Source organism: Papio anubis, chromosome 11 (assembly GCF_008728515.1).
Source record: "Papio anubis isolate 15944 chromosome 11, Panubis1.0, whole genome shotgun sequence".
Classification (NCBI taxonomy): Eukaryota; Metazoa; Chordata; class Mammalia; order Primates; family Cercopithecidae; genus Papio; species Papio anubis.
This window is the reverse complement of record NC_044986.1, coordinates 9,819,059-9,890,780: the sequence shown is the minus strand read 5'-3', so window position 1 is coordinate 9,890,780 and position 71,722 is coordinate 9,819,059. Positions and strand designations below refer to the sequence as shown.

General features: G+C 47.4%; 2 long non-coding RNA genes across 3 annotated transcripts; one reads left to right on the top strand and one right to left on the bottom strand.

Moving 5' to 3' along the window:
• Nucleotides 1-21,152: 21,152 nt before the first annotated feature.
• On the bottom strand, nucleotides 21,153-46,615 carry LOC103887794. 2 transcript variants are annotated; one of them, XR_002524493.2, is made up of 5 exons: nucleotides 46,488-46,615; nucleotides 35,281-35,419; nucleotides 32,521-32,907; nucleotides 29,341-30,877; nucleotides 21,153-21,208 (listed from the first exon to the last, which is right to left on the bottom strand). It is a non-coding gene; the product is annotated as an uncharacterized LOC103887794 (long non-coding RNA). The 2 variants fall into 2 exon arrangements; XR_002524494.2 differs by lacking the exon at nucleotides 21,153-21,208 and adding an exon at nucleotides 26,303-26,612.
• A 62-nt stretch (nucleotides 46,616-46,677) lies between these two features.
• LOC108580487 lies at nucleotides 46,678-53,799 on the top strand. The gene is made up of 3 exons (XR_002524495.2): nucleotides 46,678-47,710; nucleotides 51,978-52,159; nucleotides 53,017-53,799. It is a non-coding gene; the product is annotated as an uncharacterized LOC108580487 (long non-coding RNA).
• Nucleotides 53,800-71,722: the final 17,923 nt, after the last annotated feature.

Here is a 71,722-nt window from a genome sequence, read left to right as displayed (position 1 = left end):
CTTCCCTGAAGCAAATTGTTCGTGCAGTCCAAAGAGAGAGAAGGCCAGGTACTCGGTAGAAGTAAAAAGAGAAACTCATATTAATATTTAACCAAACATTTATCCTTCTATTTATTTATTTACTTGCTTACTCATTTATTAACTCATGTTCACCATTTAAAGATTACAAAATACTGATAAGTATTTAATGTGTTGTATTCCAGACTTTTCCTCAGTGCCTTGTATACAAGTCTGTTTTCCACGAAATGAGATTATGCTCTACATATCGATTTAAAGCTCACTTTTTGCAGTGAGTGAACAATTTGGAACTCGAGGAACATCTTGCCCATCTAGTAGACTTCTCCACTCTTCTTCCTGGCTGCTGAGTCTTCCATTTTTTTCTCTTTAGGAGTGCTGTCACTTATTCAGTCAATCCTTTATTGTTGGACCGATCACATATCTGAATGTTGTTGGGCTGCAGCACAGGTGTTCTGCGATTTGGAAAAACCCATTCTTTCTCCTCCCACCTGTATGGCGAATGGTTCTGCTATAACCAACCAGAATAATGGGGTAAACATCTGGATATTTGAAATAGTGTCTGATGTGAAGTGGACAGAAAGACCACCCGCAAAATACAGAAGTTTTCCTTTCACCCAGATGTGTTTTCCGGGTATTTGGAATCTCGTAGAAGGCATCCCAGACAGGCTACTCCCCTCTTTTTCTGGTTTCTTGGACTTCTCCATCAATTTCTTGGATTAGGAGTTTTTTCTGTTTCTACTCGTTCTTGCTTTGTGACATTCTAGAAATTCTGGGTGCATCTTTTTATCTCATCCCAGGGTGTGTTCTGTTGTTTATGATTCCTCCTTGTGGTAGCTGAGACTTCAAGAGTGTCTTTCTCAACTTTTTATCTTGAAAATCTTTAATTAGACAGGAAAGTTGAACAAATGGCACAATGAATATATATGTAATATAGAATATATTATATATATTACATAATATAATGTAATATATAATTGAAATAAATATATAATTGAAATATATTAAACAATATATAAAAATATATAATAAAATATATTATATATTTTTATTATGTTTATATATTATATTTATATATTTTAATAATTATATATTATATATTATATATATATTATATTATATATGTATACACACACGCCCATGATTTAGATCAAACTTTGTTTCCATGATCTGTTTCTGTATGACAAACCACCCCAAGTCCAATGGCATAAAAACCACAATTTCTCATTTCTCACGATTCTGTGGGTCGACTGGGTGATAATTCTGCTTTACGTGCTGTTGGCTGGGGCACTGGGATGGCTGGAATGTCCAAAATGTTCTTACAAGGCTAGGAGTTCAGAGCTCATGGCTCTCTCCATGTGGCTGTTTGGGCTTCTCTGTAGCATAGTGGCTGGGTTCCAAGAAGAAACAGACCAAGACACAAAGCAGAAACCACAAAGGCATTTTATAACCTCACCTTGGAAGGCACACAGCATCCCCTGACACTTTTGTTCACAAGGCCTGTCCAGATCCAACGGTGGGGAGCTCCATCTCTTGAGAGAGGTTGGGTGGAGGGAGTGGGGAAGGAGCAAGTGGCAAGGTCACGGAGCAAAACGTCATGTAGAAGCAGGGATGTTGTTACCTTGGAAATGTAATCTACTACAGCTTTTCCTCTGGCTACAAAAATGTACATTCCTCCCACCTGCAAAAAACTCATCCACTTCCTCCTCTAAAAGTCTCATCCTATTACAGTGTCACTCTGAGGCTGTCAGGTGTGGTTCCTCCACACAGGGTCCTGGGAACTAAAGGACATAGACCCAGCATGCCATGGGGAGACAGGGACAGAATAGCTGCAACAGATAGTCCTGCCCAAAAGGAGGGCATTTCACACTATGAGTGCTGCTGTCCCTGTTGATCCTGCATAAAAACAAGTAAACAACAAGGGTCGGCTGGGAATGGTGGCTCATGCCTGTAATCCCAGCACTTTGGGAGGCTGAGGCTGGCGGATCACAAGGTCAGGAGTTTGAGACCAGCCTGGCTAATATAGTGAAACCCGTCTCTACTAAAAATACAAAAAAGTTAGCCGGGCGTGGTAGTGGGTGCCTGTAATCCCAGCTACTCGGAGACTGAGGCAGAAGAATTGCTTGAACCCAGGAGGCGAAGCTTGCAGTGAGCCGAGATTGCACCACTGCATTCCAGCCTGGGTAACAGAGCGAGACTTCATCTCAGAAAAAACAAAAAGATAGGTCATTTTTGAGTCATGGGCACCGATGTGGTAGATTTGTGCCAACGTGAATTTAGGGTGCAAAAGTCATATCACATGTTGTATTATATATACTAAAATAGCTTTTATTTGTCAATGACTTCTGGATTTCTAAATCCAATGGACAATTCCCAATCTTCATTTTATTGGACTTCGCAATACACAAGGCTGATGTTCATATATATATATATATATATGAATGAGGTGAAAAAAACTCCAGCTGGGTATCTACACAGGAAAAATAGATGGTTAACAACAGTCCCCATGGTTTCCAGGCTCTGAGGACTGTCTAAGCATCTCCCAGAGTAAGAAGGTCGCTATGGTGAGTTTACCATTTAACACATCAGATTCCAGTGGTCTCTGTACATGACACTTATTTTCTTCATGAAGTGGACCTTGAGTGCCGGAAATGGCCCCAGATCATCCTGTACAACCTCCTCGTTCTGTAGACAAAGGGAACTGAAGGTCTGTCAATGACAGACTGTTGGTCAAGGTCCCACAGTGACTTAGTGGCAGAGCCAGGGGCATCCTCTAGCTTCTCATACAATAATCTACTGTCTTGGATAGTTGCTCGTTCTCCATTCTGTGCACACCTACAAGGTGTCTGCTGTGGGGCAGCTACTGTACCAGGCATGAGGACTACAGAGAGAAACATATGTACTCTATGCTCGGAAAATGCTTAGAGTTCCAGCCAGTGACCCACCCGAAGAGGAGCGGCTTTAGTTCAAACCATGTGGATGCTGGGTCTCTTGGAAGGTTTACCTCTTAGGAACTGGTGTTAATGGCATCACTTTCAAGACTTTGCAGGCTCCTGATTCTTGAAGAGGGGTCAAGATGTGGACAGTTGGCACGGTTCCACCGAGGTTAGCCATGAGCAGCAGGAACAGGGTAGGTGGGGGCACATTCTGCCACGTTGATCATGGCCTCTGTAAAGTGAGTTAGGGGCAATTGCCAAGTGGACCAACATCTGCTTCAGCATCTTGAGAAAGCTGAAAATAAAAATCGATGTGTATAAAATGAGGCTGTTGAGTGAACCTCAGACCACAGGTAATTGCAATCTGAGTTCAGGTTGCGGCAACTGTCCTGAAGAGCTCAGAAAGCAGGCACTTTCCACCACGTACAGTGTCTGTGTCCTCAGCTCCTGCTCCAGGGGTAGTTTCTGGCGTGTTCAATGACACTGCTAGGCATCCCCCAGAATTTAATTTTAATATCACCTCCTCCTCCTTCGCTTAACATACACCCATTTGTGTTCTGCTATTTCAGAGAAAGGAACATATAATAATTGTGTTTTAGAAATGGGAACAAGAAACTAGCAGATGCAAGTTTAGTGAATATTGAGTTTTAAACTTGTCTGGCTGTGATTTGTGGCCATGTCATGGCAAATATTTTTCAATGTCACTGCCTTAGCCAGTGCTGTCACTAAGGCAGTCAGCTGGGGAATAGAGGGCCGAACACTATGATCTCAATATTAATGGGAGCTGTTGAAAGTGGCAAAGGTGATAAAGTATTGTTTAGTTATTGGTGCCATACTTTGGCTGCGGGACATTATTATCAAACGCAGTCTGTTTTTGTCAGATTTCAATCATGGCTTCAATAACACGTTTAGAAACTTGGAGTATAGGAGACCACAAAACAATGATTTTTTTCCCCCCTTAAACTAAAGGACGTTAGATTGCAATCTGAAGAAATGAGGTTTGAAATTTGGATCTTACTTTATTAATTATTTTTTCTCCAAATTATTCAGTGATAGGACATCCTTGCCTGACTTCCAGATGTCAGATGGGTTCGATGTGGCTGAAATAAGTTGGGAAATTGATACAATCTCTTCCTTTGAACTCTCGATAGGGCAAGATTCCTGCTGGTTGTGCAAAGAGCAGACCGAGTTCAGTGGACAGAGTCGTGGATCACCCTTTCCCCCACCTCCCTGGACCAGTCCAGGAAGAGAGAGTTATGCAAAGTGTATAATACTTTAAAAACTAATATCCTGTTTTGCAAAATTGCATTTCATTCAGGAAATAACAGGATTTCCCATCTCGGCTGCAACCCTGCAGAGAAGGTGAATGAACGCTTTGGTGGAGGAGGCTGTCCCTGTCATTAACAGTGCCTGGGTTTAAACTTATAATTAAAATAACCTTTAAAATTCAATTTTTATAGATGGAAGAGATAACTTGATTTGAAACCCTTCAATGCACACATTTTATGTAGCACTCACCCAAATCCAATGGTACCATAGAAAAACAGGAACATAAAACTCGATGATGAGAGTTTATATAGCTTTTAAATATCAAGCTGTCAGGCTTTGTGCCGGTAGAAATATTGTAATTGGACAAGAGTAAAGAAAAAGAGTTTACATTAGCATTGAGGGTTTTTGAGTGAATTCAGACCAAGCAGAATATAATAGAAACCCCTTTAAAAGAAAGAGGAGAGAAAAACTCGAGGTCCAAGCATAGTCTGACCTTCCTTTCAGAGGAGATCTGCTGATAAAACAGACACAACCCCAATAAAATACTAACAATAGAAAAAAGTAAATAGAAATCATATTAAGCAGTGGCGATATTGCCTGAATTGAAACAAAAATTAGGTATAATAGCCTTGGCGGGTTTTAATATGGTCCCCAATCACATCACAATACGAAGCATATCATGGTGTTGCTAAATAATGTTTATCATCTTGAAATCTCCCTGCCTGGTAGACAACTTGCATTATTTGAGGTTTGTGGGCTTTTTTTTTTTTAAAGAACTCATAAATATTTAATGTCCAGGATCAAGAATGGGGCTGGGGGAGGGGACATGTCTCTCGAAACAGTAATGTTTCTCTGTGTGACAGGCCCTGGCATTGTCTGGAGCTAAGGCTTGGCCCTGGTGTGAAGCATTGGGATGAGGAGTGTGTCCCTCTGAAGACCTAGAGCCACCTGGTACCAGAGAGGATCCCAGATAGCAGGGCAGCCTGCCCCAGATGCACTCACACCTATCTGCTATACCTGGGCTGGGCTAGTCATGCGTGACTTTTTCCCTTGTGCATTGTGGAGCACAGGGCTACAGAGGAAAAAAAAGTGGGCCAGTGGATTCCTGTTGGTCATATCCTAATGCAATTATGAATTCCAGGAGCTGGTGGGAACATTGGCCTTCCAGCTGGCTGTCCATCTCCTCCACTGGTCAACCAGCCAGTGTCTCTTTATTGAGGGCCTTCAAGGGGCCAGGCATAGAATCCTCAATGTTGTTTTCTGTTGCTTGTAAGATTCTTAAGGGAATATTTTCAACCTTTTCTGAAGTTTCAGAAGCCTGTGTTTTCTTCAGGATCAATGCTGCATGCATTCAATAAGAGTTTGGAATCTGGTCTTTTTTAGACTTTTTGGCTCAGGGTGGGAAGAGAGGCGAGCTGGAGAAGGCAACTAGCACATGTGCTGTTTCCTCAAAATACCTGCGATTCATTTTTTAAAAATCTCAGTGACTCTCCAATTCAGTTCTGCACCATTCGTTCATTTGTTCACTCCACAAATATTTATTGAGAACCTACAGTATGCCAGGCACTATTCCAGGCTCTGAGGGTACGATATTGACCAACCCAGCACATTTGCTGTCATCCCAGAGCTAGTATATTGCCTGAATTGAAACAAAAATTAGGTGTAATAGCCTTGGCGGGTTTTAATATGGTCCCCAATCACATCACAATACGAAGCATATCATGGTGTTGCTAAATAATGTTTATCATCTTGAAGTCTCCCTGCCTGGTAGACAACTTGCAATTATCCATGTCAGCGGATATTGCACATCACCTGAAATTTGGGCCCCCTTAAGAGACAGAGAGGTGAGATGCAAAATACCTTTTTGGGAACAGTGTCTGGTTTGGGCTCAGAAGCACCTTGACTCACGCAGGATTTATACCAGTCGTTCATGCAAGAGCCAACAGCCACTGTGCTCATACAGGTCTTCCCTACCAGACCTCAGCATCCTCTCAGGGAAGGGCACCAGAACAGGGGAGCATCCTCATTGGTCCTGGGCCTTTTTCTCTGTGTCCATTTGCTAACTTCCCCTGCAGCCGTCTCAGGTGGACGTGACTGCCACATCCTTGAACATGGGCACATTTACTTACACAGGTGCACAGAGCCTGACATGCTCCCTTCTGAGTCCCAGCATGGTTTCTCCATCCTGTCAATTGCCCCAGAAGGTGGACCTGAGCCAACAGCACTGCATTCCTGTCTGCACAACAACAGGGATGGTCTCGGGAGGATAATGAAGAAGAAGATTTGGTTTGCCCTGGGCCTGGGTCACCACATAGGGTCTGCTGCCTGCTGTGTCTCTGGGTCCCATGCTCCTTGGGAAGCCAGCTGTGGTTGTCATGACAGCAGCCACCCCCGGAGTTCCCACAGCATGGAGTCTGGCCAATCTCAGAGTTGCCAACCTTTCCCTGTCTACCAGACCATGGAGGTCCAGCCATACACTTCACGTGGCTCAACCGATTAGCGAGTGAGAACTGGCAGGTGACTTAGAGAGCCTGCTCTAGGTCTAGAAACCATCACATAGACCACAAAGAAACTCACTGTGGTCCTCAGAGTCAAGGGACTGAGACAGTATCATCTCACCAGCAGACATTCAAGTTTGATCTTCCTTTCTGAGGCCAGAGGCTGAATCTGGAAGACCATGACAAGAGTGAGGACTCAAGGAGTAGCAACAACTGACAGGCTGGCACGTGGCATGCTCAGGACTATGCCGGGGATTGTGGAGCCCTGTCACCTCTATGAAATGGGTGCTGCAGGCTGGGCACGGTGGCCTACACCTGTAATCCCAGCATTTTGGGAGGCCGAGGCGGGTGGATCACGAGGTCAGGAGATGGAGGTCATCCTGGCCAACATGGTGAAACCCCGTCTCTACTAAAAATACACAGATTAGCTGGGCATGGTGGCGGATGCCTGTAATCCCAGCTACTCAGGAAGCTGAGGCAGGAGAATGGCTTGAACCCAGGAGGCGGAGGTTGCAGCAAGCCGAGATCACGCCACTGCCCTCCAGCTGGGGCGACAGAGCAAGACTCTGTCTCAAAAAAAAAAAAACCAAAAAAAACCAAAAAAGGCACTGCAGGCAGCCTGTGCTGGGTGTCAATGCTGGCCCTGTAACTTCCTTACTAAGTGACCTTGAGCCAATTACATAGTTTTTCTGAGTCTTGCTGTTCTCATCTATAAGTGGGTGTGACCACATGAGGCAGTGTGAGGATTCAATCTCACATGCAGCAGGCGAAGTGCTGGGAACAGTATCAGACTCCTGGGCTGCGGCCAGCAGGGCTTTTCTGTGAGCACCTGTGCAGGTAGAGCTCTTTCTCCTCCCCAATGACATAGACTTTGCCACCAGGGTCCAAGGCACAGCGTCTTTGGTTGCCATTGTTTTATAGAATTTCAAGGGAAATAGCATTCCCTATTCTGTTTCCTGCCCAGCTCCTGCCATACTCTTCTTGGGGTGGGTTCTCTCTGGAGATACCTCCCTTCATCTGCAGCCCTGAGATGGGTTGGACCCTGCTGTGAGAAGGGGGGTTCCTGCCGGGATGCCCACAGGGAGGGTTAGCAAACATGGGTCTGTCCCTCACAGGGCTCAGCGTGCCCTAGAGGCTGGAGAAGTTGGCAGGGATGCCAGGAGTGTGGCAGGGGGTTGCGGGTGGTGGGCAGTGTGGAGGCCCAAGCAGGGCCTAACGGTGGGTCATGGTCAGTCCAGCGCTGACACTTTGAATGCTGAAGATGTGGCAGATTCCTGCCCCAGGGCCGGAGACAGCTACCAGGCCATGGAGAGGCAGGGCACATGGGGGCATTCTGGCAAAGTCCTGCTTGGTTGGAAGTCACTAATGTTACTGCCAGTGTAACTCAGAGTCCTGAGGAGGGCCTGGGGTCAGTGAGAAGACAGACAGAGAGTGGGGAGGCTCAGAGAGATAGACAGAGACAGGGAGGGAGGCTCAGAGAGACAGAAGGAGGAGACGGAGAGAGAGATGGAGAGGGAGACAGGGCGATGAAGCGTGGGGAGAGAGAGGGAGAAAGAGAAAATAGGAAGAGAGGTCAGACAGAGAGAGGAGAGAGAGGGAGGGAGGGAGAGAGACATACAGGCATTTTCCGAGTGTGCCTGCCAGGCACCGCTGGGCCTGAAGAGGGTGAGCAGGGTGACCATGTGCTGGCACAAGGGGGCTAAGCATTTCTGTGTCCCTGCATTTGTTACCCACAGTCCTTTGAGGTAAATATTATTACTAGTCCTCAATGGACTGTGGCCCATTTTATAGACAACAAAGCAGGCTCAGGACCTCCCCACCCCCCTTTCCATTTTGCCTGCTCACTTTCTCCATCCCTCAAACACAGACCCCATCCTCTGCCTCCTGAACCCCCCGATGCTCAGCTTTCCCTTCCCTAATCTCACTTCACGGTATGGCAGGGGCGATCTAGGCCATAGCTGCTCACTGCCGTGTGCTTTTGGTCAACATGGGTGAATCTTGTCTCCCTAAATAAAGTTTGTCATTCTGAGGCAGAGAACGTGTCAAAACCCCCAATACCATAGAGATGTTCCCCTGAAAGTGTGTGCAGATTGACGTGTGTACACACATAGCTATTTTTCTGGGGATGGGGAAGTCGTTCACAGCCCTCACCAGCTTCTCACATAAAAAAGTAAAGCCCCAAAGCCCCACTGCTCTGGATGATGCTTCCTCCATGAACAATCTGGGGTCTTAAAGGGACCAGAAATTCCTCCTCCCAGTGCTTCAAGATCACCTAACAAGACAGACGTGCTTGAACAAGGCAGCCCGGCTTCTCAACGCTTGCTGTGACAATGAGGCTGAGGAGCGGGAAATGGAGAATGGGAGGTTCTCATCAGGTTACAGGAAGGGGCCAGGAAGAATGGATGTGGTTCCCAGGACCAGGGTGAGCCGTGAGCTGATTGACCTCAGACCAGAGCAAAGGCCGAGGCTGTGCATGTGTGTGCATGTCGGGGGTGGGGGCGAGAACACCCCATCCTCACATGTACTGCCCTCACCCAGTGCCATACATGGCTGCCTCTGCCCCAGCTCGCCTAGAGCGGGCGCCTAGGCTCTATTGGAGAATGTGCACCAAGAAGACCCAGGCCCTTTGTGTCCCTAGAAGGAATGGAGAGGCCCTTCCCGTGTCTTACACTCAAGGATTCCTGGCTCCTGAGAGCACAACCCCAGAATGCCTTCCAGGGCTAGGAAAGGTACCACTGCTAGTTCAAACAGGATGTGGAGCTGGGAGCTGGTACAGTGAAAGGTTCGTGCCATGGTCTCCTGCCTGTTTTGGTGCATCTTTGGCTCTGCCTTGGACAGTGTCTTAGACTCAGTATTCTTATTTTAAAGTGGGCCTGAGAAGAAATCCTACCCAGCTTTCACTCATAGTTGTTGTGAGAATTAACTAACAATAATAAATATACGTGTGTGTGTGTGTGTGTTTACAATTACAGATTGTCATTGTAAAGTCCTAAGCAAGCATCCCCTGCTAGTATTTCCCTTAACAATTCCATTGCATAGACTTCAGTCACTGGGAGATCTGACTGCTGTGGTCACACGTCTCAGGATCGAACGGCAGATGGGTGCAGAGTGGTCAGTGACGGGATCAGGACTTGCAGAACCCCGGATTGTGTTGTGAATCTTCTGCATGGCTCAATTCCTTCCTTTATTGCTCTATTGCTTGCTTTAGAATTTAGCACACTGAGCCCTTCATGAATGCCATTCCACGCTGAGCCTTTGAAAGTACAGGTCTGGGATCCTGGGCTCTCGGTCTAGAAAATTCTCTGATCTAAAATGCCAACTGGGATGGAAGCCTTTGGGTCTCCCTGTGCCCATGCTTCTTTCTAGCCACCCTGGGCCTGCAGACGCAGGCAGAGAAAGCTTCGCAGAGGAGGAGGTGGAAGGAGGATAGCTGGGAAGCAGGCACGGTGCCCAGCACCTCTCAGGATACATCCCCCACAGGGCTCTGCATGGAGAACAGCGCTGTGCCTGTTCACCAAGGACAGAGCTTTCCTTAGCAGGGTGTGCACTTGCTTGAGGTCTCAGAGGTGCTGAGTGCAGCAGGCTGGGAGCCAGGTCTTCTGACTTGAAGGTCTGTGCCTTTCCTCCTTTACAACCTGTTGCCCTCTGTCTTCTCCCTGCCCCCTCCCTGATCCAACCCAGTCCCTCAGCTGCAGCTGAGTTTCAACCAGGGATGGCTTCCATTTCTTTAATATCCTTCCTTGGTGATAGCCTTGATCCATGTTAAGAAGGATGCGCAGGCTGCATCTGGGCTCTGTGGGAAAGCGTGCAGTGGTTGATTGACAATGTCTGCCTTGGGCTTGGGGAGCAGGAGGTGCCTGGCATTCCATCCCTTCTCTAGACTCTTTATCCCACAAACACCCATGCGGCAGCAACATCCCAGGTGCTGTTCAAGGTGCTGTGGTGGCCAAAGAGGGACAGGTTAGCAATGTGCAGTGATGCTCGACTCGGTGCTCTGCTGTCCCTCCTGTGTGAACACAGTGGTCACAGGCCAGGCATCTCCTGCAGCAGTGGAGGTAGCACGGGCAAGGCCCTGAGTGTGACTGTAGCCAGGGATCCAGTGGGAGAGTCAGTGGCATCTGCTTCCTTCTAAGCCGAATTGTTTAAATGCCTCCACTTGCCCCTCAGTCCTTCCTCAATCTCAAATGACCCTGGAGGGTATTGGTGGCAAGAGTGCCCTGCAGGCAGAGTCTTCACCCAGGGCATGGTTGGCTGCCATGCTGAGAAGGAGCCTAGGGCATGGGACAAGGGCCTGAGTATGAGAATGGCTGTGGGCCCCAGGAGGGAGGGACAGGCGAGCCTCCCCGACCTCACAGCTCCCCAAGCACCTGCCACCCCTGTAAGCCTGCCGGGTAAGACACAGCATACCCAGTCACATTTGAATTTCAGTTAAACAACAAATACGATCTTCCCGTATAAAGTGTGTCCCCAATATTTTCACTTACTAAATCTGACAACCCTACACTCTTGCCAAAGGAACTCTGGGCTCCAAAGCCAGAAGGGCTTAGGGCCTCAGCCTCCCACTCTTCATGGAAACTGAGAAAGCTCCAACAAGGAGGAGGGAGGAGGGCCAGGCCTGCCAGCTCTGCAGAGAGAGGCACTATCAGTGTAAGTTAACAGTTACAGATGTAGGCTCAGAAGCTCGACTGCTGGGTTCAAATCCCAGCTCCAGTGCTCACTAGCTGGGAGACCTTACAGAAGTGGCCTAACGTTCTGAGCCTCAGCTTTTCCATCCACAGAATGGGAATGAAGGGATATCTCTCACCTTTCAGGGCTGTTGTGAGTCTGTTCATGCAGACAGTGCATAGTCATCTTGTCCAGATCCTACATGGCAGTGATCTGCATGGGCAGTGGTGGTTGTTGCTGTGTCATTTTTGGATGAGTCTGGGGAGGGGGCCTGGGTCGTGGCTTCTGGTCCAACCTCCGTCACGAGCTTGCAGGATTTCCTTGGGCTGGTCCCGCCTATCCATTAGGGCTACAATTGTGTATGTGTACAGAGCAGGTTGGACTCAGTTCATTGCAAATTTATTAATTTATTATTTATGTATTTATTTATTTATTGGAGACAGAGTCTCACTCTGTTGCCCAGGCCGGAGTGCAGTGGTGCGATCCCGGCTCACTGCAACCTCTGCCTCCTGGGTTCAAGAGATTCTTCTGCCTCAGCCTCCCAAGTAGCTGGGATTACAGGTGTAGGCAACCATGCCCAGTTAATTCTGTATATTTAGTAGAGACGGGGTTTCACCATGTTAGCCAGGCTGATCTCAAACTCCCGACCTCAGGTGATCCGCCCGCCTTGGCCTCCCAAAGTGCTGGGATTACAGGCATGAGCCACTGCGCCTGGCCTATTTATTTATTTTTGAGACAGTGTCTTACTCTGTTGCCCAGGCTGGAGTGCAATGGCGCAATCCCGGCTCACTGCAACCTTTGCCTCCTGAGTTCGAGATTCTTCTGCCTCAGCCTCCCAAGTAGCTGGGATTACAGGCGCATGCCACCATGCCCGGTTAATTTTTGTTGTTTTTTTTTTTTTTTTTTCTAGGAGAGACAGAGTTTCACCATGTTGGCCAGGCTGGTCTCAAACTCCTGACCTCAGGTGATCCATCCACCTCCCAAAGTGCTGAGATCGCTGAGATTACAGGCATGAGCCACCATGCCTGGCCTCATTACAAAATTAAAAGAAGTGTTTTATTTGAGTAACAGAACCATTCTTCAAAAGAGAGTTCACAAAGAACCCCAGCAGATAGACGGCTGGGTGTGGTGGCTCATGCCTATAACCACAGCACTTTGGGAGGCTGAGATGGGCAGATCACCTGCACTCAGGAGTTGGAGACCAGCCTGGCCAACGTGGTGAAACCCTGTCTCTACTAAACATATAAAAAATTAGCTAGGCGTGGTGGTGTGCGCCTGTAATCCCAGCTACTGGGGAGGCTGAGGCAGGAGAATGGCTTGAACCCAGGAGGCGGAGGTTGCAGTGAGCCAAGATCACACCACTGCACTCCAGCCTGGGTGACTCCGTCTCAAAAAAAAAAAAAAAAAGAAAAGAAAAGAACCCTGGGAGACGGAGATTAAACAAGCAAAAGCAGATAGAGATTAAACAAACAGAGCTGCTGGGGTTCAGGGTTGGGTGTGTGTGTGTGTGTGTGTGTGTGTGTTATGGGAGGGGCTCTGGGTTAGGCCCCTGCCCTCCTCACCTGGTCCATCCTGTGGGCATCCTCTAGGTGAGGCCAGAGGAGCTCCTTGCTGCTAGGGTATACAGGCAGAAACCTCTAGGAGTGGAAGCTCAGCCCAGCGGCTGGGAGGCTGTGGCACCTCCCGTCCACATGGCAGGCCAGGCTGAGGTGGCCTGGCTACACGGTGGGGCTCCCACTCTCTGACAAGGGAAGCAGCTTGTTCATTGTCCGGGCGGCACTTGGGTCCCAGAGGACCTGAGAGAGGGGGAAGGCTTTGTTCTCTTCGTTGCCTGAGGGTGGAACAGCCAGCTCTCACTCAGGGCCTTCTAGGTTCTTGTTTAACTAATCCTTCCTTAAACTCCATTCCCAGATACTGAAGTCCACACTCGGGTCCCCATTTTGCAGACGGGCAGGTTGAGGTCCAGCGGGGGCACATGCTTGGGCCACACGGAGCCAGGAAGGGCTGAATGAGAACCTGCTGCCATCTTGGTGGTGGTGATGTGGGACCCTGAGGGGTCATTTGAATAGTCCCAGGGCTTGATTAATGGGGGCTAGACTGGGGGCTCAGTCTCTCACTTTAGATGCTGGGGAAGGAGGCCCACAGAACTTCAGCGACTTGCCCGGCTCACACCGCAGGCCAGAGCCAGCAAAGGTCCCATGCATCTCCCCAGGTTGAGTCAGTGACACCCACTCAGTCAGCAGATAGCACCCTGAGAAAAAATGATGTCTTCTTCTGCACCTTTTCCTGCCTGTAAATGGGCCTTTGTTAAAAGCTCTGCCCTGTAAAACATGCAAGACACCCGCCCTATGTCCAAATTTCTTGCATTTCCTTTTCCTTCCCCTCCCCTACTCCGTCCCTGCATCAGGACTTGGACATCTTCTAGGTCAAGTCTACCTGTCACTGGTGATGGGTAAGGGTTACCGGTTGATGGGGTGACTTCTTGATCTTTATTTAGGCCAGTTAACCCAAGAAAGTCAGACCTTGCTAGTGACAGAGGAGCCCCTCCCTGGCTTTCCAGTTGGCCTCAGCGATAATGCTAGCGAAGGTGGTGGTGAGACGGATGGATGGCCGGGTTATCTGTTTAATCCCCACTGCTGCCATTTGACGGTAATGGGGCCAGGTGGAAAGAGTCAGGTGTCATCATTCAACCATTTATGCAGTGAATATTTACTGGGCACCTACTCTGTGCCAGTTTCTTGGCTGGACAGATATACCCATGAGTCAATCATGAACTGTCCTGTGAGGAGCTCACAGTCTAGAGAGACAGACATGCAGGTATCAGAAAATAACCCCAGTCAAATGTGGCAGAAGCAGGACACACGTGGTGGTGTGGGCATAGAGAGATGAGAGAATGTTCAGGTTTAAAAACATCCACATTATTTTTGCCTTTTGTAAGGCCAAACGGGGAGAAGGTGACAGAAGGGACGAAGATGCTCCAACCTGGAACAAGTCAATCATTTTAAAATTTCATTGCTGAACCCAACATAATTCAGACCTCACATCTGGCGAATGCATCAGTTCATTAGAACACAAAAATACACTATCAAACAGACAATCAAATTTCATGTAAAATAAGCTTCAGCATTAAAACGGTTCCTGGTGTTTTATGTGTGTGACTCGGTGGGCAGATATATTTCTTGCTACTAGAGCAAGACTGATTTGTGTGAAGGCTCCCGTCACCAAATCACTCGGAAGGTTGGGAGATAAAATGTCGCTTAGGATAATGTAATTGGCCTTAAGGTACAGGAGTTGAATTATTTTCAGTGATTTATAATCTGGAAATTAAAGACTCACTCATTTTCTAATTTAATTCCATCTTCAATGGAAAAATGTTCACTCTGATCTAAATTGGCGAGTAATGTTGCTAATTCAAATGCAGATGTAATTTCGATTCTGGTAGCAGTTTGCAGTGATTGACGGGTCTCCAAAGAATCATTACGATCCTTATCTCCCAATCTCACAAATTCCCCGGCAGTTGTGATAATAACTTCGGCTAAGGAGAAAAGGGAAAAAAATAAATTCTCGCCTGCCCTGTCGGTCTGGGGCTTGCCTTTTGCAGGATGTGAATTGTGGTTTCTTTTGCATCTACAGTGTTTGAGACAATACTGACGCTTCCTTACCAAATTTGGTGGTGGCAGACTGCAGGTTGAGTTGTTCACCAGTGGTTTTTGCTCTACAATATGAATGAAATGGGCCTGGGATAAGTTATTCTCGGTTCACAGTTAATTAGCTGGGATTTTACACCACATTTGGTACAATTCATTGATAAGTCTTAACTACCCAGGGACAGGCAGACAATGATTAGCCATAATCACGCAGGCTTTGCCCTCCGTCTCGCGGCTGTCACGTGGATAGCCCGTGGTGATGTGTCTTCATCTCGGTAGACCCTAAGAAGTCAGGATTGGAGAAATTATGAGGTCACTCTGGCTGTGTGAGAAATGGCCGGGTCAGAGCGATGGTTGCCTGCATCATCTGTTTGCACAGCAAGGGGGCGGCAGCTGGGCTGAGTCACAGCCTTGGTCCACTGTGCACGTGAACACTCCTGACCTGGCCGAGCAATGGCTCTGGCTACTTCTAAGCAGAATAGATTTCTTTGGCTGACAGCTATTTTGATTAAAGTAAAGCCATCAGATTCTGAAAGTTGATGGATTCCATACAGTTTAAACAATCACATAAAGATTTGGGGCAAGTTGTTTGATTTCTAGGATGGCTACAGAGTGTGAGTGAGGAGTAGGATGTGTTGGAAATAAGCCGGCCTCACCTGCCAGCACTAGCTCTCACCCCTCGTGAGCATCGCCTCTGTGTAAAGTTTTATAGCAGAGTGTATTGATTTATAGCCTATATTAAGTCTCTAGGGGCACACGGGTCGTGGTGGTACAACTTTGGGGAATGAAGGAAATGAGTCTCATTTGGGAAAGGGAAAGGAGTAATTTTGATTTGGATTAAGAATAAAAGCAAAAAGCTTTTACAAAACACTTACGGCTATTTTATAATATTTTTAAAGTTTGTTGTGTGTATTAAGCTATGGAGCAAAGACTGCTTATGTCACTCACATCTGTGCTCTTGCCTTATTTTTGGACACACTGCTGACCTACGTTTTCCAGCCTTCCTGGCTTCTTTGATGGAGACTCTTCTAGGCCTGGCCCATAAAAACCTCCTATGCACTATCCTTGCTCTCTTACCACCCGCTGAATAAATGGAAGAACTCAGAGGACTCTTCCTTTTGTCTCCAACCACTCCTTGAAGCTTTATCTGAAATAGAAAGACACTCCTATTGGGTTAAACCATGGAGATTTGAGGGTTTGTTATTTAAGCAGCTAAGGTTAGTCATCCCAGTACAAGCTGTATCCAACACAGTGGTATAAGGAATCGATTTCCTGATTTCCCCAGTCTCCCAGCTGATTATTTGTATTTCACATATGGAACTGCCAATGACCAAGCATAGGCTGATCTCTGCATGATCCGTAGATTCATGAACAGCACTCCCATTTTGCCTTCAATCACCATGGCCTGGAAGATGATCACTAGTAAATGGGAAAGCATTTTGGTTTCACACATATATGGGCAGCTCACTAATATTGCATTTATATCAAGAACAAAGGCTAGCAAACATGCTTTCAATTTCAAGAAAGGCATTTTCACTTAAATATGAAGACTCATTGAGACATGGTGTATGTCTTTGATGATTGTTTTCCCAGTTGTAGATTTAGCCAGCATTAGTCTTAACCACATTAGGTGTGATGGACAAAGACAGCTGGATGGAGATCAGTCACCTTTCCTCCCCCATCTTCTAGTGGTGTCTTTCCCTAACCTCTTTACACATAACTATTTAACATGTGTTGGAAGAATTATCTGCTGAAGGTCTTGTTGATGTGCTATGCTTTCATCCAGCTGAAGGAATCTCAGAGACGATGGCATGAACTCAGAGAATAGATTCCCTGCTGCTGTTTCATAGAAGCATCAAGGAAGTTCGTGTAACTGAAATTCATTGAGATATGTGGTACATTGTTGGCACATGGTACGTCAGTCTTGCTCCTACCTACTTCTGGCCTCAGTGTTCATCTTACCCTCAGTGTCTTTTGCTTTCCTGCTCCAAAAATCCTCATTCCCTGGGTGTTCACTGGATAAACTAAGCACATTCTCACCTCCTTGCTTTGTTCATGTTACTTGCTCTGTCTGGAAGGACTGTCCCAGACTATGCAGCATCTTTGGAACACAGACCCAAGTCATCTCCCAAGTTTCAGCTCAAGCGTGAGTTCATCCTTTAAACCTTTTCTGCCCAACTCTCCTCCCACCCATGGAAGACCTAATTTTCTCTTTTGTTGGACTGCCTTGTCATAGCACCTAGGATTTTGGGTTCCAGTTTGTTTGCTCATCTTTCTCCCTCTACCCTGAGTTCAGAGGACAGGATGGTGATCTAATTGTCATTGCAATATTATTCATATCATTATTATCACCACCAGTTATTTTACAGAAATATCCATGATCCCTCATTCATGCTGCACCTGGGGGAATGAGCAGCCTAGTTCCTGGCTAATTTCTGCCTTCAACCCTAAGTATTGAGAGTCCTTTTTATTGTGATGCCAGGCCACTAGCATGCCACCACCTGAGTGTCCTCTTCTGATAGGTAGTGATAGATGGTGCTGTTGCTTCAGTTTGTGGCAGACCGTCACTGTACACAGAGCTGCTCATGGATAGGCATTTGGGTAACTCTTCTGTAAATCACCAGGATCACTTGATGCCAACAGGGGTGACAGAACCCAACTGTGCTGTCACTCTCAATGCACCTAATTCCCTTAAGCCATTCACCTAATAACCTTTAGTTCAGAGTTCTACAGGCTAATGACACAACATGTACATAAGTATTTCCTTTTGTGCGTTTCAGATTTTTTACTTTTAATTTCATTAAGTGCCCTCTTGTTCCTGTATCACCAGTGAGTACACAGAGACACCTATTCACCTGATCTTGGGCAGTCATCTAAGTGCACGAGTATCCTCGACGTGACCCTCTTTTAGACTAAATGCTTAATCTTTTTAACTTCTCCTGGTATGGCCATCCCCTTGAGGAGTTTTGGCTCTGGAACTTCAGGAGCAATCCTGTAGTCTATTTGCTCAGCTTATTGTTTCTTGATGGTAATACTGGTAACAACTACCAATTATCAAGTGCTGACGACAGGCTAGGTGCTGCATTAAGTGGTTGGCATGCATTTTCTCATTTGATCCTCATAACCAATGCTACATGTTAGAAACTACCACCTCCACTTGATATATAGAAGAACTAAAGCCCAGAAGGGTCAAGTCCAAGGTCACATGGCCAAGCAGCATCGAAGGCTGCGTTTAACCCAGACCTGTACTATGTTCCCGCCACACTGGCACCATGTGGCTCCCAGCCTGGAGGCTCTCTGAGGGTAGCACCAGGGCCTGCATTTGTACCTCCCCCATGGAGCCTGGCTCAGACCTGACAATTGAATGAAAGAATGGCTAGAACCAATTCTGCATTCTCAGTGTCCAAATGCTCAAGTTTTAAGTATAAGTAGGTGTTATTTTTGTTAAGTCCTTGTATTAGTCAGGATATTCCAGAGAAATAGAACCAGTAGGGTGTGCGTGTGCTTGTGTGTGTGTGTGTATAGGATAAGATTTATTTTAAGGAAGTGGCTCACAATTATGGAGGCTAGCAAGTTAAAAAACTGCAGGGTATACCAGCAGGTTGAAGACCCAGGGGAAACTGATGTTGCAGTTCAAGTCCAAAGATAATCACATCCACTCTAGAATTCCCTGTTGCTCAGAAGATGTCGTCTTTCGTTCTATTCAGGCCTTCAACTGATTGGACGGGGCTCACCCACATTATGGAGGGCATCTGGTTTACTCAAAGTCCACCAGTTAAAATGTTCATCTCATCCTAAACACCCTCACACTCACATCCAGAATAGTGTTTGACCATATATCTGGGCACCGTGGCCCAGGTATGTTGGGACATAAAATGAACCATTGCAGCCCTCTTTCTCTGTTTTGAGGAAGACAATCATGGAGGTATTTGGGGATTTACACAGCACAGTGTCATTATCTACAGTGGGCTCTGGAGTCTGCATTCGAATCCTAATTCATTTACTTACCATGAGACTTTAGAAAAGTAGCTCAACCTCCCTCCTTCACTGGAAATAAGAAGTGCTGGGAGAAGTAACACCCCCGGCTGATGGGAGGAAATGGGAACGCGCATGGAAATGTGCCCTGAAAGTGTTAATGCATGAAGCTCAGGAAATGATCTGGATTTACTATTTTCTGCTTGGACCCCACCAGAATGGTGTTTCCAGCCAGGAATTCCCAATGATGCAGCTGTCTTGGGTACCATGGGCAGCTCTCCTTTAGTGGACATCACATTGGCCTCCCTGACCATGGCCAAAGCAAATAGATCATGGGCAGCCAGAGAGTGGCCTAAAGTCGGGTTGAGTGATGCAGAGCAGGCCCGGGCGGGGTGCATCCTCACAGGCGATGCTTCAGAGGCAGCACTTTAGGAGCGGAGCATGTGGACACCACCTGGTGGCTTGCACTACTTATTTCTTTTTCTGAAAAACCTTGGCTCAGGTTTTGAGTTCCTGAGCACGTTGTGTATTAACTTATTTGATCTATGAGGTCAGTAGCATTCTTCTCATCTTAAACATGAGGAGAAAAGAGATTGAGTCACCTGCCGAGGCCACATACTGGCAAGCAGCAGGGCCCAGGTTTGACCCCAGGATGTCGAACACAAGAAGCCATGTTCCCGAACACTACTCTCCGCTGCTACCAGGGGCTGTCATGTGACCAGGCCCTTCTTAGAAAACCAGAACCTAAGAGGGCTCTATGACTTGTTACCTCAACACTCTCCCCAGAGTGGTTCCCAGACTCCCCTGTGTCACCTTGGGGCGGGGGTCCCTTTCCCTCCCAGAGCCTCACTTTCCCCATCTGTCTAATGGGAATCCTCCCTGTGTGGCCCTCCTTGAACTCTGGGATTTCCTGTGGCTCTGAAGCTGTCTCTTCTATTGTCCTGGCCCCAGGCGGCAACTTGCATTGCTCAGCAAGAGTAGATGTACTCCCAAAGAATGGAGAGCTGACAGTTGCCGGCAGGTTGTAAGGACTGATTTTTGCCCCACTTCAATCCCCCTGCCTATTCCACTTTCCAACCCTTCCAGAAAGTTCCATGCCAGGCAGCCTGGGTAAGGCAGAAAGGCTGGGCTGGATGCTTGGGTGTGACCCCCACAGGGACTCCCTATTCCTTCTGGCTGTCCATAAAGGTGGCAGCATTACTGCCTGTTTCAGCATGTCCAGCCACCCACGTGGAAAAACATACAGCCTGAGGCAGGAAGGAATTGGGGGCTGGGAGAAGGGGTGAACAGGTATTCTAATCTTGCCGTTGCTGTCCTGAGGTGCAGGTGGTGACAGTTTGTGTGCACTCTCCTGGGGCCAGGGCAAGCTGCCCATGATCCACTTGCTTTGGGAACATGGTCAGGCAGCACAGTGTCATGTCCACTAAAGGCAAGTATTGTGCCTGCACCATCAGCTGGACTGCAAAAAAACCCAAAGCCAGGATACCGCTAAACGCCAGGTTGGGAGGCAGAGAAAGGAAGGTGACCAGCAGCTCCCCGACTGTCACGTGACAGGGATGTGCTGGGGGCTTCCTGACCACTCTCCCAACAGCCCACGAGAGTTCCCACTTTGCAGTTGTGGAAACTAAGTCTCAGAGCCATTAGGCAACTTGCCACAAAACCACACAGCCAGCCAGCCTCAGAGCTGGCCAGTCTTAGAGCCAGACCCCAGAGCCCTGCTGATTTTACCAGGCTCCCCTAATGGGACAGAACCACACAAAAGCTCAGGGAAGACGACCCCTGGGAACCTGCCCTGCCTCTCTGGGGCAAGCTGGGGAGGGACCACCAGTGGGCCTGGCTTTGGGGGTCTCTGACAGGCTGGACTGCAGAGCTGATAAGCTGTGTGCTCATCTCCCTAAAAGTACCGTCTCCCTGGCCATTTAGGAATTCCCTCGGACTTCGTAGCAGAGCTGCCTGGTCGGGCCTTGCCGACTTCCTCTGCAGTCCCAGAGCTCCAGAGTCTTAGTGAGGAGACTCTCCATCAGCAGAGGGTGAACCCTCCAAAAGACATGCTGCAGGGCACCATGACAAATCCCCTCCCAGATGAACTCGGCTCCCTCGGAGTCCGGTTCTTTATGGGAGCTGCTCAGTCAGGACCAACCTCCCTCCAGGGAACATCTCAGAAGACAGATGCTATCAAAAGATGTGGCCAAGCAGGACAACACTGAAAGGAGAACATGAAAGTTTTCTAGTTTACTTATTAGTACAATATGTAATTGGATAGAAGGAACAGCTTTTAAGAATTTGTCTTACCATAATGACTATAATTTTTTAGAGATTGAAAATGAATCTGACTAGAAAATACCATTAAACTACCAAGTTGCTTAAAATTTAAAGGGTAATTCACATATAATGCTTTTATTTAATAGCCCAATTTACAAAACGTCTAAAATTAATGCAGATCTTTTCAGGACAAAATCAGCCGTAACTGCACCAACTAATTTTTGCTCATTTGAACTGAATTATTAATAAGAGAGAAATATACCATATGTTCCCCAAAGAGCTGGATACATTTATTTCAAATAAAAGCACTGTGTTTGGTGGAATATAAGAGGTTTAAATGCTTTCAGAGAAATGGGTTACTTATATACAGATTTAATAGAGTATAAATCAAGCAGCGTAATTAAGGCCACAGCTGCTTCCAAACCCAAGGCCGGCAGCTTTGGCTTCTCACGTTCCTTTATCACCTGCATGGCTTTCGGGAGCAATCATTTGTGCTCATGGAATAATACCAGTTCATCAATGACCTGGCGCTTTATGCCATACCGAAAAGGAATTTTATCGCAGGTGTAGGTCATAGCCATTGACTTCATCTATTTCTTTTCTAAAAAATATTTCTTGAGGACCTACTGTGTGTCAAGCAGTGAACTTGTCTCTGAACAAAATGGCCCTGGATGTTTTCCTCATTCCCTGTCTCTCTTTTCTTTTCTCTCTCCCTCTTTCCCTTCCTCCCCTTCTCTCCTCCCTTCCTTCCTTCTTTCCCTCCTCTGTCTGTCTCCCTCCCTCCCTGCCTTCCTTCCTTCCTCTTCTCCCCTCCCTCCCTCCCCTCCCCTCCCTCCTTCTTTCCCTTCTTTCCCTCTCTCCCTCATCCTCCCTCTCTCCCTTCTTTTTCTCTTTCCTTTTCCTCCTTTCTTCCTTTCTTTCTTCTCTCTCTCTTTTCTTCCTTTCTTCCCTCCAATTATCCCTCATACTGCAAACTCGGGACTTGGGAGTTGAAGTTCAATGTGTGACTGACCCCTGGCCCACATCGTGGGCATGGGTCGATGTTGCTGAGTGTGATGCAAGTTAGAAGACCCTAATCTCTACCTCCTCTTGCTTTAGGAGACTGACTGCTTCCAGAATTAGAGCATCTCACAGCAGACTGTCAGGGAGGAACCTGCATCTCATAAATAGAGGGGCTCATGATGGGCCTTCTGACCCTTCAAATGCCCCATTTTACAGCACATGCTAACATTTCTCTTTGTATTGGTTTGTAGCACTTGAGTTGAATTCATGAGACTGCAGCACATCTTGGAATACCTCACTGCATCCAGAGGTTGTCAGCACATAAGGTTGTCAGCCCTGGGGTCTCTGCTTGGTGCCAGCTGGTTCCCAGGGGTTCTGCATGGAGATTTCTTTGCCCCTCCTGCCTTGATGGCATGGGCTGGCTAGCAGGCCTCTGCACCAGGGCTACGCCCACCACACATCTGTTTGTTCTGTTCTTGGTTTCATTTCTGCTTTCACTCCCTGGCTTCACTGGAAACCGCATGTGGGCAGGCAGGTATCTGTGGGACTAGCAGTACTATTCCAGTGCTGTCACAGTGGCCAGCCCCATAGAGGTGCTCAAACCCTGAGGGCAGGGTGCACACATGAATAAGTGAGTGAATGGTTTCTGAAAGGCTGACGTTTGAGGCATTTGCTGGATTTCTGGCCTGGCATGCCTTTGCTGACTTTAGTGATAACTTTTTGGCAAGCAAGGTTTAATTCAGGAGATCGTGCTTGTTTCCTGGCAATCCTGTGGGCAGACAGACTCTGGGAACTGTGGGCCCAGAAAGTCAGGTGTGTGTGTTTCAACAGCGGGAGCAGCCCGTCTGAAAGCCCAAGTACTTGCATGTTAAATTGCATCTCAGAGGGAGGTTTTTGTTTTAATGGAAGCAGTTATCCAACTAGCAGGCTTCAAATGGAAATAGCAGCTCTCTCTACATAATGAGTGAGGGACACTTTCATTAATAGCACCTCTTGGATTTTAATGACAGTGGCTTTGGTTTCTGGCCATCTGATGACTACTCAAGCTATTGTTTTGGGGATGCAGGGACATGAAAACCTGCTGGAGTCAGCATGGACACAATGGGTATCTCAGAGGTGTTATAATTTGTGAGTTTTCTAAGCCTCATGCCTGTACCTCATTTATGTTTCAGGGCAAGCGCTCTACCCTGCAGCGGGGGATGAAACCTCTCCATTGTCTCTTCTATCATGGTGCAAACTTGGGGTAGAATTTCCAACCGCTTAGAGAGCAGCAGCAGAGCTTCCCATCTGTACACAGATGCTGCTTTGTTACCGTGGCTGTGCCCTGTAGAAGGCTGGCCTGTCTTTGCCCTCCTGGGCTCTGGGGGGTGCTGTTCAGTAGCCTCACAGCCCCTGTAGGTGCAGTGCTGGGCTGGCTCCCTGTGGCCTGGCTCTGATGTGCCCAGGAAGCCATTTCTCTTGATGCAGGACTATTCCTGTGGCAGTGAAGGTGGCAGGTGGGAACTGGGCTGCCACTAGGATGATGCCACTCACACAGTTTTGTGTTGAAGGCTGAGGGTAGGAAGGGAGGGAGAACGTGAAGTGCCCACTGTCTGGGGGAGCCAGGCATGTGAGAACTTGGGAACGTTAATGCGCCATGTACCCTGCAGGCAGGGAGGGTGCAAAGGGCAGGGGGAGCCCCTGAGGGGCAGCCCTCCAGTGTGGGAGGTGAGCAAGCCAAGGGGAGGCAGGCCAGGATGGGGCGCAGTTTACGGGCCCTAGTCCCCACTCCCAGCCCAGTTGATTGCATTTCCCTGTGCTGTGCCCAGCTCTGGATGGAGCTAGAGGCCCAGTCTGGGTTCTCCTCCTCAAGGCTTTGGTGCCAGCAGTGTCATTCAGTTCCAAAGAGGGCCGAAGAGGCATGGCCAGGAGAAGCCCCCATCCTCCCAGCAGACTCCTCCGTGCAGTCCCTGCTCTTCCACCACCATAAGACAGCTCGGGGGCCACCATGCTGTCACCCCAGGGGCTCCTTGGGAGGGACTAAAAACCTTCCCAGGCCTGGTCTCTCCCCGCTCCTACTGCCAAGCCACCTGCTTTCTGGAATATGGTGGGGAAAAGGGGTGCTGTTTCAGTTACAGGAGGCGTGGGGGTGCCAGACCTCAGCATCCTTCCTCCTAGCTGGGCCGAGGTCTCTGCTTTGGGCTTGGATTTGGATCCTGTTGAGACCTTGTGAACCGAACTGGTTACTTACCCACCATATGCCTGTCAAACCTTCATGTGGTGGGCTAAATCCCAGGAGCCAGCCTGGTGGTGCCTGCTCCTCCTGGCCTGGCTCTCCTGCCCTAATCCTCCCTTCCCCATCAATCCTGACCCCTCAGTCCCTGGCCAGGTTTCTCTTTCTTCTTCTCTGCTGCCTCATCCATTGGAGATGCCTCCATTCCCCTGGGATCCTGGTTCCTTCAGATCTCGGTTCCTTGCTTCCTCAGGAAGCCCCCGACTCTACTGCCAGGGAAAATCTCCCCATTATCAGGACTGGGTACCTCCCCTTCTCAGACACTGTCTTTCTGCCCTTCCTTCCTTCCTTCATACCTTCCTTTCTTTTGATGGAGTCTTGCTCTGTTGCCCAGGCTGAAGTGCAGTGGAGCAATCTCAGCTCACTGCAACCTCCGCCTCCTGGATTCAAGTGATTCTCCTGCCTCAACCTCCTGAGTAGCTGGGATTTCAGGGATGTGCCACCACACCTGGCTAATTTTTTTTGTTTTGTTTTGTTTGTATTTTTAGTAGAGATGGGGTTTCATCATGTTGGTCAGGATGGTCTCAAACTCCTGACCTCATGATCTGCCTGCCTCGGCCTCCCAAAGTGCTGGGATTACAGGCGTGATCCATGCCTGGCCCTTTTTTTTCTGTTGGGTTTTTCCTCTAGGAGAGTAGACACTGGGCACTTCCCCAGATGCACACATTGGGTTCCGGGAACCGTGTTGAACCTGCTGGCCTTTTCCATTCCCTGGACTCTACCACTGGGAAGCTGATCAGGGTTGTGCTACTTCCTTGCCATCTTCCCCTCTCACTGGACTGACTGTAAGCCCCACTGTATCATCCAGGTCTGCTGTGAACAAGCTGTTGAATTAGCAGATAAAGGAGGAGTATGTGCATAGGTCATGTATGGGCTGGGAGTTGAAATGCTCCCATCAGGATGAGGATATCCTTCCCGTGCCACCTGGGCTGCCTGGAGGACCAGCCTTGATAGCGCTGTGTTTCCTCTGCCTCCTGCCCTCAAGATGCAAATTAGACTGACTTCAGCTGGGACAAGCTGGGAGGAGGTGTGTAATGAGCCACTCTCAGGTACTCAACCTCTGGATAGATCCATCTGTTTAATTAATTATAATCTAACTACCTGAAGTAGAAGAGGAAGCTATGGGCTCCACATGGGCCAGGTCCTTTAACCCATGAACTTTGATCCTGGCCCCTGAGGTCAGCCATCAGCTCCTCATCCTGCAGTCTGCCCAATGCTTAATTACCCAATTAACCCGTCATTTTATAGCCGGGTGGTTTAAGGGACTAAGTAAGAAGAACCTGGGACGCCGGGGCCACAGCCTTTGGTTATGGTCCTGTGGTTCTAATGCACGAATTAAATATCTGTCTCTTCTAAAAGTCAGTGCGTGATTTATTGGAAAATTGGTAGAAACAGCCCTTGGGGGACTGTGCTCAAAATCTGGCTTAAAAGGGTGGCTGCTGGCTGTGACTCTTTGATTTCCTCTATCCTATTGAATGTCATTAGCCCCCTTTCATGTAAAATAAATGTTTGAATCCAGCTCATGGAGGGCTTATTTATTCATTTCGTTCCCTTCACTGCACACTGTCATTATTTCTCTGTTGATTCTCCTCTCTTGGAGAATAGAAACTCAGCCCTTCCCTTCGAGGCACATATTTGGGATTCAGATAATGTGAAGGCTCCGTGAGCTTGTCCCCTCTGCCCCCCTTACTCAGACGCTGCAGGTTGTGAATTTCAATCCTGGTAAATCATATGTGACTCGACGATGGAAAGGACTCGGTGTTATTTTATTTGTGATTTGTTGTTACTTATTTATTGGGAAGTGGCCTTTCCCCAAAAGGAGCACAATATGGAGAAAAACAAAAGGGGGATGGGATTCATCCTCTCAGCTGACGTGAAGAAAGCCACTGTCACCATTTTCAAATAACGAGGGAGCACACGGCCCTCATAAATCATGTGCTTATTAAAACATGCTGCTCTAAATCCGAGAGATGTGAGGGCCTGGACTGGGACTTCTCCTTGGCCACCTGACCTTCCTCCGACCTTTAATTGTTGAGTAGAAGGTACCCAGAAAGCCCATTCATTTAGCAATCTATTGTGGGCATAAGAAAAGCAACCCATTTAAGATACAACCTAAGAGAGCTCACAAGAGGATGACTAAGATGGAAGGGATTGCCTTGTAGGCAGTGAGGTCCCTGACACTGGTAGTAATCAAGCTGATTTCACTGGGAGCAAATAGGACATACTGGGATTCAAGTTATGGAAGGAAATTTGGATCCGCTGAAAGAAAAGTTTCACCTACTTCTGTGCATCTGAGAGCCTAAGGCCCAAATAATTCACATTTACAAAGTGCAAACTTTTGTCAGCTTTGTTTTCCCAAAGAGCTGAAAAGCCAGATGGGTTGGGAGACGATTTCCCAAGCCCAGGCTGCAAGCTCCTCACTCACGAGTACTTTGCCTTTGCAGAATTTACTCAACCCACAGCTGTGCAGCCTCTACAGCCTGCAAGCTGCTTTCACACCCAGCCTCTCTCCCTGCCTTCTTTCCTTCCTTCTTTTATTTCCTCATCCCAACCCCTGAAACTCCTGTTTTACAGTTAAGAAAACTGAGGCTTAGAGAAGTTAAGCGACCAGCTCAAGGTCATGACACTAGCAGGTAGCAGAGCAGAACTGGGATTCTGAAACCTTTGCTCCTCAGGTTGTCCCATGTCCAATCCGCAGCACAGTACCTCGTACACAGGAGGTGCTTTATAAAAGCCCAACAAATTAGTGAACCAGTGCACGTGACCCGGACAGGAATACCATGGGGGATCATTTTGCCTGGCTCACGCTCCCTAACATCTTCATTTCCATCTCAGACCACCAGACACCCAGCTCTTCCAGCACAGGGTCTGCAAGGCAGCCAGATCTCAGAGGCTCCTACATTTGTTGACTCAGTTAGAATGAATGTGAAGCCAGCAGAGTTGGAATTAAGAGCCTGCCCTCTGGAGGCAAACAGTCTGGGTTTATGTCCCAGTCACCTCATCATACCATGCCTCAGCTTCCTCTTCTATCAAATGGGCTAATACTAGTTCCTGCAGCACCAGGCTCTTGTGAGGCTTGGATAAGTTACTGCATTCAGAGTGTGTGGAACGTGCTCGGCACATGGAAAGCGCTGTGTGTGTGTAAACTGTTGCTATGAGCACTCACTGCTGACTTACTCCCTGGAGCCCTGAAGTGGATTTCCTGGAAAAAGAAGCTGCTGTGTTTGGTGACAATCCTTTTCAAGAGTAGTCCACTGGCCCAGGCTTATGAAACTGTGGGAGGTCAAGGAAGTCCTACTTTCAGGATTAGGAGCCACGATAACCGTGGTGTTAGACCGAAGTGTAAATTACCAGTAAGTCACCTCTGGGTGAAGATTGGAAGGGTTCATTTAGGGCTAAAATAGTGACCTCTCTAGCCTGGGTTCCATCCACAGCCTTCAACCTGGCCTCCCCTCCCTCTCCTGCCCTTCTTTAGATCTTCACTACTCAGAAGACACAGTGGTCATTGGGGTTTTCATATCCAAGCAGCTCTCTCTCTTGCTTTAAACCTTCAGTGGCTCCCTATTGCCCCCAAGGATAAAGCCCAAACCCTGCCCATAGCTCTTTCAGCCCTGTGTGATTTGGCCTTGTCTGTCTCTCCAACCTCATATCTGACTACTCTCTTCCTTGCTTTAACCCACTTTGGCCACACTGAGCCTCTTTCACTTCCTCACTGTTGGTCTTTTCTGCTGAGGGCCTTTACACAGGCGACCTCCTAGTACCAGAGCAACCCATTGCCCCACTCTTATAGCTGGTTCTTCCTCATTTTTTACTTCTAAGCCTAAAAGTGACTTCCTCAATGAATATTCCTGACTGCAATAGGCTCTCCCACTCTCTCCTTTCGCTATTTCTGCCCATTGTTTGATTTATCCTTAGTACATATCAAATTTAGGGGGTGCTCTCTCCCGCTAAAAGGTGAACTCCTCAAGCGCAAGGCACCTTTGCCTCACCCACCAGGATACTTCTGGGGCTTAACCCACGGCACATGGTACGCAAGCAGAAGCTTCTGTCGAATGCACTTCAGTGCATGGATTTTGGGACACCTAATTTCATCTCTTTGTTGTTTTTTAAATTTTTCTGAGCATTAAAGTTGTTGAGTAAATATTCTCTGGATAAGCAAGGTGTCGCTAGAGTAATGAAAATATGTTGGCTATAGTATTGTCATATGAGTGGGAGTAACTGGTATGGCAGACACCATGTCCCCTGGGGCATACATTCTCACAGTTCTCTGCAGCAGCAAAGGACGCTGTCTCTCTGCTTCTAGGCCTGAGAGCTTTCTCTGGCACAGGAAAGCTCTCAGCCCGTATTTGGGAGTATGCTCAGTTCATGTTCAGGAGCCTAGAAGTGCCGGAGCTTTAACTGCCCTAGGCATGACCTTCAACCCACAAGGGTTGGAATCCGATAAGTAAACACCCCAGCCTGCTTGCCTGTTGGTAGGATAATTCCGGGGTGCATGGCACACAGTTCCTCTGAGTGTTCCAGCTGGACTGTGCCCTAATTGCCCGTGGCAGTTGCCCATGGAATGTGCTCGGCACATGGAAAGCACCACGTGTGTATAAACTGTTGCTGTGAGCAGTCACTGCCGACTTACTCCCTGGAGCACTGAAGTGGATTTCCTGGAAAATGAAGCTGCTGTGTTTGATGACAATCTTTTTCAAGGGTAGTCCACTGGCCCAGGTTTATGAAACCGTGGGAGGTCAAGGCAGTACCCTGCTCATTAACATCCCTGACTGTTTTTTCCCCTTCTTGTCATCACTTACCAAACGATCAAGCTCCTGCTTCCTGAGATCCTCTCCCAAATAATCAATCTGCAGCCGATCCGTTGTCTCAGGGCCTGCCTTCAGGTAATACAAACTAAGATATGGTGACAAAACCTTAGAAATACTGTCAAAGCAGCATTTTTACTTTGCATGTAGTATCTGCTGTTGTCTGAGAATTTGTGTCCCCCAAAATTGCTATGTTGAAACCTGTCTCCAATGCAACGGTATTGAGAGGTGGGTCGTTTAGGACATGATCAGATTATGAGGGCAGAACTCTCATCAGTGGGATCAGTGCCCTTATAAAGAGGCCCAAGGAGGCTTGTCCATCCCTTGCACCATGCGAGGACAGGTGGAAGGTTCCATCTATGAGGAACAGGCCCTCGCCTGACACCGAGTCTGCTGGGACCTTCATCTTCGACTTCCCAGCATCCAGAGCTGTGGGCAACAACTTTGTTTATAAATTACCCTGTCTAAGGTATTGTGTTATAGCAGCCCAAATGGACTAAGACAGTTTGTATTTTTCAAAGCACTTTCGGATACATTAACTTAAGCATCATAGATAACTTAAGGTTTACATCACCACATTAAGATACGTTCTTACGCTTTATGTTACTACCATGAGGACTAAGCAGGGCAGATATTATTTTCCTCTGACAAATGGGGAAAGCCAGGAACAGAGAGGGCAAAGCTTTTAATTTAAGTCACAGAGCAAGACAGCGGGGCAGAGGAGGCCTGGTGTCCTTGCCACCGCACTCGTTGCCTTAACTTTTGGTCATTCCAAGCCCTGCCTGGTCTGTTCTTTTCAAAAAAGAGAGCAGAATGGCTGGGAATTTGCTATTGTCACCCATTAGGTATTTTTTCTCTTGAATGCCACGCTTTGAATTGACTTGCTTCTTATCCATCACGCCCCAATCCCCAACTTCCAAAAGGAGAGGTATGTTAGTAGGAGATTATAACTCATCTTAATTGAGGGCCAGGTACTATGGTCATTGCTTTATGTCTTATGGACTTAACATCAGTCCTATTAGGTAGATGGTAAAAAAACCTTATTTTGTAGAAAAGGCTGCATCAAAAGTATCTAACAATGGTTGGCATGCAGCGAGTACCTGATAAGCAGTCATTGAATGAATTGAATGAGGTTGGAGAGATTAAGTTGCTTTCTCAAGTCACACAGCCAATTGGTGGAGTCTAGCTCATTGCCAGTCCCAGGAACTTTCCTGGCAAGGTGTAACCCCCACCAGCCCTTTCTTGGGGTCTGTCTTCTTTGTCGTCAGTGCTGCACATGGGCACAGAGTGGTGTTCACTTGGCATCCATGGACTGAAGGAAATCTCACGCCTCCCCAGTGAGGCCCTAAGTCTCTGAGTGACTAGCTTGTCTGCGGCTGCTCCCAAGTGTCACCAGCCATCCATCCACAGGGGCTCATCGCAGCCTCACTGGGTGGACACAGGCAGGTGGACACTCCATTCCACTTCACTCCACGTGTCATCCTTATGTGGGTGCTGCCCCCATGATCCACCATCCTGACCACCCAGTGACCTGCAAAAAAAGAAAGACACACACGGCTGCTTAGAATCATGATGGCCCAGCCGGCCCCGATCTCCTTTTTAAAGCATGACAGCTGACAGCTTGCTTCCTCCACCTGCACTGCCAAGGAGCAATGAGACCTGCTATCAGGCCAGAGGAATTCGCTGCACAGAGAGTGACCCCAGGACCCAGGAAGGCATCTCCAAGAAGAGCCTGGTGAAACTGACCCTGTCATTCTGCATCCTTAAGTCAGTGAAGGCACAGGCAGCTGTGACCCCCAGAGCCCACACATGTATGTGTGACTGAGGCTGTTACAGCTGTTAAATGTGGGACATTTCCTTCAACTCAAAAAAAAAAAAAATGTACTGAAGACCTCAAGACACAGAATAAAAAATGGCCCAGGCTTTTGACAAGCGGCTAAGGAGAAGAGGACAGTGAGGGGAGGTTGTCCATTGATATCTGTGGCCCACATGAGGTGCTTTGCCAGGGCATTCTCTGTTCAGCTGGTCGGCTTCAGCTGTCTTGAGTATGACATGTCACAAGTACCAGAGATGCATGGACAAGCAAGCCCTGGTCCCTGCACTTATGGAGCTCAGGGTCCCCTGTGAAAGGCAAATGAACGAACAAGCAACCAGACTTGAATGAGAAAGGTCAAGGAATTCACTGGACAGGGCCCTCCTAATCCTTCCCAGGCCTGGAGGGGAGGGGGTGTCCTAGGAGATGGGACATGAAAGATAGGATTCTATTGGGAGAGCAGGAGTTAGCTAGCCAAAGAAGGGGGATCCCAAGTTAACAGGGGCTATATTCCAGCTTGACAGGGGTAACGAGTTTTAATTTAACCCTCATAACAATCTTAGGCAACAGGGTCTATTATCACCCACCCCCCACTTTTTTTTTTTATTATTATACTTTAAGTTCTGGGGCAGATATGCAGAACGTGCAGGTTTGTTACATAGGCATAAATGTGCCATGTTGGTTTGCTGCACCCACCAACCCATCACCTACATTAGGTATTTCTCCTAATGCTATCCCTCCCCTAGCCCCCCACCCCCCAACAGGCCCCGATGTGTGATGTTCCCCTCTCTGTGTCCATGTGTTCTCGTTGTTCAACTTCCCTTATGAGTAAGAACATGTGGTGTTTGGTTTTCTGTTCTTATGTTAATTTGCTGAGAATGATGGTTTCCAGCTTCATCCATGTCCCTACAAAGGACATGAACTCATCCTTTTTTATGGCTGCATAGTATTCCATGGTGTATATGTGCCACATTTTCTTTATCCAGTCTATCATTAATGGACATTTGGGTTGGTTCCAAGTCTTTGCTATTGTGAATAGTGCCACAATTAACATACGTGTGCATGTGTCCTTATAGTAGAATGATTTATAATCCTTTGGGTATATACCCAGTAATGGGATTGCTGGGTCAAATGGTATTTCTAGTTCTAGATCCTTGAGGCATTGCCACCGTCTTCCACAATGGTTGAATTAATTTACATTCCCACCAACAGTGTAAAAGCATTCCTATTTCTCCACATCCTCTCCAGCATCTGTTGTTTCCTGACTTTTTAATGATCACCATTCTGACTGGCGTGAGATGGTATCTCATTGTACCACCCCCTACTTTAAAACAGAAGCATAGAAAGACTCCATAACTTACCAGCTGGCAATACCAAGCCAGCAATACCAAGCTGGGAAGTAAGGAACCCAATAATGAGAACCCAGTTCATGAGTTCAAAACCTGTGTCTTCTCTATTCCTTAGTCCTTCATACACTTCTCTCTCATAAGGGTTGTGGAATTTGGCCTAGAGGCAGAATCAGTCTTCTTCTTGTTAGTGGGAGTCATATCTTCTTCCATGTGGAAATCCCAGAAGCTGATTGAGGTTGAAGGACTAGCATGAAATCCACACCCCAGAGTCCTTCTCCTGGCACACCCTGCTCCCGATTGCTCTGAGGGGAAGTTCATGGAAACGTATAGCACCCTGGGTTTGAATCTTCTTGATTTTGATACTATGGACACGGCACATGTGGAGAACTCCTAGTATCACTGGAGACAATGGGGGAGAATGAGAGGAAAACAATAGTCAACTTGGACTTGACCCTGAGGGTAACAGAGTCTTTGCTGTTATCAAACAAGGGAATGCCTCCCCACTACGTCTCAAACACTGCCTTTGAATTGTGTCTTTCTTCAAAGTAGTAAAGATTTGCTGTTAGAGAATTACATTTTATATCTGCTGTCTTGAAAAGAATGGGTTAGGCTGGGGCACGGTGGCTCACGCCTGTAATCCCAGCACTCTGGGAGGTCGAGGCAGGCGGATCATGAGGTCAGGAGATTGAGACCATCCTGGCCAACATGGTGAAACCCCGTCTCTACTAAAAATACAAAACAAATTAGCTGGGCATGGTGGTGCGTTCCTGTAGTCCCAGCTACTCAGGGGGCAGAGGCAGGAGAATTGCTTGAACCCAGGAGGCGGAGTCTGCAGTGAGTCAAGATCGTGCCACTGCACTCCAGCCTGGGCAACAGTGTTGGACTGTCCCCCCAAAAAAAAAGAAAGAAAAAAAAAGGGTTAGAAGAGAAAAAGACTAGAGGCAGGAAACCCAGCTAGGAGGGTTTATGGTAACACAGTGAAAGATGACAGCTGGGATGGGGGAAGTGGCCATGAGGTGGGGTATAAGAGGGGTTGGGCGTGGGAAATATGGAGGGATCAGACACAAGTGGGCTTGCTGACCAAGTGAAAATGCAGTAAGTGAGGGAAGGAGAGGTTAGGTCTGACCCCCAGGTTTTGCATTTGGGTGGTTGGGTGTATGGCAAGGCCATTTACTGAGGAGCAAATTGAGCAAGGGAGAGAGGTGTACAAGGAGTTGAATTTTGGACAGCCTTGTTTGAGGCGTCAGTGAATAATCAGAAGAGATGTCCAGTGGGCAGTTAGGTACCAAGATCTGGAGCTCAGGACAGAGTTAGGTCCATGGAGAGCAGTTGAAGCCATGCCATTGCTTCTTGGGAAAAAAAAAAAAAAAGAAAGAAAGAGCTACAAACTAGGCTGACAGCCTCCTGGATGGCATCAGACAGACAGGTTGGTAGCGCTGAGTTCAGCCACTGCCGACTTTTGGTGCTGATGTCTTTTGTGCCAGGTTCAGAGAAAGAAAGTGGTGACCTGGAGCCCACTCTCTGCCATCCTGCACCCTCGGACGAATGCCAGGCATCGAGCATGGTACCCTAGCCCCCTTTGGATTTCCTGGGTTTTGTTGGGCCCCAGTCACCACCTTAATGTTATTTAAATCTAGGGTTTTGAATTGAATGTTATTAAATGCCTCCTCAACCACATGATACTTGCGATGGGCCATAGTGAATGGGGGATTAGGCAGATAAATTGCCATTGTGATTCTAACACTATCGTCAGGTTTGCTAAGGACAATAATTATGTTGCTTACAGTGTTTGGAAATGTTGCCTAAATCTCCTCCCCACATGTTGTTTGTGATGGAAAACAATTAGACAAAAGGTCCTTTTGGTAAGCTGCCTGGGATTCAGATTGGCTTGATGAATGGGCTTTCTCCCAGACCCCGAGCATTTGTTAGAAGTAAATTATATGTTATTTCAAATCCACAACGTCTGCCTCCCCATGTTTATTGGGATAAATTAAATCTTCTAAGGAGGGTAAACAGAAGGCCCTGATAATTATTTGCTTCTGTATAATTTAAGCTGAAAAGGATATCACCAAGAGGAGGATAGGGGATAGAAACACCCTGCATTGTGCCCACCACAGAGAAGGCACAATAGGGAAATTTAATTTGATACTGATCTACACGCATCATATCCAGTCAGGATGGGCAGCCAGCTCTAGAGCTGTTTTCAAATGGGGCTTTTCAGTTGCAAATTTCAACTGAAATCATCCTGATTTGCTATTTGAGAATTAACTTTTATAATTTCAAGGGGATTCCTTGCCGAGGGAATGCTGCTTCTCCCATCAGACAGACTTCCTGTGCTCCTGACACCAGGGTGGGGCCTACCCCAGCCTTGCCTCAGCCCAGACCTGAAGCCTGCTTCATCAGCATTGGTAGGAATCCAGTAACGAATCCATCTACTCACATGTCCATCCACCCACCCACCCATCCACCCACCCATCCACCCATCCACCCACCCACCCATCCACCCATCCACCCATCCACCTGCCCATCCATCTGCCCATCCATCCACCCACCCATCCATCCATCCACCCATCCATCCACTCACCCACCCATCCACCCATCCATCCACCCACCCACCCATCCATCCACCCATCCATCCATCTTTACACATCCATCTGCCCATCCACTCATCCATCCACCCACCCATCCATCCATGCATCCATCCACCCACCCACCCATCCATCCACCCATCCATCCATCCATCTTTACACATCCATCTGCCCATCCACTCACCATTCCACAATGCTTAACGAATTTCTCTGTTGAATGCTGGTTCCCCAAATAACACCAACACAAGCTGTTGATAACACAAAGCTGTTGATTGCTCACTGTGGTAGGAAAGAATGCCACCTCTACAGAGCTTTTATAGCCTCTGGAATAGAAGAAGGCAAGGTTGGAATTTACTGAGAATTTACAGTTTGGTTTGGGGGGATCTTTCAGTGTGGGAAGTGTGGGAAGGCTGAATTAGGATTAGCTAAGGATCATTATACAACCATTCAGGATTGATGGAAACAGTGAGGTGAGTATTTTGGGAGTGAAGGATCTGAAGTGTCTTAGGGTGAAAACTGTCTGTTGATGATTCCCATTGAAGAGTTGATGTAATTTGGGGAAGTTTTTCTAATGAACAATCAAGTCATTTGCCTGGGCAAGAGGCTTCCAGAAAAGACAAGTCATGCTAATGAAGACAATGGGACTCAGAGCTGTTCATGTAGACAAGTGTGGTTTTGGTTCTCAGTGTCCAGGCTGAGTGTGGTGTAGACAGGTATTGTCCACACCTCCATGGTGTCTGGCTCACCATTGTTTCACCAGTAAAGCCATGCCAAAGTAGCCATGACCCCACATGTCAGAGATTCTTGTAAGCGGGAGAGAGAGGTATTAATGAGCACATAATTGCAGAGATAAATGCATAGGAGAGTGTGATATAGCGGGCAGATCTGACCTAATCAATGAGATCAAGAAGGCCTCCCTGAGAGAGAGGTGCTTAAACAGACATCTCCATCTGACCTGGAATGAACTAGAGGTGGCATGCAGTGGGCTGGAAGGGAGGGTGCCCAAGTGGGACCTCAGGGGAATCTGAGTCCAGCCGAGGTGCTGGGTCAGGTAGGAGCAGCTCTGCTGGGGTTCCATCTCCCTGCCCTGTCTTTGCATCTCTGTCCTGCATCCCAGCCCAACACCCTAGGGAAATCCCTAAGCATCACCAGGAAGCTGCCTGGCAATTTCCCTCTGGCTCAGGGGCAGGGGGGAGAGTGTGCCTGCAATGGTGTGGTGCACTAGGCCGAGGGAGAAGCAAGGAGGGGAGGGGAAAGAGGGAAGTGACTGCCAGCCCTGGTCTGCATCCCTAGCACCCCGGGCCAGGAACAGCTCCTTGCCTTGATCTCTGCCTGGCGCCTGCCCCAGGATGTCATCTGTGCTGCGAGGGGCCGGGAGGGTGTCCAGGCTCGGGTTTCACGAGCCAAGCCTGTGATAACATCTGGCTCTTGGGGTCCCAGGCCAGTGACCTCTTAGGCTCCCTGGTGCCTGGCAGTCTGCAGGGAAAGTTTCCTCTGCTCCTCAGCTGACAGGCATCCTTTGCTGATCTGCAGGGATTCGGGGTTAACCCAGCTTCCTGGCACCTCCCCAAGGGACTTGGCCTCCTTCACACAATGGTCTTGCAAGGTCCTGCCCCAGGGCTCTGCCGGGCTAAGCTTTGAAAGAAAATGCCATTCAGCATCACCAATCTATGCCCGTTGGCCTGAGCAACCGTGCAAGGACTGACCTACAAAATCCTAAATGTTACTGTTTTGGCTTCTGTGGTCAGCCTTAATCATCACTGGTAGAGCTGAGAGACATTTTCTAGGGTCCATTAGTAAATGCTGAAAGTGCCTTGTGATGCTTCTCCATGTGCAGGGTGGTTGCACGGCATAAGCTGATGCAGCCCTTGGCTGGCACCATTAGCCCATTGAACAGAGGAGGTGGGCGAGCCTGGTGGTTGTTTCCCAAGGACATGCCCCTGGAGATGGGGACTTCATGATGCCCGCCTACCCCCTGGCCTGACTGAGAGGTGTGGGATTGGAATCACTTGTGCCAGACCTTGGCTCACATCCGGGCCCTGTCTCTTCGTGTGTCCCTGAGCAAGTCGCATTCCTTCTGGATTCCAGGGAGAAAGCCGCATTGAGAACTGCAGTATTGCATGGATCTTCTGTAAGTCAGGGCCAGAGAGTTCAATGTCATGCCTAGACCACGTGTGTCAGAAATGCGGCTGAGTCAAGGAAGCAGATCTTTTGTTTTTAAAGAGTGGGCAAGTGCCTCTCTTCCCCACCTTCATCCGTTCCTGGGCCTGCACCTGCCGCCCTCTGTGGGGAGCCTTGCTGGCTGCCTCTCCCCTTGTTTCTGGTCCTCCTTGTGCTCAGCGTCTCTGCAACACTGGGCACAACCTCCTTTTTGAAGCTCCATTTCCTCTGGGGGAACACTTCCACCCCTTCTGGTCCTCCTTTCTCTGGAACCGCCCTGCCTGTTCCTTCAAAGGCTGCTCCCTCACCCTGACCCTTCAGGGATGCTCCTGGCCTCATAGGGACCTCCTCTCCCCTTCCCCTTTCCTCTATCCAAAGTGTGGTTCTCAAAGTGTGGCCCCCAGACCAACGGCCAGCATCACCTGGGGTCTTGTTAGAGCTGCAGCTTCTCCGGCCCTCCTCCAGCCCACTGGAGCAGAAACTCTGGGAGTGGGTCCAGAACCCTGTGTGGTCCACTGGCCTGGCCTGGCCTGGTGATCCTGACAGCCTTCCTAACCTGTGATAAGGGAATGATGCCCAAGTTTCTCTCTCTAGCCTGGACCTTCCCTCCTTGTGCCCAGTGATTTTTATGAAAGTTCAGCACTTTCTCGGGATATGATGAATGAGATTCACAGAAAGAGCTGGAAGAAGCCTTGGGGACAGGTCTATTGGCACAAGCCTTTCACTTTGATGATGGGAGTCATAGGCCATGGAAGGGTTAAGTGGTTGTGTCATGCACACAGCGTCTCATCCAAAGGGGCCTTTCCTTTTCAGCGGCAGACCCTGTCTCGAAATAATCCACAGGCGAGGGAGGTTGAGGTGTTTATTTCATTGGCATGGACATCAGGAAGACCCAGGCCAAACCCTCCTTCTCTGTTTCTGGAGCCTGCACGGAGTCTGAGCCCTCCCTTCAGAGTTGCACAGAGCGCTGCTCTCAGAAAGTCACCCAGAATAAGAGCCTCTCATTGATTTCCATTAGAAAACAGTGTTAATGAATAAGGATTACTATTCCTCAATACGTCCCTGCACTAATAAGATTCTGATGAGATACTAATTAGTCCCCTCCTTACGAGCCTGTTAAAAATCTCCTGGGCCATCCTGCACTGTGCTCTATACACCTGGTCTAGCAGGCTCCTCAAAAGGCAAAAGCTGCCAGGAGTCAAGGCTTGTCTGGGCCTCCTTGGGAAAGCTGCTTTCCTGACAGGTCTGGGCTGCTGTTGGCATGGCCATGGGATTAGGCATGGGTCACAGCTGGGGTCACAGGACAGAGATCAAATGTCGGCACTTGGGGGCCAGGGCAGGGCTCATGACACACAAATGATGTTGTTTTCCTAAGTGGCTCATCTTCCAGTCCAAGCCTAATTCCAGGGAGGGGGAAGCATTCAAGGGGCAGCAGGGATAGAGGTTTGGAGGCTGGGATCTGGACTGGCGAGGGAGGCTGCCATCTCGGTCCTCCAGGAGCTGCTGTCACCTCCCACAGGGGAGGCGGCACACACGAGCCACAGGAGTTCAGAGTCTCCAAAGAAAGGCCGGGGTGCAAGCTCAGTGGCACGTCGCGGAGGTGATTCCCGTCTTACACATCGTCTCCATCCCTCCTGCACCAAGGAGGGAAGTGCTACTTTTAAAAATTGAGATGAAATTTATATAATATATTTATATAATATAAAGTTAACCATTTTAAAGGGAATGATTGGGTGATATTTAGTACATCACAGTGTTCTATAGCCACCACCTGTATCTAGTTCTAAAACATTTTCATCACCCCAAACAAAACCCTGTACCCACTGAAGAGTTTTTTCCATTTCTCCTCCTAGCCTTGCAATGACCAATCTGCCTTCTACTTCTATGGATGTACTTGTTCTGGACATTTCATGGGAGCGGAGCTATACAATGCCTGTACTTTCATGCCTGGCTTCTTAGCATGTTTTCAAGGTTCATCCATGCTGGTGCATGTGTCAGAACTCCATTCCTTTTTATGGCTGAGTCATATTCCATTGTGTGCACAGACCACAATTTGTTTATCTGTTCATCTGCTGAAGGACACTTGAGCTATTTCCACCCTGGGAGGTGTTATTTTTATTGGCATTTCACAGATAAGATAATTCAGAGTTGGACTCTCAAGTTCACCCAGCTGGTCAGTGACAGAACTGAGTATTAACTTGGGCTTCTCCACTCTCTCCCCTCCACAGGGATGAACAGCTTATCCTGGGTTAAAAGGGGGAAGCATTCTTGTTCTCTGGCACTCCTGTCCTGTGACTCTGTAAGGAAGACGTTTTTTGGTCTGTGTTGAATACCATTGTTGAGGTAGAAAATGAGAATCCTCAGAGAAGGTTAATCTCGAATTCAACAGAAATAACCTCACCATGATGATACTATTTCTTCTTTTAAAAAATCATTCTTACTGAGGTGTAAGTTATATGCAATAAAATTCACCAAGTTCAAGTGTATAATTTGATGAATTTTGACACATGTAGGCAGTTGTACAACCATCTCCATAATCAGATGGAAAGTATTCCCATCACCTCACAAAGTAATATAGTTTGGATTCATCCCCTCCAAATCTCATGTTGAAATGTGATCCCCAGCATTGGAGGTGGGCCTGGGGGGAGGTGGTCGGGTCATGGGGGTGGATCCCTCAAGGACTTTGTACTGCCCTTGTGGTCATGAGTGAGTTTTGGCTCTATTAATTCACGTGAGAGCTGGCTATTTAAAAGAGCCTGGCATCTCTCTTGCTCTCTCTCTCTCCTCTCTCTCTCTCTCTCTCTCTCTCTGTCTCTCTCGCCATGGGACACACCTGCTCCCCCTTCGACTTCCACCATGAATGGAAACTTCCCAAGGCCCTCACCAGAAGCAGATGCCAGAGCTATGCTTCCTGTAAAGTCTGTAGACCCATGAACCAAATCAACCTCTTTTCTTTTATAAATTACCCAGCTTCAGATATTCCTTTACAGCAATGCAAAATGGACTAACACACTCCTTTACAGCCTTCCACTCCAAGCCTGAGCTTCTATTTAGCATAATGCTCTAAAATTCACTCCTGTTACAGTCATCAGTAGTTTCCTCCTTTATTGCCAAGCAGTGTTCACTTACTTGGACACGCCACAATTTATCTTTTCCCCAATCGACGGACATTTGCATTACTTCCCATTTTTGGCTAATATGAATAAAGCTTCTCTAAACATTGGTGTATAGCTTTTGTCTGGACTTAAGAGTGAAATTGTTGGGTCCTATGGTAAATATATCATCATATTCCTGCTCAGAGAGGTGGCTTCCTGTGACCAGTTTTCTCTTCAGGATCCATATTGGGTCCCAGGCACCCTAAAACAAGGCCCATAGGTCTTTTCTGGGAAGGGAGAATATTATATATAGTGGAAATAAAGAGATGGTCAAAGTATGATTTTGTGAATTTCATAGCATATTGCCCTACACAAAAATCTCTTCTTAGCTTCACGATGCTTAAAGAATAATGAGAAGAAAGTTCACAGGGAATCTGCTTGATAGATGAAGTACATTAACCATTTAGTGAGTGGGTTCCAAAATTATTACAGACTGGTTGCTCAATTAGGATGGAAGCAGGCCTCTCTGGGGAAAGTAAGGTCTAAGTAAAGGTTGGGGTATACCTTCCTACAAGCAGCTCTCGGAGAAGCTGGCTCAACCACAAGGGCAGAGATCTGGAGGTCCTGTGTAAGGACCCTCGATACCAGGGGACTGTACTGGAGCCAGTGATTAGCCCCGAGGCTAACAGGCCATTGCCCGGTTGCACCTGAGCTCTTGGTGTTGGAGAAGCAGCTGTGATGGCAGACACACTGGTTATCTTTTGAAGCAGCCAACAGTGTAGCCTGCCATGGCCTAAGCTCTCCAAATGCTCATTGAACTCTTGGAAACAGAATATGTATTCTGAAGTCCAGTAGCTGAGGTCCATAACTCACAAATGGGAATTCTGATAAGGTCTGACGTCACATTCCGGAGAGGAGGCGAGTTCACTCCAAGTTTTCCCACAGAGGATCTGATGAGATGTCCCACTCTCAAAGGGAGCGTGGAATACACAGTAAAACATATGTCATTCACGTAGTAAACTATGTAAGTGCTTGAGATCATTTCAAAGTGGCATCACAGGAAGGCCTGTGCTTTGCCTGTGGGTTAAGGTCTACCTGTCCTGGCCTGGAGTAATCTCGTGCTGCTCAGAGGTTGGTCATTAGGCCCTCCCAATGACACAGGCATTTGGGAACTGGGGATAAAGCTAGCATTTAAAAAACTCTCATCTTGATATTCTGAACTGATGACTTAGAGCAATGGTTCTTGGTTTGAGTGGTTATTTTCAAGAGCCTTTATCAAAGGGCTTCCTCGCAGGTACCCCTGGGTCCCTAATGATGGCAAATGGCCCCTCTTCTTTTTTCTTAGATAAACTGGGGCTCTTGCTACATTAAAATTTCTGGGTGCTGAGGTGACGAGGTAGGGCCACTTATCACTGCCTAGCTGGAAGGCAGTTAAGTTCTTCCCAGTCAATAGGCCTCTATCTACCTGCTGTTAGAATTTTACTAGGCTGGGGAATTGTGAGATCCATACACTGTTTGAAATGGAAAAGGGAAATGAGTTAGGGAAATGTCCAGGCAAATGTCTGTGTGTTTGGAAACAGAGCTATTCTCTTCTAGGTCGTTTCTAGTGGGGTCATTTGCATGCCCATCTGATAGCAGGGGCACAGCCAGGCCCAGCAGATATAACCCATCTGGACCTTTGAATGAAAAATAAACATTGGCTTCTTTTAGTTTTCAAAGGTCATTTGCATAAAAACTTGCAGGATTTCCAAGGTCTTGGCAGTGGGATGGAGAGTGGGAGGTGGAGAAGAGGAAGTTTGCATGATGCTGGGACAACAGAACAAAACGGTTCAGGTTAACCCTTATTGCTTCCTTGTAAATTTGCAAAGATATGAAGTCCAGAGAAGTCAGGGTGGGGGCCCTGATCCTTGCTCTGGTTCCACTTCTAATTTCCCACTTGACCCCTTTCGACCTTAGTTTCTTCTTCTATAAAGTGAGTGAATGAGCCAGATCTCTGAGGTTGTTCATTCATTCAAGCCATTGGCATTTCTTGAGCACATATTATGTGCCAGGCATTCTGCTAGAACAGTAAGATACAACGACACAGACAAGGTCCCTGCTTTCAAAGAGCTCCCAGCCCAGTGGGGAGTCAGATGGGCTAGCAGACACCCAGCCCGCACTGTGATATCGGTGTTCAAGAACGGAGATAAGCCTCGTGTTGGGGGATAGGAATGACCTTGGATAGGTGGCATAGGGTAAAGAAAGGTTTTCAGAGGTAAGCAATGCTACTTGCCAGTTCTGACTCTGAAGTCTCAGGCTTTTGCACCTGCCCTCTCTGAGAGTTCTTGATGGGAGATGATCTGGGGGATCATATCCAGATGATAGCCAGCATGTCTCTGATATTGACAGACTCCTCTTATAGGTGTAAGTAAAAAGTTGTAAGTGCCATCTGCCTCTGAATTAGGGCTGCCTTCTCCTCCCTGCTGTCCTCTCTCCTGGGTTCTCCATTAGATTTTCCAGAACAAAGATATGGAGTTCAGTCGACAGTGGAAGTGATTTCACCCCAGCCTCGACCTTGGTGTTTATGGGACTGTGTCTCTGCTCAGGCCCAGCCTCTGGGTTTAAGATATCAAAGTGAAATGTCGATGTCATTTTAAGTGCATAAAAAGAAAAAGAGGTGGTAATTCCAGCAGAAATTACCCTAAGTTCATTTAAAACATCCTGTGCAAGAGTTAAAGTCCAAAAGTAAAGAAAATAATTGCACATTTTGAAAAAAAAAAAAAACTAGCTGAGGCCCTCCCAGCCGAGAGAGAGAGTACCATCAGCAGAAAGAGCTCTGAATGGGATCAGGAAACTTGAATTCTGACCCTAGCTTTGTCTCTCACCAGGAAAGACCTCCAGGACTGAGTTTTCCCGTCTGTAAAATTCACAGGTTGGACCAGACAGGCTGCAGGTGTCTTTGGTGCACGAATGTGGCACTTGGTCAGCTGACGGGAGTATATTGTCTTTAGTGTAGCTGCTGGGGAAAACTTAATTCCCAGAATCCAGTGGAATGGGCTCCGGCCCAGCCAGCACCAATCAGACGACAGAATGAACCAGCGTGAAAGGAGAGGCTACCTCTGGCAGATGAATCGGTTTTTGTCCTTTTTGAAGGCTCATATTACATGGAGTTTCTCAAAGAGCTGCTTTGGTGGGTGTTTCCCCAACTGGGTGTTTTCCCAAATGCTTGTGGGTGCATCATCTGCCTATGGACATGCCCTCTAAAGAATTTGTTCTACGCCCAGATCCTTAGCAAGATGGCTTTATTGAAGAAACACAAGCTTTATCCGCCCCAAACCATTGAGTCTGGCCTCCTTTGGTCCCCTTCGCCTTTAAGAATTCTTATTGTGACTAACTGCACTCTTCGGGCACAATTAATTAAATCAATGGCCCTCTCATAAATTTAAAAATACATCTCCCATGTCTTTAAATCTCTGAATCCCAGCTGGGAAACTGAGAGGCGTGAAATACACAGTCATCACGTCACAGCCACGGAGACTGTGTCCCGGAGCTGTGATTCCGTGATAAATGTCTCCCAGCCACACGGCCACAGTTTGGTTATGCCCTAGAGGCGACGGGGAGGCTGGGAAGGAGAAGGGGTGGCTGGTTATTGGGCTGCCCTGCCATGTGCTTTGGGGATTGGTGTAGACCGGAGGCTCAGACAGCAATGTCGGGCAAGGTCAGGGCTCTCTAGAAAGGTCATAATAAAGTTGTCTTCATCTGTGGATTTGGAAAGAGTTCTGGGGAATTTCACTAAGACTGCTAGAAAGCAACATATGGGGGCTTGTGTTCTGCCCATTCCTCTGAGTGAGAAGAGGCTGAAAGGAACAACTTTCATGACTTCTCCTGCCAGAAGTGAGAGGGCACAGTCCTGGAGTGGCAAACACCCCTTCCAAACATGGCTTTACTGAGGAGCTATGAAGCACCAGGTGCCGACCTCGGCATTAGGGGTGCAGTGGGGAGAAGTGGGCCAGTCCTGTGGATGGTTGGCAGCCTGGAAGGGGTTTCAGGGCAAGGTGACCACAGAACAGGTGCTACTGGAAGGCACCTGTGGGCACCCTGCCATGCTGGGATGGAACCTCCAGGGGAGAGGACTTCAAGCTGATGCTGGAAGAATTGAAGGTTGCTAGGACTTTCCCAGGTAAAAGATAAGGATGAAAGGTGATGTCGGAAGAAGGAAAAGTGTTCCATGCAGTGGGGATGGAAGTGGGAGAGAGCACAGCACAGACTTTAAGGAACTAGTGTGAGTCAGATCGGGAGAGCATGGGGAGAAGGGCAGGAACTAGCTGGCTGCGATCTAGGCCTGGCACTGAGCTCTGGACAGCCTAGAAGCTGCCATCACGGGGAGCTTAGATGGTGGGTGGGACGGAGTGGCTCAAGGGTATAGGGCGGGCTCCAGGCTGGTAGCACGTGCTTTTGGTGCATTTTGGGAATTCACTTTATGACTCAATTTGAAACATTGTTGAGGTTGAGGCTTTTCTGTCCTCTTTCGTTTCAGTAGATTCATTTTTATGACAATTCTTATTTATTTATTTATTTATTTATTTATTTATTTTCAGTTCATATTGCTCCCAGTTCACTAAGAATTGTATTTCGCAAAACACTGTTTTCTGAACTCCTTGACTTTTCACCATTGCAAGTTGTTTTGTTTAGGACAAATGAGGGAAAGCCCCAGTCACACATGCTAATAAAACTGCAGGGCTCCTGATCTCCCCGTCTTCCAGCGCTGCCAGGCACTCCTGGGATGGAAGACCCGAGTGTGAGCAGCTTCAAGATGCACCGTGGGGTGGAGTGGAAATTTACAAACCCTGTGATCTCTCTCTCCCAGTATCAATACGCATCTCATATCCTGCAGTTTGAATGCAGCACCTCACTCGTTCTCACCAAATCCTGGAAAAGGAGTGCTGTTTTCCCATCTTGCTGACCTCATCTAGGGCTCTGAGAAGATCCCACAACCACCCAAAGCAAGAAAGTGGAACAAGACTTGAGCCCAAGGACAGCATCCCCTCCGCCAACCACAGCACCAACACTGTGGGTGGGGAGAGTCACTGTGTTGCTCCAGCAACCATCACTCAAACTCCCACTTTTGAAGGAGCTGGTGAAACCTGGGCTCCTGCAGAGAAGCAAACACGGCCCTTGTGTGTCCTGTGGGCCTTGAAAACGCCCAGGTGCTCATGCCATGCTGAAGGTTTGGTGCACAGAGGTACAGTCAGAGCAGGGTGGGGAACTCTTTCTTTTTGCAGGTTCATGTGAGTGCCCCAATATTTCCAAACCCACCTGGCAAAAATGATTGGCCAAAACTGTTAATTTTAAACTTATTATTTTACCAGTGGAATTTTAAGATGATTTAAAAACAATTAAAGGCATATCTATATTGATGGATGGGTAGGTAGATAGACAGGAGGTATAGATATAAATTATGTGCTGGGCTGACAATAGAAGAGAATGGGGCCTCACTACGGCTCCCCACGCCTTCCTCACTTCCCCCTTCCCTTTCCCCTTCCTTGTCATCTGGCCCCTGCATCTGCATGAGCACCATATGAAAATATTCTTGAATGTATGTCTATTTTCAGCTTATGCTTGGTTCTTAGCATTAAAACAAACCCTGGCACCTCATTACACACTGTATGAAGCAGAACCGCCTTTCATTTTTAAAACTGTCTCCTTCAAGCTCCAAAAAGTGCTTTCTAGTTTTTGCAGGAAGCCACATGATTTCTTGGGAAAAGCGCTGGTTCTGGAGTCTGACAGGCCTGGGTTTAATCCCAGCTGGGTGGTACTAAATATTGACGATCTCCTTTTTGAGTGTCAATTCTATCCTAGGTAAATATCCACCATGCAAAGATTTGTGCGTATTGAATTAGACATTGCATGTGATGTTTTCCTTCTCCCAGGGTCCTGGGTTTTAAAGTCCTGGTTCACTTGTCCATATTCTTTATGACTTTTGGATACCATATCCTTTCTGCTGTACCTCATCACTATTCTTCCCTCTTTATAACCTGGACCTGGCTGAAGAGAAAAGGAATGCCCTTTGCTTATTCTGGACTGGTCTGATTCTATAAAGCTGGCGCCTAAAGCAGCCCCTTATTTTTTATTTCTTAAAGCTCATTCTGACTCTGACCTTTCATTGAAGTGAGCAGTGACTCCACCCCAACATGGTGCCTTTAGACTCTGCTTGCATGAGGTCTCCAGTGGGCGGGTGGTGAGCGGAGCTCCCTAGGCCTCAGAGCCCCCTCCTCTGGGGCTTCTGCTCTAGGCAGCACTCTGTGACATCATCAATCATCCTCCACTGGCAGCCCCCACCCCAGGCCCCTCACTTCTCTCTGCAGGTTACACCACCCCCAACCTGGACCTCATCCAATAGGCTCGTGGTCTCTGATGGTCCCGGACCACTGATTTGAGGCCTTTCTGCTTCCTTTGATTCAGTCTTTGGCAGAAACCCAGGGGCAGGAGTCCTTGATGGCACCTGGCCCTTTCTAGTCACCGACAAGGGAAACCTGAGAAACCATTCTCAGAAATGGAACTAAATTGTGAGTGAATCTGTCCCCATCTGGAGAAGAGACGAAGATTTGGGGCAGTAACAAAGGCTCCTTTGATTTCTGTTAATTAACTACTTTGGACTCTGGGGGTCTGGAGTGGCTTGCGTTTGACACACAAAGAATCTGGGGCAAGGATGATACCCACGCACAGGGTGTCTGCACTGGAAAGGGCTCCGTGTATTTACCTGTAGGGCAATTCAATTAAAACTCAAGAAAGGGGTAAATCTATGAGATTAGCTCCGGGAACAATGGCGTTGATTGTGGCTGGCCCTCACAATCCCTACGAAAGCAGATGTTAAGCAAATATTTTGATGGCTCCAATCAGCCCCAGTGTGAATCTCCTGTTTTTGTTTTTCATTTTCTCCAGAGATGGGAATTCTGCAGTCTTCATCGGTAGCCCGCTTTGGTGATCTACTTAAAATTGGTGATCTATTTAAAAGACTCCATAGAGAGAACTTGATTGTAAATATCCAAATGGAGGGGCACGATTCATTAATACAGAGACATTCTGGGGTTCCCCACTCGGCCTTTGCTCCTCCCCATTCTCAGAAGCACCCTTCATTACCGGAGAGGTTTCTCGGACGTTTGTGGCAGGCTCAGGAAGAAGAGGAGAGGTAGAGGGGGAAAAGTGTATAGACTGGGGGCTGGGGGCAATATTGCTGGGAGGACCCTCAAAGGAAGCCACTAGAGTCTTCTAGATGTTTGGAAGACAGCAGTAGTTGAGCAGCTGCAGTGTGTGAGAAAAAAATGACACGATGGAAAAGGAATTTAAGAAATGTTGTCCTGGGCCACATATTCCCTTCATGTATGTATGTATATATTCATGTATACATGTATGTAGGAATGAGGGTAAGCAGAAACGTACATAGAGAAGTTGAAATGCTGTAATAAATTTTTGGTTGCCAGACCACACTCATTTGACCATGATGCCATTCAGAGACTGAACCACTTGGGACCCAGCTTCACTGGGGTGATACATACTTACCTACAGACTGACTTGGTGATTTTTCTGTTAAATTATTATTATTTTGTTTTTAATGAAGGAAGAATAAGACTTGGGATATTTTAAAGATACTGAAATAGAAATAGAGAAAAATGGATGGAATTTAATAAAACTTTGGAATTTGAACAGCATCCAAGCCTGCCTTTGAAATGGGATCATCACCTCTCCTCTTCCTGCCTTTCCTTTCCCCATCTGGGATGGATGCCAGGCTCTGCAAGGCAGAAGGCCCACCTATGCTGCTCATATGGGAGCCCCAGGGCCATTGCTTGGCACAGAGTAGGGCTTCAGTGTGTATTTGTTTAGTGATGAAGGAATCAAAGAAACATCAAGTTCTCAATGGCTGCAATTATATGACCACTTAAAAGAGGATGAAGCCCATCTGGTTTCCACATGAGCGTCTCTGAAAGCAAGAGTTTGAGCAACTCAAATCTGAAGTCCTGTCCTGTGGGCCAGATGCTGTGGGGACTTCCTTGCTGTGGCTCTTGACTCTGTTTTTACAAAGCAATCAGGCTGCATTTATGATAATATTGGTCAAACTGAGGCAAGTAATAAAATTCGAGTGGTAGATATGGAATCAGTTCATTTGAACATTTTTAGCTTCACATTTTTCAAATGGCCATTTGGCTTTGTATAGACACAATGAAAGAATTATGACTTTTGGCTAACTTTACTGAACAAGGCAATAAAGTATAGTTGAAGTATATACTGCCTTTTGATTTTGTGGGGCAGGGAATGTCACTATATCACGAATTATTCTATTTCGTTGACGTGGACTAGAGTCATAGCATTTTTTTTGGGGGGGACAGTCTCGCTCTGTCGCCCAGGCTGGAGTGCAGTGGCACAATCTCAGCTCACTGCAAGCTCCGTCTCCCGGGTTCACACCATTCTCCTGCCTCAGCCTCCCAAGTCGCTAGGACTACAGGCGCCCGCCACCACGCCTGGCTAATTTTTTGTATTTTTAGTAGAGACGGGTTTTCACCGTGTTAGCTAGGATGGTCTTGATCTCCTGACCTCGTGATCCGCCCACCTCAGCCTCCCAAAGTGCTGGGATTACAGGTGTGAGCCACCGCGCCCGGCCTAGAGTTATAGCATTCTAAAGAGAAGGAAAAGTCCTGGGCTCAGCCCATGAGCTTTGGGAGGGGAAGGGCAGGCAGTCCAGGGAGAGAGGTGTTCATGCACTGAAGGGTCCCTGAGAAAAGGAATCTTAGGTCTGCTTAGATGGGTCACTTGGCCTCTCTGAGCCTCAAACTTCTCTGGAAAACATGGAGAATTAAGTTACCTGACTTAAGTTACCATGACTTCTTTATGTCGTGATCGTGTGGATTGTGAAGAAGAGGCACCTTATAGTATTTTGTAGACTCGGAAGTACCATGCAAATCTATCTCATGTTCTGTTAGTTTAAAGCAACTCTACCTCAGAGGCCTAGAATATATAACATATATGGCTACATGAAAAGATAAATCTTAATATTTATTTTAAGGGTCAATAATACAGAATTTGTTAGCTACATAATCATTATTTACCTACAATTGCAGATTACTTTATGAGGATAATGACTCTTGGGTAATTGCTTTGTCACAGCAAGATATCCACACACTTATAGCCAACCATGTGAATTATAGCTTTTTAATCTCACAATTACAGAGCAGTGTGAAGGCTACCAAAGCGGCTGAGATATAATTGCTAATTGCCAAACAGTGCACTGGGACTTTGTTTATTTCCCATCATGACAGTTTAACAGCAGGATGAAAAGTGAGGAGCATCATTTGGGCATGGTTTGCATATGTCTAAGTGAAGACTCAGCCCCAGACTTTTCTGAGTTGTATTCTTTTAGTTGGCGTTTTAATAGGACTTTTCCCAACTTGAGATGCAAACATATAAATTGGGAGACTTGCTTTCAGTTCCTCCAAAGGATGACATGATGGCAGATGGAACAGCCTGGACGTTTCCTCTTGAATTAGTGCCCGCTTCATCTAAGGTCCTCAGTGAAGGGTCAGCATGGAGGTCACAACCCTAATGAAGAGAGTTGGGATCAATACAGACAGGGATCATTGACTCACATTCAAGCCAATAAGTATCGATTCAACTCCTTGCGGAGAGAAAGCCAGCCCTGGAGTGGGGCTCTCTGAGACTGGAACTTGTTTCCACCATTTATGAATTGTATGACCCAGGCCCCGTTACTTCTCTCTGATCTTTAGTTTCGCCATCTGTAGAATGGGAATGATAATAACAGAAGCTCCTTTGGGGGTTGTGGTGAGGTAGAGATGAGCTAAATGAGATGATGCAGGCTAAGAGCTTGGAGCAGTGCCTGGCGCGCAGGCAGAAGGTTGGCCACATTGCCATTGGTGCCCATCTGGTGTGACCTGTGCTGATGCCTTCTTACACTAATTCCTTAGGTCAGTGTTTCATAGAAGCCCACCCATCTCACAGGAGTCCTCGCATGTCTGATGTGCTGCTTATCTAACTCTATAGAGGTAATGCTCTATCAGCTTGAAATGATCCTGCCTTGGGGGCTGGAAGACAGTGCTGGCAGATCCTTCTCCTCCACATTGCCAAATCCTTCATCTCCTGAGAACCTGTCATCTGCTGCACATAAGAGGACTTTGCAATCGGAGCTTCCCTGATGCTTAGAGATGTTCCCAGACACATTTTACTTTTTAAGGCTAATGAATCAGACTTAGCTCACAGGGTTTTTGTGCAAATGTTCTTAGTTTTCAAGCCTGGCTCTGCCTGGCCTCCAGCCCTCCCTTGCTAGAAACTCTCTGCCCAGAAGCACTTACTCTTGTACTTTAAGTCACTGCCTTCTTCCTTCCATGGAAATTCCTCTTTACTTGCCAGGCCCCACACGAATTCCAGCCTCTCATGGAGCTGTTTTTTCTCTATCCAACCTGCAGATTCATGAGCCGTCCCCAATCTACATGGGTGATTTCACAAGTATGTTCACCAGCAACTCAGTCAGATTTGCACAAATAAGACCTTCCCCTGAGGCTGGGTGTGGTGACTCATACCTGTAATCCCATCACTTTGAGAGGCCGAGGCGGGAGGATTGCTTTAGCCCAGGAATTCAAGACCAGTCCTGGCAACAGAGCAAGACCCTGCCTCTACCAAAATAATAATAATGATTAGCTGGGCACAGTGGCATGTGCCTGTAGTCCCAGCTACTTGGGAGGCTGAGGCAAGAGGACTGCTCGGGAACAGGAAGTCAAGGCTGCAGTGAGCTATGGTCGCACCACTGGACTCCAGCCTGGGTGACAGAGACAGACCTTTCTCAAAACACAAAACAAAGCTAACCTTTCCCTGAATGCTCAGAACTTCACCTACTCAGCCACTACTCTGTCTTTCAACATCCCAGCCCAACTGATAGATTTCTTTGGAGACTGCCATCATGTCTGAACTCCCCCATCCCAAAGCCTTCATATGTGTCTTCTCGGTAGCCAGACAGAAGTTCTTTCTGTCTGAGAACTTCCAATAGTAATGTTTATGGCAAGGGACTTCTGGATTCTTCCCTCAGGAACAGTCCTGGGAAAATCTCAAGGGAAATTGAGTGCACAGTTGACATTTACATTGAAATTCAGATTTCTGCTTCTTCTAAAACCATAGTCCCAAGGGGTTTTTAATGCATGGAAAAGAACTTGGAAAGTGAAAGGGGGGAAAAAGTGCTTTTGATGGAAGAGAGGAATGAGCTGGTTCCAGGTGAAAGCACTTCTGGGGTCTATTTGGCAAAGTATTTTCTGACCCATTTTTGTGACTGTCAGGAGATGCCTTCTCACAATTCTGCTCATCACAGGCCTAGAAAACACAATCTGTGGGGACACAGGGCTTTAGACAAATGGAAGTGGGTGCATTATGAATGTTTGTCTTTTTAGCATAAATGCATGATGATTGGCTGCGTTCAGTTCATCTTTTTAGTGACTTCAAAACCAAATGCAGAAAAAACACACTATCAAAGCTAAAAAGGCCAAAGGGTGTTGGTGCACAAATTTAATACTGGAAGAATGAATATTTTTTTCTTTCTTTCTTTCTTTTTTTTTTTCCTGATATGAAAACAGTGAAAGACTTTCTATTCCAGGTACGAGTCTTTGGTAAGAGACCATCACTTTCTAGGCAAGTTGGACCCCCCGTTAACCTAGAAGTTCTATGTGTTGGTCTGTTGATCAGTGTGTCTGGTGAGAAGGAAGGATCCGGGGGAAGCAGCTCCAGACCCAGGACCCAAGTCTGAATTCCTTGTCCTCCACTTTTACATGGCCTTGGGTGAGTTGCTGATAGTCTTAGCCTCAGTTTCCACATCTCTGAAATGGGCAGAATAATAGTTGCCTTGAAGTGACAGTGTGGGGCTGTGTATAAAAGCCCAGGGTAGATGCTCAGGAAATGTTATCCTCTCTTTCATCTCCTTCTTTTCCCTCCCTTTCTTCCCTCCCTCCCTCCCTTTTTGGAGTATGTTTTCAGAGGAGGAGGCATGGGGGAGAATAGTAAATTATTTGAAGATCTGGGGAAATAGGAAAGCTTGAACAACTGAAAAATGTTTCTTGGAGTGTGGTTTCAGGACACTCCCGTTTGAGGTACCAGAAGTGCTTATGTCAAATGCAGGGTTCTGAAACCAAGCCCTGGGGGCACGCCTTGGGAATCTGTATTTTAAAGTGACAGGTATCCCAGACGCTGTTGAGCGCTTGCAAATGGCCATTGCCTTTCTTTCTTCAGACAAGAATCCTAGTTTTGTTCACTCCTCCTGATAAAAAAGAAACTCAAGGGTAAATCCTGATTGGTCTAAACAAATCAATAATCCCCTAGACCCCCTGCCAGTGCCGGTTTAGTGAAGGGCCAGAGACCGAGTCTTGACCAGTGAAATGTGAGAGAACGTCTGCTCTGCGGGTGGGTGGGGGGAGGCTTCTTTGTTCTTTGCAAGTCACTGCTGTGGTTTAAATGTTTGTGTCCCTTCCAAAATTCATGTTGAAATGTAAATCCCAATGCAGTGGTATTAAGAGGTGATTAGGCCATGATTAAGAGGATTAGACCATCCTTGTAAATAAATTAATGCCCTTGTAAAGGAGGCTTCATACTTCATTCACTCCTTTTTGACCTTTCATCTCTTCTGCCCTGTGAGGACACAGCATTCGTCCCCTCCAGAGGACACAGCACCAAGGCGCCATCTTGGAACTAGAGTGGAGCTTTCACCAGACTGGAACCCGTGGGTGTGTTGATCTTGTGCTTCCTGACCTCCAGAACTGTGAGAAATGCATTTCTGTTGTTTATAAGTTACCCAGTCTCAGGTATTTTGTTACAGCATCACAAACAGACTAAGACAGTCACTTAGAGGAGAAATCCTGTCTTCCACTACATGCCTTGTGTCTGTGTGTGGTGGCTGGAGCTGGAGCAGCCATGCTGCAACCCAGGGGTCAGCCAACGGCAAGGCTGAGAGTGTTATCACTGATATGCCAGGTGGTTCTTTGTTGTTTTGAGAAAGAATTTTAATTGAGAGAATTATGTAACTAAAATTTACTATTTTACAGTATACAATTCAGTGACTTTATTTAGCATATTCACAATGTTGGGCAACCATCATTACTATCTAATTCCAGAACATTTATATCACCCTGAAAAGGTGATATAGTAATAATTAATAAATTATTAATTATTCTTAATTTTTCCCTTCTTCAGCCACTGGCAACCACTCTCTGCTTTCTCATCTGCTTTGTCTGTATGGACTTGCCTATTCTAGACATTTCATATAAATGGAATCATACAATATGTGGCCTTTTGTGCCTGCCTTCTTTCACTTAGCATCATGTTCATCCACAATGTGGCATGTCAGGACTTCATTACTTTTGGTAGGTGCATAATATTCCATTGCATGAACGTATATGTGTGTATACATACATGTGCACATATATACACACACATACATGCATATATATACACATATATAAATACATACATACCACATTCATCTATTCATCAGTTAATGGACATTTGGGTGGTTTACACATTTTGGCTACTATAAATAATGCTGCTAGGCACATTTGTATAGCAGTTTTTGTGAGGACATATGTCTTCCATTCTTTTGGGTATATACACCAGGTGGTTCTTGTACTTCTAAATTTGAGTGGTCTGGCAGAATGGTTCAGAGGTAAACTATGGAGCTTGACCTTTGGGAACAATTCCTGGCTTTTGCACTTACTGGCTAGGATACTTTGGGCTACTGTTTACCACTGGTTACTGACCCCCTTCCCACCCACTGTTCTTTGACTCTTCATCTGTCAGTTAGTGATGAGAAATACATTGTTGCCACAGGATCACAGTGAGGATTAAATGAGTTAATCCATGAATGTTCCTTAAAACCCTGCGTGGCACATAATAGTTGCCCAATGAATGTTAGCTGTTGTTATTGATGCCATATCCACAGGCCAGAAGGAGCTCACTGCAGACTCTCCTGCTGAATTTATTCTTACCTGCTTCTGGGGAGCCAAGGTCAGAGTTATAAATTCTTCTTTAAAAACACCAGCATCATCTCCACCAGTCCCTTATGGTCCAAAGATGAAATGCACACTGGTCAAACCAGAAGAGTGGCCAGTAGCACTTCCCAGTTTCTTCACTTTCTTCACTTTGGGATAATTATTGAAAATAAAAGCTTGTTCTTTCCATAAAAAGCTCGTGCCCAATCTGCTTCACTGTTTAGCAGCTGAAATTATTGCAAGGTTTGTGTTCACTTTTGGGTCATAACCTCTTATCACATTTCCCTGGACTTCTCTATGTGTGACGTCTTTTCACTTCTTGTGTGCAAAAGTCAGCATTTTAAAGACTAGTAATGGCACATTCCCTCCCTCCCCTCTCCACCCTGAATGCCAACCAGCATGAGGGCTCATCTGCCTTGAATTCTGCAGCTTAGTCACGGCCTCTAGTGAGAAATACGAGACTAAGCTATGGCCTTGGGAGTGGGCCACAGTCCTCTGTTTCAAGCATTCGCCAAATGTCATAATTAATGTGTTATAATTAATAACTAGCACTGCCCCGGCTTGAGCTGAAATTCATGTACTTGTCCCAGAGGGCACATGCATCTCAGCAGAGCTACAGTTCCTGGGCCCATAGTTCAAGACATCCTTAGTGTTAATGAAGAGCCTTCTTGCACAGGCCTGGAACCCTGAGGCTGGGAGGGGATTTGATTTAGCCACATTAGGGGTGTGTGCCTGAGAGGGTCTTACATTTCTAACTGGCCTTTGCAAACGCCTTGCTTTTGAAGACTTGATGCACCCTAACAAGAGGACCCCAAACCTCATATCCCAGCTCTGGGTCTGTGTCTGTAAGTTTCTGTGGGCAGCGTTGTTAAGAACCCAGGCCCAGGAATCAAACAGAGGTAGATACAGATCCTGCCTCTCTGCTTTTCACTGTGTGATTACGGGCAAATCCCTTCATCTCTCTGAGCCTTAGTGTCTTTCGCCTGTAAAATAGGAGAGAAAACACAACCGCAGCCAGTTGCTTTGTGGATCAAACAGAACAATAGAAAGCGCTTTGGAGAGTACCTTGGTCAGTTCTCTACAAAGATTAGCAGCTGTCACTGCCATCTTGTTCTTCTTCATCACCCTGGTTATCTCCTAGTGGCTCACACTCCGCCTGCCTTACCTCAGCTCACCATCCTGCATCCTTCAAGCCTGCTCCTACCCCTCTGTTTTCTCGTAATAACATCACCGATTCTCTGCCCTAGAAGGGAGCTGACAAGTATCCCCGACTTGTCCTGTCCCTCACCATGCCCAGGACCAGGAATAGAAGCGCAGCTGAATTTCTTCAACCTGGAAACCAGGGATGAGTGTGCTTCCTCTGGTTGTGAGGGAGAACCCTTAGAAGGGGTAGGAGGGAAGAGGAGAGCGTTAGCACAGCTTTGGTTGATAAAGGGACAGGTTGGAATGAAAGGTGGACTGGAGAAGTAGGACATAAAAGGAACAGTAAAAAGTCAGCTGAATCGAGCGAACTTCAGCTGAGGTCCTGACCTCTGCCCGGATCAGCCACCCCAGCTGGCGCTCTTGCTCCTCCAGGGCCTCCCCCAACCCCTGCTGCTCTGCACATGTCTACAGTTCAGAGGACAGGCAGTGATGGGGCTGCCTGACTTTGCCCAAGCTCCGGGGTCCAGTTTTCATTACCACTGTTTTCCCACTCAGGTCCGGAATGAAACCTCTAGCTGCTGCTGGCTTCCTACAAAGTCCAGTGTTTTGTTTAAGGGGAAGAAATGCATCCAGATCTTACTACGGGCTTTCCTTGCTCTGTCAGCTACAAAATAAATTAGATGGGTCAAACGTTGTAGATTTAATCTCACTGTGAACTGAAAACATAGTAGCTCTCCTTGCCATCGGAGAATATGCGAGTGCTCGGTGACCCCCCAGTGAACCGGAGGGGCCGGGCCTGCCGGCAGGTGCAGCTGGAGCAAACTCAATGTGACATTCACCGCGATCCTTTGTGCCCTGCTGAGAACTGCTGGGGAGCGTTTGGAACTGAATACTCCAGGGCTTTCCCTCACCGTCTCACAATTACCTGTGCAAGGTACAAAAAAGGGAGAAATTGAGAGAGAGACAAGAGGAGGAGGAGGGGGAGCGGCTAAGGGAGAAGGGGGAGGATTCTCCAGTGGTTCGGAGGAGGCCATGGCGGTTCCAGTTAAAGGCACAGATTGGCACAGGAGCCAATGGGAGTGCAAGGGGCGAGGGAAACAGTGTATGATAGAAACGGATTGCTCTCCACTCTCCGGCAACACAGAGGGCTGCGTGCCTGGTCCGCTGGTTTGGAGAACAGGCTGGGGAGAGACCCTGCACGTGTGGGCAGTCAAGCGGGACACTGGCTTGGCGGGCACAGGCCTGGTGAGCCTCATGGGTTCAGGGCAACTGCGGGCCGTCAGCTGCTTCCCAGTGGGCTAGCTGTGGTGATTTGGTGCACCTGGCAGGGACAGCAAGTGTGCTGAGGCCCTTTATCCTTCATCGGCTCTTCCTGTGGGATAAGGCACGGAGCTGAGGACACCCTTCCCCCACCCTTGACAGTTGTTCCACAAGTGATCCTTAGAAGGTGTCCCCTTCGGGTGTCTGAACCGGGATGTCCGCTGGGGCTGGCATTTGGAAAGGCCACTGAGGATTCAAAGCATTGTTATGAACTGGTCCATGCCCAGTTTGATTCTGATCAGGCAAGCCTCCTTTATGGGGAGAGACGAGATAGTGACAGAGATAAAGCCTTCTTTGGATCTTGGCAAAGTCCAGGGCTTAAGACACTCGAGGTCCAAGGCTGAACTGGGCGTGGTAGCTCACACCTGGAATCCCAGCACTTTGGGAGGCCAAAGCAGAAGGATTGCTTAAGCTTAAGCGTTTGAGACCAGCCTGGGCAACACAGTGAGACCTCGTCCCTACCAAAAAAAAAAAAAATAGCTGACTGTGACGGTACACACCTGTGGTCCCCGCTATTCAGGAGGCTGAGGCAGGAAGGTCACTTGAGCCCAGGAGTTCGAGGTTGCAGTGAGCTATGATTGCACCACTGCAGTCCAGCCTGGAGACCCTGTCTCAAAAAAAAAAAGTCCAAGGCTACATCAACTTTCAGGGGTGGAGTAAAATGCTTAGGGCTTGCAGGAGTCATAGAATTGGGAGAGAAAGAGCACGTTACAGGTCCACTCTGCAAAGTCACTGGGAAACCCTGACCCTCTATTGTCTCTTCTGCTCATGCCTGTGGTCCACCACCGGTGCCTTTGCAATGTTGACAGCAGGAGCAGCTGACACCCATGTTTGGGCTGTGCCTGAAATCCCACCATTGTGGGAGATTTGATGGCAGAGAGGAGAGCATGGGGCCACAGGTCTTACCTGCATGATGTCTCCAACCAGGTAGTAACCTATGTAGTCAGGCCCCAGGCTTAGCTTAACTTCATGATCATTGGAGAGACAAAGAGATTCCTGCTTTTTTTTTTTTTTTTTTTTGAGAAGGAGTCTCGCTCTGTCACCCAAGCTGCAGTGCAGTGGCACGATCTCGGCTTACTGCAAGCTCCGCCTCCTGGGTTCATGCCATTCTACTACCTCAGCCTCCCGAGTAGCTGGGACTACAGGCGCCTGGCTAATTTTTTGTAATTTTAGTAGAGACAGGGTTTCACTGTGTTAGCCAGGATGGTCTCGATCTCCTGACCTCATGATCCACCCGTCTCGGCCTCAGGCGGGAGCCACCGCGCCCTGCCAAAAAGTTGTGTTTTTAAAGGATTTCCCAGAAGGACGGAGGAAACCTCCTGTAATGCAGCGCACTGCAGCCTCTCTTGCTATTTAAGTAAGCCCAGAGGGAAGGAGAGGGAAGAGGGTCCAGTCTAGGGCAAGAGGAGATCCCTTGGGAGTCTCTTAGCTTTTCTTGGGGAGCTAAGTTACAGGTTCATTCGGCAAAAGCACTCACTGTGTGCTAGGCTCCATGCTGGGCTCAGGGAGCCTGAGGCCAATCGGACCTGCTCTGGCTCTAGAAGGGCTCCTGAACAATTAGTGGTGTCGATAGTCTTAGAGCAGTTTTGGCAAACTTGCTGAACCTCTCCGTGACCACGAACCACCCTCCCAACTAGAGGCCAGCAGAGGAGACTGGGTTGGGTGGGGGTGAATGACCTGCTACTGTGAGTCACTCAGCACAAAGATGGATCCACTGGCCACCCAACCTGGAGCCTGAGAGTGGCCACCTTTGCAGACAGCCTGGGTCCCCAGCTCCGTCACTAGCAATCCGGGCTAACCCCTTCTCATCATCTGAGCCCAGTTTCCACGCGAGGGCCATGACTCAGAGCCATCTCTGGGCACCAGCCCTGACACCTGAGTCAGTCTGACTCTGTGACTGTGAGACTGCCCCTGCAGCCATCCCCAAACCCTGAGGCAGTCTGGAGGGTGATTGGGCTGTTCTGACACTTGGGACCAGCCCTCCAGCCTGCCACCTAAGTCCCAGGCAGGGCGGGAGGCCCACCTGCCCATGCCTCTTCTCTTTGGTATCACAAAAGCACTATGAGGATTCATTTCCCGGTGACCTCTCCACTTTCAGATTCAAAAGGGCACCCTCTGAAAACTCCTCCAACCCTGAAAGAAGCTGATGGCTGCCAAGGTGGATGCAGGAGGGGTCGTTCAGACAAGGCCCTAAGTTATCCTTGTCGCTCTCCTGCCCGTGGATGGTTCTTGGCCTCTGCTAAGAAGCACATCCCAGAGCCTTTAAGGGCAGAGGGTGAGGGCTCTGTGGCTCCTCCTACTTCCAGAATCTCTGGGCTCACACATCTTGCTGGGTTAGGTCAGGGGCCAGAATGCATGTGCTGTGAAGACAGCAACCTGGCCTGTTTTGCTTTCCACTTCCCTTGGTGCCTGGCACAAAACTGAGGCTGTCTGATGGCTGACACTGCGTCTTCCTTGCCAGGATGAGGGGAGAAGAAGGTGGCGCTGTTTGGAGTGGTCCTCTCCTCTTTTCCCACACAAATAGTGAGGAGGCGACTTTCTCTCCTGGCCTAATCCTGGCTGGTCATTCACAATGCACAGGTGTATTCACCTTGTCCTGGAGGCTCTGCGAAGCTGCCATCGTCTTCATTGGGCTTTTCTTCTTGGCTCTGGCTATTGGAGGTCCCCAGCCTTTTTTCTAGGCACAGGGACAGAGTTACCATCTGAGGACTCACCAACTTCCTCTGTGGGCAACTGATATGAAAGGAATTCAGGGTTTGTGGGTAGAGTTTCCGTAATGTGTTGTTTTCATCTTCACCACACCCATCTTGGCACCTTTGTGGCACTCGGGAAAAATGGAAACCATTAATTTCCCTGGCAGCAGATAACACCAACAAGTTGTAGAATTTGTTCATTCCCGCAAGAAAGGTTTGGAAGAATTGCTTGGGAGGCTCAGGGAGGGAGAGGAACCATCTGACTGGAGGCGTCTGGAAGAATTTCACGGATATACTTGAGAAGACCCTCGTGGGACAGGTGGGGTCCGCAGGTGCAGTGAAAGGCAGGCCACCTCTGTGGAGGCTACAGCCTGAGAACAAGCTGTGTTCATGGAGCCGCCTGTTGTTCCATTCGGGACCAGAGCCAAGGTGTAGAGAGATGTCGGAATGACCATCCTGGCCTTGCAGTCCTTGTGCAGTGACAGGTGGGAAGCAAAGAATGAACACTGTGGGAAATTGTGGAATAAAGGGGGTTCTGGTGCAAATTGTGGGCAGCATCAATGCCAGGGGTCAGAAGGAGTTAAAACGCAGCCTCTCCTAATTTTGCTGCTCGTAGGGATCCCCCTGAGATCTCTGAGGCTAATGGGCATTCTGCTTTAGGAAAATTAATCACAAGTGAATACTCTCTCTCTTCTGGTCACCTTGAATTCTTTGTGTAGAGAACTTAGTTGAGATGACTCCTCCTGGAATTCTTGGTTCTTGGGCCTCAGCAGTTTCCTCTTCCACAATTATTCTCTCGACATCTCGGAATGTAGAATGTGTCAAGACAGGACACTCATTCCCAGCCCTCCTCCTGCCACCACCCTGTGCAGTTCTGGGGCTAATGGGACTGTGGACCTTGTTTAAGGAATGGTGCAGACCAAGGATCAGCCATTTTTTTTTTTTCTATAAAGGGCAGATAGTAAATATCTGAAGCTCTGTGGGCCATACAGTTTCCATCTTTACTACTCAACTCTGCCACTGCAGTGGGAAAGCAGCCGTAAACAATACATGAATGAATGAGTGTGGCTTACTTCCAGCAAAACTTTATTTATAAAAATAGCTGCTGATCTGGGTTTGACCTGCCTCTCATAGCCTGCCAACTGTTAGTATAGACGGTCAAACGTCTTGGATCCCAACCCTCTTTTCAAACCACCTTGCCTCTTGGCTCCTACACAGGCCTGTCTCTGGTCTTGCTGCTGATATTCAGAGAGGGGGCTAATGCTGGCTTCTCCTGTCCTCAGAGGGGTGTCAAACCTGAGGATACCACCTTGAAAATCGTATTGTCTTGGTCCAAGCACAGACTGTTTGAGGAGTATAATAGAATGCAGAAATATGCCCAGAAACGTTGACTTTAAGGGCGCATTTAAGTGGTCCTGGAGCTTCCATAATAGGGCCAGCACCTCCTGGTCCAACTTCTCATCATTTCACAAAAGGCCATTTGTCAGAAATTCCTTCAGTGTCCTCTGTTGACATTGCTGTCACTCTCTACTGGCAAGCCCCTATCACTGATGTGACGGACAGTTTAAAACATGCTTAGAAAGGCTGTCAGCCATCCTTTTGAGAAAAGCCCACCAGGACCCGATTAAAAGCAGAGCTTGTAGCCGAAGCCGTTCTTGCCTTGATGACACATAGTAAGTGGCAGGTAATCCTCCTCCTAATCTCCTTGCTGCCCCACAAGGCTTATGGTAATCGATATCCCTGTGAATGCCACGGAGTCTGATTGAGTTACCTGGAGAGGCCAGGGCTTCTTCCTGCTCCTTTCCTAATGGAATGTATTTAGATAAAGGCACCTTGAAGTTGGCCACAGTCTCCTGAGATGTTGCTCTAAAGGGACAATTTGATTTCCCCTAAGCTGCAGCTGATATTACTTTTTGATTTTCCCTGAAGCATTTCACCCAACACGCCTCACACGGCCACTACATACCTGTCTACAATTACAGCCAGGGGTTGGGGCGGGGAGGACCCCTGGGGCTTAACTGCTTCCTATTGTGGCTGCAGCCTTTGATTCCAGGGTCAGAGCAACCCTTGCTGCTGGGGAATTTTACTTTCAAAATTCTGACTTTTCCCACCACGATTAAGAAATGCTCTGTAGCCTGTACTGCTGCTGACACAAAGGTTTAATGGACCCGTTGGGAGTGGAAGACCGAGTGGTTTGATTCAGTCATTTGTGAGTTTGTCCCTGCTCCTGGAGCCTCTCACGGGAGACATGGAAGGCAGAAAGAGCCCTGGACTGCTCCTTGGAACCTGGCTTCTCCTCTCTGTGTCACTGACTTACTCTGTGGGTGACCTTGACCTGGTCCCTTCCCTCAGCCCATTTACAAAACAGGGCAGTTTGGTTAAAAGATCACTCAGGTTTAGGGGTGCCAGACCTAGCAAATAGAAACACAGGATGCCAAGTCCAATCTGAATTTCAGATGAACAATGAATAATTGAATCTTATTCAGATAAACAGTGAATAATTTTTCTAGCATAAATTATGCTCCTTGTAACATCAGAGACACACTTTAAATATTATGTTATTTATCCGAAATTCAAATGTAACTGGACATACTGTATTTTACTCTCCTCATGTTGCTTTTACCTCAAGTGGTTTCTGAATCCATACTTTGAGATACATATTTTTGGTTTTGCTATCCAGTGGCTTTTGGTAGCCACAAGCAAGGGATAAGTGTGAAATGTCTAGATAATTCTAGAAATGTATCTTCCCTGACGTGTACTCAAGCCCAAACCCATGTCTTTGGATACATTGCTTGGTGACGGCGTCTTCAGTGCCTGGTACCAGGTAGATGCTCCGTGAGTACCGGCTGAATGAATGAATGGATGGCACATTTCACCCTTTGTTTGGCCTTCATGTAATACATGCTCCCATTTAACAGAGCTACCAGGTCTTCCTGACACATGGCCCATCCTTTCCAGAGCACTGTGCCTTTGTTCAAGATAGTTCCTGCCTAGGAGCCTGCTTTCCTCAGACAGGGGCAGCATTGCACAGTGGGCAGCATCACGAGCACAGGAGCCAAATGGCTTGAGGTTGATTCCTGCTTCTACCATTGTGTACTTTTGGAGAATTTCTTTTAACTCTCTGTGCCTCTGTTTTCTCATCTATGAAAGGGGGTAAACAATAAAACCTAGTAAGATAGTTGTGAGGAACAGATGAGATAATGCATAGATGCCATTATTATTTAGAATTATAACGGTTCTTATGAGATTCCATCTGCAAATCCTAATCCCAAACATTATACAACAGCCACCTCCTCCATGAAGCCCTCAATGATTATCCTCTTCTTTACTCCACAGGTAAAAACAATCTCTTCCCTTAGTGCTTTGGATACAAATGAACTGTGGCTATTTCTCCCCTGTCCTATAGATCATGCATTATTTGTGGAAAGGATCACTTGGATGTTTACTCACTGTCTGGTGCATACAGGAGGCCCAAGACATCTATGTTGATTGAGTGAAGTAATAAATCAATTAAAACACACATTGCTATGGGAAAGAATTCCCAGACAAGCTAGAGTATGGCATCATTATCCTAGGAGGTGTTTTTATCTGATGCTGTCACCAACTAGCTGGGAGATTTGTGCAAGGAAAGAGGGAGACCCTCATCTAGAATCAGACTGCAGACGGTGCCTACAGGGTCTGTCATGAAGGGACACAGCTTGGTGGGGGTGAAAGAGTAGGGGATGGAGTCCAATAGATGATGCAGTTGAAAACCCAGTTCTATTCTTTTACAGGTGAAGACCTCCAGAGCCTTCCTTTTCCTCATATGTGAAAAGGAGTTAGGGAAGCTTCCTCCTAGGAATAGATGGGGGAGGGCTTGGGTGTGGGAGAGAGATGAACACCTACAAAGGCTTAGCACAGAGGGTGCTGACTTGGTTTGGCCATGTCGCCACCCAAGTCTCATCTTGAATTGTAACTCTTACACTTCCCACGTGCTGTGGGAAGAACCTGGTGGGACGTGATTGAATCATGGGAGTTGCTCTTTCCTGTGCTGTTCTCATGATAGTGAATGAGTCTCATGAGATCTGATGGTTTTAAAAATGGGAGATTCCCTGCATAAGCTCTCTTTGCCTGCGGCCATCTGTGTAATATGTGACTTGTTCCTCCTTGACTTCTGCCATGATTGTGAGGCCTCCCCAGCCATGTGGAACTGTAAGTTCATTAAACATCTTTTTCTTCCCAGTCTTGGTTATGTCTTTATCATCAGTGTGAAAACAGACTAATTCAGGTGCTCTACAAATGTTGAAGTGTCCAGCATCGGCAAGGCCTCGGTGATACTGGGCCTGGGGGAGCTCCACAAAAGGCTCCTGTTCATGTCTGACCACAGAATATAAGGTGGACCTGCAGCCGAGAGTCCTGATTCCATTAGAAAAGGATGTCATTATCCCTAAGGTTAAGGAAAACATGAAGTCCCGGCCTACATCCTGCAAGATTATGATGGAGAAGAGGGAACATCTCAAAGTCACTGACCCCTTGCCCACACGGGCGCAGACTCAGAGGCCTGGGAGCAGTGAATCCAGCAAGTTCTCCCTCCCCGCTGTGCTTTTCTCATGGCTCTGAGCCTGATATATGGTGTTCACATTCCCTACCCCACCAGCTTCTCACCCCAAGGATAAAGGTCATTCTGAGCTTCAGCGGTTTGAGCTAGTAAAGATTTTTATAAAAACTCACTGTCTTGATTTGTGTTCAAGTACTTTAAAGTTCACATATTTCTTATTTGAACTTTGCTGGCTGTAGTCATTTCATCCGCAATCAGCCTGGATTGGTTCTGCTTATTCAGAGCCCATCAATTACCGAGAACTGGACTGGAGCACACGCTGCCCATTCATTGGCTTCGCCCCAGGCTAGCCGATTTATCTGACATTTAATAAGGAGTTTCAGATTTTGCAGCTTATCAGGAGAGCACCGCGCGAGTGTGGGTGAGCTGGTGAATCCCAAATAAGTGGGCTGCTCAGGGATCTCCTCTTCAACCCACTCTCTGTCATGTAACACTGCTGTGAGTGTTAGGGTCTCCTTCCTCCTTCCTCTGCTTCTGTTGTGCCTTTTTTCTTTTCCTAAAATTGTTTTATGGTTGGTGTTTTAAGATCTCTTTCATGTTGAGAGCCCAACCATGGAGAGAATCCCAAATCAAGCTCTGACATAGAGAAACTGTGGAACTGGAAATCAAGAAGGGGGAACTCTATAAAATGATGAAAGTTCAAGTTAACCAATAATGACCATGGAGGTGAGGAAGACAAGATCTCTGCCCTAAAGGACAGGGCACTGTGGGGTGGGAGAGCAGACATGGCATAAATCATTCAGTCCCAGGCCAGCTGAACTGAATGCTGTAATAGAGGCATAAACAGAGCATAATGGGAATGTTTGGGGCAGGGGAGAGATTGATAATCTTAGTTTGCACCTTTTAGTTCTGGCTTAGACAATGAACGCACATTCACACATTTGACCAAGTAAGGAACTCTGATGTTTTATTAAGCTGTTTTACAGTTTCCTTTGAATAATAAGACTAACGTGTTAAATCTGTTTCTCCCTTACAATGGTAAATTCCATTTTCCTGGGCATATTTTGTACGTTTATCCTGCCTAACTTGGGTTCCCGTCATTAAACGCTCCTGATGACAAGAGCTTCACTAAACATAAGAACACAGGTTGGACTGTGAAATGTGTGCTCTGGGTCATTCGGAGCATTTTTGTGGGAAGAAGTTAATTCTTTGCTGCTTTTAACACTGTTTCTAGGATTTTCTTCCCTGGGATTTTCACTAATATTTCAGGTCTTTTTACTCACAAGTTCAATGTGTGTACTCATGCCAGTAATGAAAATCTTTTTCACTACAGTCAACAGTGGTGGTTATTCTTTTTTTTTTTTTTTTTTTTTTAATTTAGAAACTGAATTCCAGGTTCTTTTACATGTTGCTGTTATTGTCTTTCTCTTCTATAGCTTCTGCAAAACTGGCCCCCTAGATGGTCTCCTTCTGTCTCCTAGGGAGGTGGTTAAAGATGCAGGGTCTCAGCAACCATCCCTGACATTCTGATTAGTATGGCCAAGATGGGTCATGGTTCCTATGCACAGAAAAGTCAGGGGACAAGCTCTACACATTATGCCTCAATAGCCCCATCCAACCCCAAAGTTAGTGCTGGCTCCTGCAGAGGCCTCCCCAGGGAGTGTCAGATCTGTGGCTGCAGCAGCTGCTGCAAAGCCCCCTTGGATGGTCCGCAAACACCCCAAACCCACCATGCCCCAAGGCAAACTCATCACCTCCTCCCCAAGTCTTTTCTGCCCTATGTGCGCCATCTGTGTGGGCATCACCTATGACACAAACTTCCCTCTCTCTTTTCTCTTGCATCCAATCAGCTACTAAATCCTGAGATTCCATCTCAAAAAACATCTCCATGCCTTCTGTTCCCCTCTGTGTCCAGTGCCGCTCCCCTGGAGTAGACTGTCAACATCTCTCACTTCAGCTGGTCAAAGTTCCCCACCCCAGTTCTTGCTTGGCTTACTTAATTCTCTATACTAGATGCAGAGGGATTTTCTTGTCTTCTAAATGGCCAATCTGGTCTTGCTATTTGTCAGCCCAAGTGGCTCCCATCGCGCTTCAGATGGAGAGCTCCTCTCCATCACAGCTAGGAGGGCCCTCATCCTATCCATCTCCTTCATTCCCATTCCCCCTCTCACTGTGCTTCATCTCCCCTTCCTGACCCAGCACTCTGGGTTTCTTCGAGGACCTCACACAGCTGTGCACTCATACCTCCAGGCCTTGCATCTGCCATCTCCTTGGCCTAGCATGAGGTCCCCCTGCTTTACCTGCAAAGGAAACATGTCCTTCTTGTCTGAGAAGTCACGTCCCACCTCCCTGGGTCAGCTCCCTGGCTCCTGTCCCAGGGGAGCCTGTTTTGCCCTTAATATAGCACCTGCCCTCCATTATAAAAATTGCCTGTTGGCCTGGCCATTATCACTGGACCACACCCTACAAAGGCAGGGCCCATTGGCCTGGTTCTCAGTGATGCCAGCAACCCTGTCATAGTGGTTGAATCATATAAACTTGCTGGTTTTTTACCAACCATTTTTTGCCTATAAAAATGACTGTTTTGAATGGCTCAACTTAATACCTGTCGTTCATAAATTTCAGTCAAATGAGAATGTAAGCATAGTATCTCTTAGTTTTAATGAGAATGTCTTTGATTGTCAATGAAGCCAAACTCTCTTAAATGGTGTAGACTTTTGAATGTAAATGTCAACTGGTTGTATGAGGCTCACAAAATGGGTGTTAAAGATCCAAACTGGATTCTTTTAAGATTGATGTTCAACATCACATCTCCTATTACCTCGGATCAGAGTTTCACACCTGAACAGCATCGAAAAGGCCACTGAAGTGGGGCAGAGGAATCGTTAGAGGAGAATCTCAAAGGGGGCTCACCTGCTTTTGTAGAATTTATGCCATGAGATTAAATGCTCAGATGATAATATTTCACAACTTACATGTTTGCTTATGAAATATTTTTCCCCTAGTGAAAATGTGATTTGTAAATAATTACTTTAGAAACACACTTGCTTTTTATTTTCAAGATTAAACATTCCCAATGGCCATGTTGGTCTAGGGGAGATTTATTTGACTTCTGAAGATAAACAATAAATTGCCCAGTTTCAGTTGCCTTTCTTACCTTATTCCATTTGCTGAGAACGTGTAGATCAGTGGAAACATTTCTTTTCCCCTCAGATCGTAGTTAGCAAGAGGCTGCCATCTATAGTTCCTTGACCCAATTGCACACTGGTTTCAGAGACTGAAGCAGCAGGGGCATTGTAGGCCTTTGAAAGAGTTTTATATCTTTTTTTTTTTTTTTTTTTTTTTTTTTTTTTTTTTTTTTGAGACAGAGTCTCACTCTATCACCCAGGCTGTAGTGCAGTGGCACGATCTCGGCTCACTGCAAGCTCCACCTCCCGGGTCCACACCATTCTCCTGCCTCAGCCTCCCGAGTAGCTGGGACTACAGGCGCCTGCCACCACGCCCGGCTAGTTTTTTTGTATTTTTTTTTAGTAGAGACGGAGTTTCACCATGTTAGCCAGGATGGTCTCGATCTCCTGACCTTGTGATCCACCCGCCTCAGCCTCCCAAAGTGCTGAGATTACAGGCGTGAGCCACCACGCCCGGCCAGTTTTATATCTTTTAACTCTGAGGATTGGGGTTTTAGGTTTTTGACAGGCTTTTATTTCTAATTTAATTTTCTTTATTTTGCAAAGAAGGTCAAAGTGCTTATTGTAAGAAAGACATAAGGGTTGTCTAGCTTCCCTTTGTGCAGATGAAGAAACTGAGGCCTGCAGATGTTGGAGGACTTGTTGTCTGGTGTCATCCAGGACATTGGGGCAGAGCTAGGACCTGCACCCAAGCTGAATGTTTATTTCCCAGGCATCCCTGCCTTCCTGATTCAGGGAAACAAGGCTTTCTTGGCAGAGGGGTGCCAGCACCACAAATGGAGTCCAGCACAAGGTTGATGTCATAGAAGCTGCGTTTCCCCACCAATGCTGTGGGAAGGTCTTCCTTTTATTTTTATTTTTTTATTTTTTTATTTTTTTGAGATGGAGTCTCACTCTGTCTCCAGCCTGGAGTGTAGTGGCGCGATCTGAGCTTACTGCAATCTCTGCCTCCCGGGTTCAAGCAATTCTCCTGCCTCAGCCTCCCGAGTAGCTGGGACTACAGGTGCCTGCCACCACTCCTGGCTCATTTTTTGTATTTTTAGTAAAGACAGGGTTTCATCGTGTTGGCCAGGATGGTCTCAAACTCCAGACTTTTCCTTTTATTTATTTTTTATTTAAAAAAAAAAAAAAAAAGTCTTGCTTTGCTCCATTGCCCAGGCTGGAGTGCAGTGGTACACTCTCAGCTCACTGCAACCTCTGCCTCTCGGGTTCAAACAATTCTCCCTGCCTCAGCCTCCCAAGTAGCTGGGATTACAGGAACCTGCCACCATGTCCGGCTAATTTTTGTATTTTTAGTAGAGAAAGGGTTTCACCACTTTGGCCAGGCTGCTCTCGAACTCCTGACCTCAGGTGATCTGCCCGCCTTGGCCTCCCAAAGTGCTGGGATTACAGGCATGAGTCACTGTGCCCGGCCAGAATTTTCCTTCTTTATAGCAGTGACTCTCCTTAGTTCTTTAGGGAAAAATAATAATGATAATGAAAATAACAGTAATGATTGCATAAGCAAGGTTGTGGGGGGAACAGAGTTTATAATTAGTATTGTGTTCATGAAACGCTTCTGCATGTAGCAACAACATTATGGAAACAGCAATGAAGTTATCTGCTTCTAATAAAGACAAAGTGGGAAGACCGCACAACTTTAAAAGTCTGTGTTATACAGAAACAAAGGGGTTTGGCTATTCCCAGCAGCCCTCAAGTTTAAGTCCACCATGATCCTGCCAAAGCTGAAATGCCTGCTCCCTGCTTGCTGCCAGATGCCAGACTCATCAACAAAGGCCCACTTGTTCCTTGGGATTTGTGTCTTGATGCATTCTCAAAGAGAGGTTTCCAGGGCACCAGTCACCTGCAGCTCACCTGAAGATGGCCCATGGCCTGTGGCTGTGCCCTCCTCCCCGTTCATGTGCTCTACCTGGCAACTCGTTTATCCCCACCTGAAAGCTGACCTGAGATGAAACTTGCTAAGGTAAAAAAGATACTGAACACATCAGTCCGGAGGTGTCCCCAACATGGTGGGGGACCTAGGGCCCTAATCGCTTATGGACAGTTCCTCATGGCTACCCCTGCACTCTGACCCCTTGAGGGGCCAGAGTCCCAGGGTGGGTGGACTACAATAAACACAGGAAAACAGTCAGCATAGAAATCTCTGTTGTGGTGCAGGTAAGCATAGCCCATGGGATCTGGGCTTGCTCTCTCCCCAATCTAAGAAAGTTGTACTTTTCAGGTCCTTTGTGGCAACAAAGCTGTACTTGGCATCTGTGTCTCTACCTTGTCCACAGATCCTGGCTGCTCTCCATTACCTGACCCATCCTGCATCTCTGGCCCTTTCTCCTACCCCTGCCTGTCCGGCACCAGACTCTCCCAGAACAGTGAGCTGAAGTGCCTGTTTTTGGATGCTCCCCCAACTCAGTTCTGCCTTTACACCTATTGCTCCCTCTGCCCCAGTAGCCTCACCTTGCCCCTGTATGCTCACCATATCCTGCTCCTCCTGCAGGACCCAGGGCCACCATCATTCCTCCAGGAGCCTTTCCTGGCCTCTCACTCCTACATGGGATTGGTTGCCTTTCTTTAAGCTACCAGACTCCTACAGGCTGTGCCTCCATCTTGGTTCTTACTGTCCTGGACTTGGATTCCGTGGTGGTGCTGCTACAGGATAAGGACTGTGCAGATTCACCTTTCTGTTTCCAAGGTGGCACTGGGAGCCTGCTGTGTCTTAGGTGTTTCTGAGGATTTAATGAGTGAGTGAATGCATGGAACAGTATGAACACGCCCCAGTGGGCCTTTCTCAGCAGAGACCGTGCCAGGGCAGGGTTCCTTGTGTCTCAGGATTTCACTTCTGATAGCTTACAGCAGAGGGTGGCAAACTCTATAAGAGTCAGAAAGCGAATATTTTAGTTTTTGTGGGCCAGTCGCTGTCATAACTACTTAACTCTGCCATGTAGTGTAAAAGCAGTCATAGCCAATACGTATATATGTGAGCATGATTATTCCAATAAAACTTTTTACAAATACAGGCAGAAAGCTGGATTTAGCCCAGCAGGGATAGTCTGCAAATCTCTGGCTGAGGGTTTGAAATGGAACCATCTGCTATGACTGCAGGTAGATTTTTCCTTGTCGGTTGGCCTTTGTCTCTATGGGCTGCTAGGGGGATCCAGGGCAGGGCAGACAAGTATCTTACACTTGGCTTACTCGCTCCTTTTTATTTGAGCTATCATAAGAAGGGCCTCCAGAGGTTGTGGTGAGCCCAGATCACGCCATTGCACTGCAGCCTGGACAACAAGTGCGAAACTCGGTCTCCGTCTTAAAAAAAAAAAAAAAAAAAAAACAAGGGCCTCAGAATCTTCTTCTGACCCTCCAGTAGCTAGCTTTCTCAGTACTTTTTGTGTCCTGTTGCCCAGATAACCCCCAGGTTATTCTAAGAATGATCCGTATCCACTAGAGCTGGGAGAGATAAGCCAGGTGTCTTCTGTGGCTCTCTCGGGTCTTCTCCATACACCCGCTAGGTGAGCTTTCTCTCCTCCTCCAACCTCAATCCTGATTTCCTTCCTGCATCTTCCCATGCAGAACAATGACAACCCAGATAGAGTCCTCCTCTCGCCAGCTAAGGCTGCATCACAAACCATTGACAAACATCAAATAACAACAGCACTAACTTTTCTCTTGAATCTGCAATCTGCTCTACTTGGCCAAAGCTGGCAGGGCCCAAAGACTGGGGCTGGAATCCTCTGAAGACTCACTCACTCACTGTCTGGCACCCAGGCCAGGAAGGCTCCAAAGTCAGGCAGGGGAGCAGCTGGGTTCCCCTGGACTTCTCTCTCTCTCTCTCTCTCTCTCTCTTTTTTTTTTTTTTTAATGGATTCTCACTGTGTTGTAGTGGTGCAATCTCCTGGCACACTACAAACTCTACCTCCTGGGTTCAAGCGAATCTCCTGCCTCGGCCTCCTGAGTAGCTGGGATTACAGACAAACACCACAACACCCAGCTAATTTTTGTATTTTTAGTAGAGATGGGGCTTTGCCATGTTGGCCAGGCTGGTCTTGAACTCCTGACTTAACGTGATCCACTTGCCTCAGACTCCCAAAGTGCTGGGATTGCAGGTGTGAGCCACCGCGCCCAACCCTCTCCTGGATTTCTATCTATCTCTGCTAACTTTTTCCACACCATCTCTTCAGAATGATGGCTTCTGGGTTACCAATTTCCTAATGTCAACTCGGGGATCCCAAGGTGCATGTCTCAGAAGAGCCAAAAAGTCTTGTTACCTTTTATGTACTATGGCTTGAATGTGTACCCCAAATTTCATGTATTGGAAATTTAATTCCCAAATTCAAATGTTGATTGGAGGTAAGGACTCTGAGAATTAATTAGAATTAGGTGTGGTCATCCAGGTGGGGCCCCCATGATGGATGTTAAAAGGCTAAATTACAACAAACCTAGTTTTGTAGCTTGACTTTTATTTGTGATTCTAGAATTGGGCAGTAGTTCTGATC